The sequence below is a fragment of the Pungitius pungitius genome, chromosome 12 (genome assembly GCF_949316345.1).
Source record: "Pungitius pungitius chromosome 12, fPunPun2.1, whole genome shotgun sequence".
Taxonomy (NCBI): Eukaryota; Metazoa; Chordata; class Actinopteri; order Perciformes; family Gasterosteidae; genus Pungitius; species Pungitius pungitius.
The window spans coordinates 12,601,327-12,673,415 of NC_084911.1; the positions used below are offsets into that span (position 1 = coordinate 12,601,327).

At 39.6% G+C, this 72,089-nt stretch overlaps 1 protein-coding gene across 3 annotated transcripts; it reads left to right on the plus strand.

The window, feature by feature from the left end:
* Nucleotides 1-573: 573 nt before the first annotated feature.
* Nucleotides 574-23,657, plus strand: LOC119219873 (uncharacterized). 3 transcript variants are annotated; one of them, XM_037475334.2, is made up of 13 exons: nucleotides 574-888; nucleotides 6,122-6,179; nucleotides 6,276-6,341; nucleotides 13,138-13,191; nucleotides 13,329-13,433; nucleotides 13,539-13,632; nucleotides 13,764-13,775; nucleotides 13,912-13,950; nucleotides 14,592-14,732; nucleotides 20,924-21,061; nucleotides 21,694-21,807; nucleotides 22,358-22,457; nucleotides 22,557-23,655. In XM_037475334.2, coding segments are annotated over exons 1-13 (984 nt in total). In that variant the 5' UTR covers nucleotides 574-826; the 3' UTR covers nucleotides 22,558-23,655. The 3 variants fall into 3 exon arrangements, with proteins under 3 accessions (XP_037331231.1, XP_037331230.1, XP_037331233.1); XM_037475333.2 differs by having other exon boundaries at nucleotides 575-888; nucleotides 22,358-23,655; XM_037475336.2 differs by lacking the exons at nucleotides 6,122-6,179; nucleotides 6,276-6,341 and having other exon boundaries at nucleotides 807-888; nucleotides 22,358-23,657.
* The last annotated feature ends 48,432 nt before the right edge of the window (nucleotides 23,658-72,089 follow it).

Below are 72,089 nucleotides of genomic sequence, written 5' to 3' on the forward strand. Positions count from 1 at the left end.
AAATAAGAATGTGCATCATTGCTCATTTTGAACTCCTTGTGGGATTCTGAAAGCCACGTCCATGCTGTGTGAAACACATACAACGAGAGATCCACTGTGAAGTCCTTTAGAGAATACTTCTTCTTTGATTCAAATTCAGTCACTTTTTTTTACAGTGTTAGCAGCTTCCAGGTAAGTTAAACGGTAGCCTCTTGAAGCAACAGGTCTTTGCTTGATTTTTTTCATTGTCTGTTTTTCAAAATCGTCAATCAGAGATCTGATCAATGGCTGTTCTTCATCCTCAAAGGAAATTTTTCATTTTTTTAGTGATGGAGACTTAATGAGCGTAATCACCAGCATGTGACAATGTTCTGTACTTGCCACTAATTTTGCAGTCGTTAACAAGAGACCATTAAAAGCCCAGGTCCTGTAGGACTGAATGAAAATGCTTCTGCATCTGGGGCTTTTGACAAAGCTGTAGAAAAGTAACAGACCAGGGTAATAGTTTGAGAACAGGTTCTGTGACTTTGATCAACTTCAGCCATGTGTGTCACTCATTTCAAACTCTTTCATGCAAGTGGACATGACATGTGTAGACCTATGGAGTGGATTGTGTCCTGAAATGATTGTGTTTTTTGTTGTTGTTTGTTGTCATGAAATGGGACGTAATTCATGTTTTGACGTTGAAAAGTTGTATTGGTTGGAATGTGGGATGGGGAAATGTATTGGTTGGGATGTGGGATAGTCCAATCAGACGTCAGTGGAGCGGGGCTGGAGAGGAAAGAAGAAAAAAAAAGAGAAACGGGAAGTGACTCTGGACGAGGGGGATGTTTTGTGTTTTGGGTCGATGACGGCACACGGAAAGAATTCAGGGACAAGAACAAACAAGCGACGCCAAGAGCGTGAAAGGTGAGTTTAGCGGTGTAAGGATCGAGGAGAGAGTTAGTAGCCAACTCACTTAAATATATTTATTAAAAGATCACTACAACCTGGATTCGAACCGTGTCGAGCAAACATGATTATTTGTATACTTGTCATGAAATTGTACATCGTCAGTGGAAGAAAACATTTGTGTTGAGGGTGAACCAAGACAACTGGTTTTGGTGGGCGTGTCGGTAACATTTCCAAACATGTGTAACTTTTTCGCGATGCTTGATACAGTTATTTACACATGACGTCGACAAAGTTGAAAAATACACCGGGGATTAAGCAAACACGTTAATTAGCAACATCAGTATGAAGGGAGAATTCCAAAGTTTGTGCGACCTCTGCTCAGTTTAAATATATTTAAAAAAGCTTTAGAAAAAAAGAGCACCGATGAACCCCTCGCAAAGTCAACGAGTTTTCTTTTGTCGTATACATTTAGATGTTTGGGAACTGTGAGTTCCTGTTTAACGTGTAGGCAGCGTAACAACAGCAGTTGTTCAGCTCACGTTTCCTAAATGCTGTTCAAGGTGCCAACTGTATTGTTTCTGTTGCGGGTTTTAAACACCAGACCAACCACAGCTTTATCAATATTCACAGGCGTTTATTCACCGGCTCTCGCATACAAGATTACTGTCAACGTACTTCCTGCTCACGTGTCTTCAGCATCTACGTCCGCAGATGACGTGGATACGCCATGAACATTACACCAACGTACTAACGTTATATTAAACTGTTAGATAGCCACGTAGCGTTCACTGAGAACCGCAAACCAACATATTTCACCTCCGCGGCCACATGACGTCACACCTGGCACCCAGTGGGTCTTCCCTTGTGGAGACTAAATAACCATTGCCGTGAAGAGTGATTTATTTATACATGATCACCTTCCTGTAAGATGTGCTAGGTTTTATTCAGCCAACAAATTTCTTATGCAACGTCCTTATTGTCTTTACTGATTACAGCTTCTCCTTTTCACTTGATTCTAGCCGAGGTTTCAAAACGGTTTGTTCCATACATTGAACTGAGAAGGACGAATTGATCTGTTATTGCAAATATGTTCAGTGTTATTTGAGAAAAATGTCTATAAATAATTGTGGTGGCGGGCGTGGTTTTGACTCGGCTGCAGGGGGAGAGAGTGGGAGGGATTATTTTGGATTCTGGATGAATATGAACAGCTATGACCTCAGAAAGAGATGGATTACAATCCCAGAGAGCCGATGCATTTCTATATAGGGAACAGAGCAAGGAAGTATAATGATATCTCTAAAACACTCATTTGATTACAACATTTTAGCAAGTGCCCATGATATGCAGACTAAAAATGTACAAGCCTCTCTGTTAGTTACATTATGCTTCTGATATATACACTTTGGAATGAACCTTTAGCTCATTAGTAAAAACTTAGTGTAATGTGAGATACGGTTCATGTTGACATTGTCCCATGTAGGAAAGTAAGGTCATAGTAAAAATAAAATGACTGAATTAATGTACACCTGTACAGATGGAGTAGAAGAGATCAAGTACGCCGTTATAAATGACCCTTTCTATCCTGATGGGGAAATAAATAATTTAGTCTGTTTACAATCTGTGTTAATCTCTTAAAAAGGATAAGATGACTGGCTGCCACTTACAATCTACTTTTGCAAAGCTTTCCTTCAGACTTCAGAATAGAAATAGAAGCTATAGAGTTAGCACTGTTGATATCTCATCTGATCAGAATCTGTGCACACGTAAATAACCAAACAGAGAATGACTACTGTCACTTACCGTGTATACGTGTGTGTGTGTGTGTGTGTGTGTGTGTGTGTGTGGTGCATTCAAGATTCAACCACCATTGGGTATCCAGTATTAGAATGTTGCTGCAGAACTTGAGTCCCAGTTTCATCCAAATCGTTGTCCTCTAATGGAGTTTATAGGTTGTGGACTCTGGTCATCAAAAACAAAAATACAAGAGTCAGAAGAGACAACAAAAGCAATGTGACCTGACTCACAGTACAAACAGCACACGTTGATCACAAGGCAACATCGATCTGTCGTAAACTGCAGTTTAAAACAATTATTTTGAGTGACTGTGTGTTCCTGTGTTAGTCTGAACTATGTGCTGTAGAAATAAATGAAATAGAACTAGAGCTTTAACTTGAACCTGCTGCCTAAATACATCTGTCATTTCCCTTTTATATGTAATTATATATTAAGTTAACATTATTTCACTTGTTGAGTTTCTGAATGCAGCACCATCATGAGGGTCAAACTGATGCAATTATCAGTATTTAATTAATTAAAAATATATATAAAATCGGACCACATTCAACTTTATTTTATCAGGTAATGGGGTTGCAAATTATCTGATATATTAGAGCTATAGTTTATTCCATGGCAACCGTGTAAAAAGTTCATAAAAGTTACCATCAGTAAATATTACGCACATTTGCAAAACGCTATAAAGCCACAGATAATAAATGAAACCAGAAAAAACACTTGACATTATTACCTTATTCCATACTGCAGCTGCGCCATTTTGCCCCCAAAGTAGAATAAAATATCGGTCACTCCTCCTGGTTCCACATCCATGTCTTCATTGGGCTGAGACAAATCCTACGTCACTTTATCCAGCAGAAACTGAAGCGTGTCTTTCTTAATGTGCTACTCTAAATCGTTTGCTAACAATCGCAATCGATTTGAAATGCTTTGAAAATACCATGTAGCCAAATGCTAACAGCTTCTGACAAGGAGAAGACAGAAATAGTAGACCAGGAATGATCACACTCCTCTGACCAATCCTACTTCAGACAGAGGTTAGGACCTCCCACCTCATTAGCATTTTTTATGTATGTATTCGCAAATGTAGGCTAACAGAAATGTGGAAATAAATATATGATACAGACCCATAAATAAATTAATGAAGAAATGTAGGAGAACAGAAATGTAGAAATAAATAAATGGTATGTATTTGTTTATGATCTGTTTTATTATCAACTTTTATTAATTTATTCATACATTTATTAATTTATCTTCACATTTATTTATTTACGCGTTTTTATTTATTCCTGTATTTATTTATACATTTATTCATTTATGTACACATTTATTTATTCCTATATTTATTTATACTGCCTTATTTATGTTCTTGAAGAGGCGGGGCATCAACTGGGATGGGCGTGTCATCATGAGTGACAGCTTCATAAATGTCTGAGGACAGATTCGGACATCCCGGTTCAATTGCTCGTCAGCGAAGCGTTGTTAAAACACAAACTACACCTCTCTGTAAACGTAGTGACAACCAGCTACAACACCAGTAACCATCATTTTATCATCACATTAACCTATGCATTGCATTATGCCTGGAGAGCAAATATATGGGTTACGTGTCTTTTGCTCAGGGACACTTCGACATGGCACATGGGGCAGCCGGGAACTTGCGGCTCCTAGCGCATCACACTACTCCATGCGCCACTATCACCCTGTCACAGACTGGAGAGGCTGGGACGGATCACATTTATCTTAAAGTGCAGCTGCCTGTGTGACGAGTCCGCAGCGGCCTCTCATGACATCACCATGGTTACAGAGAGGTGTCATTTGTGTTTCAACAATGTTTTGCTGACCAGCTATTCAACCAGAAAGTCCGAATCTGTGAATATTTTGCCAAATCTACCGAACTCAGACGCCATCACACGGACGCTGCGCTGAATTCAGTTGTTTGTGGAAGTGGGAAACGTCACAGATTCATGTGTAGTTGGTGAATGGTACATTCTTAGACAGTTGATTGGTCTTATTCTGTGATTCATGGCGGATCCAAAACAACTCGCTAAACAGAACTTTGTCTGTGGCGTCAATTGTTCAAACTTAAATATAGTGAAAAGAATGCGTTTGAGGAAGCTGTCACTCATGATGACACGCAACCTCCCAGTTGATGCCTCGCCCCTTTATGCCACATCAGAGTCAAAAGTCAGAATGTGAAAGCGCCAACCCCCCACCCCCCCCGTCGTACCGATCGTCAGTGACCCGCGTTCGGTCGAAGTGGGCAGTATCTGGCCCGACCTTGAAATGAGTTTGACAACAAAACTTAAACTTTCAGGTTCACATTTGCTTTTCAAATGAACAAAACTTTTTAACTGGATTTGGCTTCATACATACTATGGGGCGCCGTTGTGTAAAATATTGCACGTTCTAAAATCCTGCGCAGTTTTGGTAGATTTAGCATTATCATATGAAAAAAAAAGCAGGACAATATTCACATGTCACTTTTTCAAACATTCAGAGACAAAATCATGTGAATACATGCAACAACTTTCCAAATACAATGTTTGGCAGTAACAAAGTTGTTAAATAGTATACATATTCATTTATTTATCACACGGTAGATAAACGATATGCTCTCGTGCTTAATGCAGCTCTTCTGTGTTGCACCTGCTGCATTCATGACGTCAATACATCGAGACAAACAAGGAGAGTCAATCCAAACCAGAGTCAATTAATGCTTTTCAATATGTTACATTTCTTTAGTTCCTGCACAATGAGCATGAATCTAAAATTAAATGATATGATTAATATGCCCCGAATTTCAATGAAATAATATATACACTTCAAGCTCTTATAGGGTTAAAACACATCAAGTTACTAAGCTGTAAATTGTTCATATATTGTTCATAGTTTGAAGTTAAAAAGTTCAAAGCCGTAGTTTGCCAAGTGTTTTTTATTTATTTATATTTACACTATTGTTAATTTAATCTGTTCAATTTTAATACAATTTTGTTTTGTCCAAAAAAAGTGTAAACATTTGTTGAAAATGCTACAGATTTGATTATTAGAAATAATGTATGTAGAAACTAGATGTGATACCTCTGACTTTCAAATACTAAAATGGATTAACAGAAATAAATGTTGCATATTTAAAAGGTGATTCGTGTAACTTTATTATTCTGGAGGCTATCAAATAGCCCTTCATGTAGCCCTTCTCAAAAACTCGCTTTAAAGTATCTCAGAGGTAACCCAGACAAAGAGGAAATACCACCACAAAATGTCAGTGTAAATAAGCAAAGCTATTAATAACACTTAATAAAACTTTGATCGCTTTAGTTTGTAAATTTAGGACGTAAATTCATAGTGAGAGAGCCGCCAGTAGAGAGTCGACTCTGATTGAATCTTTTGTGTGTCTGTTACTGTGGAAGTGATGACAAACCCAACAACAGACTCTCTTCTTCTTCTTTTTGTGTAGCATGAGTCTGGATGATCGCGGTGGCAACATGACATCATTGAAATACATGTTTGTCTTCGTAAGTGATCCAATATATTAATGTTACTCGTTTTGTATGCATGCTCACCCAGACTTTTCAAAAAGGGCCCTTGTTTATGCCACTGTTGTCTTCTAGGTGTTCCTCAAAGCAATGCATCCGTCGGAGGAGGTTTGCCTGGACTTTTTTGAACTGGATCAATGGGTATTAATGTTAATTTCGTTGCCAAAACTATGATGAAAAATGTTTGTTAACAAACTTTTCCCATGACTAAGCCCAGTGAGCACAGGACGTAATTTCAACGTTGAAAAATGGTTGAAATGAGGTCTGAACGTCTAAGACCTAAATTCAACGTCTTTTCAACTGGCCAAAAGGTGCTGGCCATCAACCTGCTAGAAAAACGTAAATTTCTTTCTGTGTTCAACATAAGGTTGAAAGAGAGACGATATTATCATTAACACTTTCACAATAATGAATGAACTGGTCGGCAAAATTTGGTCTATGCAAAGACGTGATTTCAACGCATTTAATATTTTTCCTAAAACGTCATAAATATGAAAATACAGACTGTGTGTGGTTACGAATATGCTTTAAGGACATAATAATGCGGTTCGTTTCAAACATACTTGAGAACACGTAACTCTGCCCACATCTGTAACGCGCGCAAGGCTTCCGAGGGGAAGTGTGTCCGGAGGCAGAGCGACGTGAACGGGCGGATACAACCACGGCTACCGGCTCCAATACTCTGTAAGTATGTGATTGTTTGAATGAAGCACACCTGGAATTATAACCAGCTGTTTTACCTGTGCTGCCCACTCGATACGGGAAAGACTGTTATTTTTGCTAAGCTAGTTAGCGTTAGCGCCCCATAGTTTGCTGTTTAGCCTGCTAGCTTAGAGCATGCTAGGTTGGAGCATGTTAGCATGGAGCACGCGAGCGTTTAACATGAATGTCTAACATATGATGGCAATAAACGTTTCCTGATTCCTGATTCTGAACTGGACCAAAATAGAGAAACAGCGAGATCCTCCTTGTGGCACTGGCAACTGAGTGGCACCTCATGGCACGCAGTGGCACTGGCAAAACATGGCAAGTGAGTGGCAATTGCCAGTAATTCAGTGGCAAGTCCGGCGCGAGCGACACAACGGCAGAAAATGGCTGTTGTGTGTACAACAGGTCAGCTGACGTTAATACGTTTTTTTTTTTTTCAAATAATCTAATAGTTTGCTGAGAATATTGAGCATCCGCTCAAGAGGCTGGGAGAGCCGCGGCTACCCACCGAATTTGTTATTGTTCATGAAGGCGCGTCTCACCCATTGCTTCAAAGCGGGACAGCCATGCGCCGCTGGGGATGCGCTGGCGCAGCTCCGGCAGCGGGGCGAGGAGAACCGCACGCAAGTAGCCCAGGATGAGGAGAACGACGAGGAGGAGCTGCTTAATAATGAACTTGTTGTTCTCGATGATGAGGATGGGGAAAAGGATGTTGAGGGGGACGCCGAATAGCTGTACAAATGTTGCCTCATTACTGGTGAGCTTCGGATGTAGACCCAAGTTATGTTTAGATGTAGACCTATTTTGCAAGGTCCATTTAGTTCGGAGTTTATTTGCTCTATTTGACCGTAGCTTAATGGCTATGCCCATTCAGATGTTGCTGATGAATTTAGTAGTTGCGTAATATGACAGACCTAGTCTAAGTCCTGGCAATTTGGTTTAATTTTGGTTGTCTCCTGTTCGTTCTGTGATTGCTGTCGTTTGACAGGACCAGATGTTTGTTACGTTGACACTGCAAATAAAGCGCTATACGCGATAAACCTTTTTTTTTGGCCGAGTGAAATTTGAGTTGCTTGATTGTAATTGAGAACATTGGAAAATATCTGCAATTAACGATGTATCTTAAGACTGACACTATGGTTTATTACTGATTCATTTCTAAATGGTTAGTCTCCAGAAAGTTGATTAGCTATAGGTCTACCGGTTTCATTTTACCGGCAGCCTATCGGTAAATGGTTGCAGGAAGTGCTGAACGCATATGCAATGAATGATATTAGCCTACTGTAATTATGCCCATTATTTTATTCAAATAATACAATTCTATAACAGAAGATACCGGTAAGTAAGAAATAAAGGCCTGCCCCTAACCGGAACCGCCTCCTCGCCGCTCCCACCCGCGGACCCCCCCAAACACACACACGGATCACGCCGACCCCCCCGCGGAACCACCCCCGCAACCCTGCGGAACCTCCACACGGACCCCCGCCCGCCACCACACGGAACTCACGGACATGATATCGAAGTGGCCAGTATCTGGTCCAAAGCTAAAATGAGCCCCTTCTCTAAGAAAACGAGGCCTCGTACACACAACGACCGTTTTTTTAGGAAGACTTAGCTCCGCCCACTCAGCGTGCCGTTGTGTCGCTCGCGCCGGACTTGCCACTGAATTACTGGCAGTTGCCACTCACTTGCCCTTTTTTGCCACGTGCCACGAGGTGCCACTCAGTTCCCATTGCTTGCCAGTGCCACAAGGAGGATCTCGGCCCTGCTGCATCGCAGAATATTTTCCGTGTGTTTGGTGTTGCTAGTTAGGTTGTTGCTGTACCCATATCATATTATTGCCGTTCCCATTTCATGTTGACAAAGCAACACGGCTGTGACAAAGTGAGTGACAACGCACTTTGCCCCATGTTGGTGTGCTGGCGACTAGAGGGGAGGAAGCAGTGAGGCCTTGTGTTGGTGCAGGGGATGATGTCAGCGGTGACATCATCGGTGCAATCTATCAGAATGAGTGTCACCTGTGCACATGGGGCAACCTGGGGCTGGTTGATTGACAGCACTATAAGAGTGGAGGGGGAAAGGAATGGTGGCGTCTGTGTAGCTGAGGGCAAGTGACAGTTTTGTTGAGTGCATTAATGTCCAAGTTTACAAATTCGTTTTGTTTTGTTTAGCCGTTTAGCTGGTTAATGATATGTGTATTGGAGACCATCCTTTTTATTACAAATAATAAAACCTTTTGATACCGGAACCAAGTCTCGCTTGTCTGCCTCTTACCAAGTCCAGGACTCACTCGGTCGTGGCTTCCTCACAGCGGCCTAAACACAGATTGTATGTGCTGAATTCAACACGTTGTGCTCTATAAACAAGCTGGCCAAAACATTGTAACTTTAAGTTACTGCATGCTTAAAGCAACATTGTAAAGTATGATACTGTGTAATATACCTTGAAATGTTACTCCAGAATGACCATATGTTCCAGATGAATTGTTATCGCGTATATAATGTAATAAGTAAACATAAAGGAGGGTTCTAACCCACCTGCTGCTACTATCATATTAAGTCACTTTACTATTATTGTCATCATCTAAATTACGATCTTTGCCTTTTCCCTGAAGTCTTTGTTCTTTCCCTCCTCACAGGTTCCTGTGGATGGAGGTTACATCTGATGGTGGTTACATCTGATGGAGGTTGTCCTGCCTTACACCTGGCGTACTACTCCCAATATTTTAATAATTTCTTTTGTAGGAATTGAACGTACTGTACATCTTTAAGTTGTTCTTTCTGTACACACCTACTCCTCCGCTGTTCTCTCTCAGGTTTCTCACAGTTTAAGGGAGTTTTACCTGTGCTGATGTGATGGTTTTGGGACAAAATGCTGCATGTTTACTGACTGTAAAGCTCCCTGAGGCTTATTTCTTATTTTTGGTTAGAACAAAATAAAATAATTTGAATTGAATAAACACATTGACCAGAGGAATCTGCAATTGAGTCGAGTCCCTTAACACACGAATCATTGAGTGATGATGAAGGAGATGGAGCTCATTTCAGATATACTATCCCAATTCAAGTGACTCAGAGCCAGATCTGGTTACAGAATCTGGATGTAAACTGGACCCGATCCATTCACAGCGTGGTACATGAGTACCAATATTTTGAAGTGGATACGGGCAGCCACTGGTAACCAGTGAAGAGAACGAAGGAGTGGTGTGGTGTGGGAGAATTTCGGAAGGTTGAAGACCAGTCGAGCTGCTGCATTCTGAATAAGCTGCAGTGGTTGAATGGCGGCAGCAGGGAGACCTGCCAGGAGAGAGTTACAATAGTCAAGGAGATGACAAGAGCCTGAATCAGTACCTGCGCCGCCTTCTGAGTGAGAAGGGGTCGTATTCTCCTGATGTTTTAGAGCGTGTATCTACAGGATCGTGTTGTCGCTGTGATGTTGGGAGTCAGCGAGAGTTGGCTGTCAAGTGTCACGCCGAGGTTCCCAGCAGTCCGAGTTGCCAAAGTTCAGGTCCTGGGTGGGAGAGTCTTTTCCGTGTTCTGAGTTTTCGGTGACGTAAACTAGAGTAAAACTAAGAAGGATTAAAATGACTAAATGTGACTAAAACTAACATGCATTTTCATCTAAAGACTAAGACTAAATAAAAAATAGCTGCCAAAATGAACACTATGTTCACATTTTTTTTTAATTGATCATTTCTGTTTGAGCAGGGTACTGTCAAAAGTTGTGAGGGCAGATTGCTGTTAACGTAGAGGAAAGATTATCTGCTTGCGTGTGCACAATCTAAGCCGCCAAAGAGAAAACCAAACCATTTTTACTGCACTACAGCACAGAGCCAAATATTTAACTTTTTATTCAACTTGTTAACTTTTCACGCGCTGATAAGCTACTACGGGTGGCTGAGCTGGATATATCTTGACGCGTGCAGTTGTAAAGATGAGGAGTAAAAGAGGATCCGGTTTGGTGCAATGACCAAAACATGAGGTGAAAATAATGGCAAGTATGAACCGTAATTAGAAACAAAGCAACACGTCGTGCCCCTCACGTCACTCCATCACACGGTCAAAAGATTGTTTCCCTCTCAGGCTACACCCACTGGCTGTGTCTTCCTGTCTTTAAAGCCTTTCCTTGGGCTCCAACTTTAGCCTCCCAACCGTCCTCTAGGTGGGGTCTACCGACCTGTGGACATATTACTCACTCACTCGTCACACACACACACACACACACACACACACACACACACAGTGGCTATTCACAAGAAAGAAACCTTAAATACAGCTCAATATGGCTCCTACAAAATACATTACAGTAGAATGAAAAATGTGCTTTAATATTGAAGGAACAATAATTGGGCCCCCGTTAGGAACCACTTTCTGTCTTATTTATTTTGCCAAGAGACATAATCCCTGAAGAGTAATTAGTGGATGCTACATTATTCAGACTATTTACTGTAATAATCAGCGTGATACGTATAGTTTGAAAATCATATAAATTTCTGTATTAACACATATGCTGCACTAGTTTCATCTACAATAATGCACGATATTCTATACAGGTGGATTTTCAGTGCTGTACAGTTCAGTTTTCGCCTCAGAGATGTGTTTTATGTAGTATTTTTAGGTGGTGGTGACTTGGTAGGGCCTTTTACTATGAGAAAATAAAATTAACACTTGTGGGGTAGAAGAAGTGGTCCGCCAGGGGACGCGCCTCCTTATAATATATACAGCGGGTGAAATAAGTGTTGAACACGTCACCATTTTTCTCAGTAAATATATTTCCAAAGGAACTATTGACATTAAATTCTCACCAGATGCTGGCAACAACTCAATACATACAAAGAAACCAAAGTTCAGACATAAAGTTATGTGGAAAATGTGAAATGACACAGGGAAAAAGTATTGAACATGCTTACTGATATTTATTCAATACTTTGTACAAAAGCCTTGGTTGGTAATGACAGCTTCAAGACGCCTCCTGTATGGAGAAACTAGTCGCATGCGTTGCTCTGGTGTGATTTTGGCCCATTCTTCCACACAAACGGTCTTCAAATCTTGAAGGTTCTGTGGGCCTCTTCTATGAATCTTGATCTTCAGTTCTTTTCATAGATTTTCAATGGGATTTAAGTCAGGTGATTGGCTGGGCCATTCTAGCAGCTTTATTTTCTTTCTATATTTTCTTTCTTTACGTTGAGAGTTTCCTTGGCTGTGTGTTTGGGATCATTGTCTTGCTGAAATGTCCACCCTTGTCTCATCTTCATCATCCTGGTAGATGGCAGCAGATTTATGAAGACGGTCTTGGTAAATTTGCCCATTCATCCTTCTTTCAATTATGTGAAGTTTGCCAAACCATTTGCTGAAAAGCAGCCCCACATGATGTTCCCACCTCCAAACTTCACTGTTGGTGTTTTTAGGGTGATGTGGAGTGCCATTTTTCCTCCAAACATGGTGTGTATTATGGCATCCAAACAGTTCATTTAGCTCTCATTTGACCACACTACATTCTCACAGTATTTCACTGGCTTTTCCAAATGTTGTGGAGCAAACTTTAAATGAGCTTCAACATGCTTTTTATTCAACAATGGAGTCTAGCATGGTGGAGTGCATTACTTACGGTTTTCTTTGAGACAGCACCTGCTAATTGCAGGTCTTTTTGACACTCTCCACAAGTGGTCCTTGGCTCTTGGACAACTTTTCTGATTATTCTTTTCACTCCTCTGTCAGACATCTTGCGAGGAGCACCTGGTCAAAACAAATTTATGGTGAAATGATGGTCTTTCCACTTCCGTATTATGGCCCCAACAGTGCTCACTGGAACATTCAGAACCTTAGAAATGCACCTATAACCAATGCCATCATTGTGTTTTGCAACAATTAGGTTGCGAAGGTCTTGAGACAGCTCTTTGCTTTTACCCATCATGGGATGTGCCTTGTGTGACACCTTGGCAATGAGACCTTTTTCTAGGAGGGGGCTGTGATAATTATAGGGGAAAACCTGCAAAGACACACATGCATTGATATTTACAGTGATAACACGTCTAAGTCGCTCTTTATCAGGACACCGACAGCAGGTCTTTTATTTGCTGCCCGTTCTCACTCCCAAGAAGTGCTATACTGTTTTTGAGCCTTAAAATTGAGTCTGTCTGAATACAATAATTACAAAAATGATAACCATTAACTTACAGAAAACAATTGATGATGTCTTCTCTTCCTCCACTTCTTTTTTCATCCTCCAGATGTCACTAAATCTGAAAGCAGACTTTGACTTCGTGATTACTGAAGATCCCAAGGTAACAAACTGAAACTGTGAGGAGCAAAAAGTATCCCTCAAGGTTCTGTGTAGATACATGTGAATGCATTTCATTCAATAGGGGGCCTCACTGCAATGGATGTGATCAAGCGTGCATGTGTGTTCCTCCCAACGCAGGACCAAATGATCTGTACTTTACAGAGCGCGTGCCATCAGGGGAAAATGGGAGCGTGTATCTTGCTAGAAGAGTGCTATGGAGCCCAGGACTCTCTTTTCTATCAAGTTGGTGTTGTGTGTTAGCTTATGTGAAGGATTGTGATGTCCCATTTCTCACTTTCCTTCCAAACTCATGAATTCTATTATTGCTCTTTTTTCCCCCACCACAAGACACTGCCCGAGTGTGAAGGGCGACCTTCTGTGAAAGTCCATTTCTATCACATCATTTGTTTGATGTCCAGAACGTTCGACTCCAGTAGTCGAGGTACTTCACATACAGATACAACTCTAACAATTCTCTTCCCTCAATTTGAAATAGTTTTTGACTCTTAATTATTGTTTAAAAAGTATCAAAGCATGATACTAAAGATATATATTTTTTCTTTTCTTTCACAGCCTGCGACTACAGTGAGTATGCCTCCTGTGTTGTGATTGTTTTTATGGGTTTAAGGTGATGAGCACTAAAACACATTCCTTTTTCTGTTGTGTGTTCACTTTATAAAACTTTGTGCGTGCGCTCATCATTTGTTATCTTTTTGTTTAGCACACGTATGCAATGCACTCCCAGAAACACACTGTAGTGGTAAGTTAAACCTTCCATTTAGAAGTCCATGTTTAATCGGAAAGGCAAAAAAAATGTTTTCTGTTGCATAACTGCTGGTCTTAGCCTCCCGCATTTTTTAAAGTTCCTAACGTACAAGATACATATGCAACCGTTGGTATTACGTTGAGGGCCGGTGGCAGTCGAGGGTGCAGAGAGGCCGTCTGCTCTCTGGTCGGACCGGCACGGGCTGCTGAGCAAGAAAACAGTGACCGCAACCGTCTGTGACGTTACTGGACGGTTCATTTATGACATTAAGGGCAGGCAGGTCATGTTAGACATGATAAAGACATGATATTTTCTCATGGACCGGATTACCTCCCGCCTTAACGTTTGAGTGCAATAATGCAAGGGCTCACTTTCTCTTGTGTAGTACAGGACCACTAAATTGACTAAAAACCTTACTGCACCAACGGTTGGGATTAGAATACTGTTACAGATCAACTTTAAAAAAGAATATTTACAAAAAATGCAGGTTAGGGTGGTAAGATTGTGCAAATCTAAATAATAGTAGTGGTAAATACTACCGCTGCCATAACATTCTTTGACATACTCAAACATACATTGCCTTTATTACCACCCCCATTCTGTAATATAATAAGTGACTTACTACAATTCTGCAGTTTCCAATCTGTCAAAGACAACACTGCCAGAAATGACGACAACAACAACCACAGAAGCAGCCCCAACAAAAACAATGATATCAAAATCAGACCCAAAAGCACCACCGCTACGTCCCGACAAGACTTCTCCAGATCCTGAAGGTAAGCTCTGTAAATGTGCTTCATGAGAGTTGAGCGTACATTTTAAAATGACTTGTAGGCGCCCTTTGTCTTTTCGTGCAGTGAGAAAAAAACGACCTGTCATCAGCAATGAACCATTCGAGAAAATCTTAGTGGTGTTTCAAGGCAACCAGTGGGGAAAATAGTTTGTCTTAACAAAAACATTTAGTTGCTGTGTAAACTACGCAGTACACTATAGCAGCTACTTGCTAAATTCGACCATTAATTTGACAGAGTCTACCACCACTGCTGAGCAAGAATACTGCGACAGCAACCGTCTGTGACGTTTCTAGACGGCTCATTTATGACATTAAGGGCAGGCAGGTCTTGTTAGACATGATAAAGACATGATATTTTCTCATGGACTGGATGACCGCCTTAACGTTTGAGTGCAATAATGCAAGGGCTCACTTGCTCTTGTGTAGTACAGGGGTCCGTTTCAAGTAGAAGGTTCAACAAACTCTGTGTCAATCAACTCGGAGTGGGTTGACTCAGAGTTGAGGGCGTGCACTGAAGGCAGCATGAATGGAGCCATGATACAACGATTTACCATGGCAACGACCACAAACAATCGGTCGGCATACGTTACCCCTGGTAACCCCTGGTAACGTATGCCGACCCCTGAGCTGGAAATATTTATACAAGCATACGGCAAGTATGAACCGTAATTAGAAACAAAGCAACACGCTACTGCAGCAAAAGACAGAGAAACGTGGGAGAAAACTGCTGCTTGTTTATAACCGAGAGAACTCCCCGCCGTGTGAAAGGTTTGTTGCTGAGAGAAGTCTGGAAAGTTATTGTGTCTGTAGCAACTTCCCAGCTTAAACCAAGGCTGCGCTGTGTGGGAATGGTTTCTCCTCCCAAGTCGAGGTCCTTGATTTTTACTGCGTGATCCTCTGCTCGAAAGGCTGTCAGGACATCCACGCTATTTGATGCGATCTTATGCAGTCTCAGGTTTGACTCAGAGAGTGAAGCTTGTGTTCTCTTCAGCAGGCTAATTGCTTCCTTTTCAGTAGCCAAAGAAATTAGCCCGTCATCGACATAGAACTCGCGTTCGACAAAACGCCTGGTGTCTGGACCATGTTGTTCTGCTCCCTTCACAGCAGCTCTTCTGAGGCCATAAGTCGCTACAGCTGGTGAGGGGCTGTTGCCAAATACATGGACCCTCATGCGGTATTCTACCACATCCTTGCTTGGGTCATTGTCCCGATACCAGAGGAATCGTAAGTAGTCACGATGATCCTCTCTCACAACAAAACAGTGGAACATCTGTTGAATGTCTGCAGTCACTGCCACACGTTCCTTCCTGAAGCGAATCAGGACCCCCAGGAGACTGTTGTTCAGGTCTGGTCCGGTGAGCAGGACATTGTTCAGAGAGATGGCATTGTATTGTGCACTAGAGTCAAAAACAACCCTGATCTGGTCTGGCTTTTTGGGATGATAGACGCAAATACCAGCACTCTTTTCCCTTGTGCAGTGGCGGAGCCAGCTCTGCATGGTGTTTGTCGAATACTCTCTGCATGAAAGTAAAATACTGCTCTTTCATTTTTGGTTTTTGGTCTAGGGTGCGTCGTAGAGAATTGAAGCGCCGCACCGCTTGCTCCCGATTTCCTGGCAGAGGTGGCCTTGGAAACTTGAAGGGGAGAGGCGCGACCCAGCTGTTTGAGTCGTCCTGAAAAACTTCTTTGTCCATCATTTTTAAGAAGCATTCATCCTCAATGGAATGAGCATGTTTGTCGTCGTCCTTAGTTCTGCTGAATACTGTGAGGCCAAGGGAATCTTCATCTGTTCTTTTATTCCAGAGACCATGTGGTGTGCTGGAATCGTACTTTTCATTGAGTTGGATGTGACTTGTACATGGTCTAAACAGTGAAGGTCTTCCATTTTCTAAGATGTTTGTTTTAAAGCTGTGAACAGTGGGCTTATGAACGTTGCCTAAGCACACATCACCAACCAAGACCCACCCTAGGTCTAGCCTCTGAGCAAAGGGTGTATTTCCAGGGCCATTGATCTGCTGTCTCACCTTATGGGCTCTAAGGACATCTCTGCCCAGCAAGAGGAGGATGTGAGCATTGGGATCTAGAGCTGGAATCACAGCAGCGAGACTCTTGAGGTGCGGGTGATGTAGAGCAGCTTCAGGTGTTGGGATCTCATCTCGATTGTCGTTGATGTCAATGCATTCAATCAGTGTTGGCAGTGTAAAACTGATACCACCATTCAGTGGCTTAATTTGATACCCAGTTGCTTTTTTGCCTGAACTCTCTTTTATGCCAGCACATGTTTTCAAAGTGTAGGGTTGCGTTTCCCCTTTGATTTCAAACAGGTCAAAAAACTCTGATCTGGCAAGGGACCTGTTGCTCTGGTCATCGAGCATAGCATACATTTTAAAAGCATTCTCAGGTTGTCCTTCAGGATAAACTTTCACAAGACATATCTTAGAACAGGACTTTGCCGTAAAGTTGTTTCCACAAACCTCAGTGCATAGAGAGTTCACAGCCGGTGTTGATGAAGTACGCTCTTCCTCCTCCTCCCTGCCGTGTTCCGTTTCGCTCTCCCCACCATACTCTGATGGGGAGTGTAAGGTCCTGGTAGCCCACGGAGGTGGTCCAGGATGTAGAGCAGTAAGATGATGTTCACTGTCGCACTCCTCACACTTCAATGTGCTTTTGCAGTTTCGAGCGAGATGCGATGATGATGAGCAGCACTTGAAGCAGATCCCCTGCTCCTTCAAGTACGTCTTCCGTTCTTCGATGGTTTTGAGTCTGAAGCTACGACATTTCCGCAGTGGGTGAGGCTTGTTATGAATTGGGCAGTGTTTAGCTATGTCGTCCTTATGTGCTGAATTGTCCTGAGCTTCAACAGGGGAGACATTAGTCTTATGCACTGACACTGGAGCTTTAAAGTTAACATGCTTTAAGAACGTTTTTTCTCTTTGAGGGGAGCTGTTGCTAGGGAGAGCGAAGCTGGGGTCATTCCTCATTTTGGCTTCATGACAAATGAAATTGGTGAAGAAAGAAAAAGGGGGATATGAGACTTGATACTTCTCCTTAAACTTTGATCCCTGAGACATCCATTTCTCTTGTAACCCATATGGAAGCTTTTCCACAATGGGTCCGACACCACGGGCAGTGTCCAGGTATGTTAACCCTGGTAGATAACCATCTTCCTTTGCTGCGAGTAGCTCCATTAAAAGATCTCCCAATTCTCTTAATTTGTAGTATTCTTTGTTTGCTATTTTAGGAAAGCTGTCTAGCTTCTTAAAAAGGGCACATTCTATGACCTCTGGAGAGCTGTAACATTCATCAAGCCTGTCCCAAACCTTCTGGTTTGTCTATGTGGACTGCCCTCAAACGCCGTGCATGTTCAGAAGACTCCTTGCCAAGCCATTTTAACAGCAAGTCCAGTTCTTCGCTAGCAGTAAGACCCAAGTCTCTTATTGTGTTGAGGAAAGACGACCTCCATGCTCTGTAAGTTTCGGGGCGGTCATCAAAGTGAGTCAGACCGCTGCTCACGAGCTCTTTGCGTGCCAAATACTTAGCCATGTCCATCATAACAGAAGATTCGGATTGGCGTGCAGGGGAATACTCTGCAGACTGCGGTGCATTATAATTTGGCTGTGCAGGCAAAACGTTGCGGAATGGTCTTTGCAATAAATGCTCTCTTTCAGATTGACCGAGATTTGTACTGCGTTGCTGGATCAACGAGTGGGGCTTATGAGAGGTCTGGTGTTGGACGTGTGGTGAGGCACAGGCATCAACGACGACATGCGGGTTGTCTACTTCCTTGAAGGCCCTATTAGACTGTTCAGAAGGACGCAAAGCGGGATTCTTTGTATGTTGTTTGTGTGGCAAGTTTAGGAATGACTCTGAATGTTGGCTAAAACGACTGGTTTGGTCCCTGATGTAATCGCTCACACGTTGATGTGTGGCTTTTACTATTGCTGGGTGGCTTTTTCTACTGCGAAGCTCATCACCCTCATACTCTGCAGCTGACTCCAATACCTCTGCCTGGGCAATAGCAGCTGCAGCCTCCTTTTCAAAATGCAGGGCTTCCAGATTAGCTTCTAGTCTAGCTTTGTCAACTTTCATGGCAATCTCCCTCTCCGCAAAAGTAGCCCGTGCTCGCGCAGCCTCTGCCTTTGCTCTTGCTTGTGCTACTGCAGCACCAACAGCTCCATCTTGTAAGCTCTGTGTTTCCTCTTCAGTTGCAGGTTTCAGATACTTTTCATCCATAGTGGTTGTTACTCACTGTGATCCGTTGCTGTTGAGTTGTTTAGCCATCAGTCTTTTTACTATTCTGCTCTCCTTGTGTGCGTAGCTTCGTACACAATTTAGCAGTTAGCCAAACTCCATTTGAAAATATACGGGTGTCAGGAATCAGCGTCCAAGCTCCAAGTGCTTTATTCTGCAGCAGTTACATACAGTATTCAAGTTGGAGTAAAAAGACTATTCTTTCGAAGTCTTTTAAACGTAAAGGATGCTAGCGGATGATTTCTCTGAACGAACGATCCAAAACAATAACTCAGATGGCGAACTTCCGGTTCCGGGTTAAAGTGCGTGTCAAAATTAAGGCGAATTAATTAAATAATCAATAGCGCCCAGAAGGGGGCGCCAACTGCCCAGTTCTGAGGGCAGAACACCCTGCAAAGTAAAACCGCTTCTTCATCAACAGGATTGTCCAGAAAGGGACATGCCATGTTCCAGAAAACACTTTAACGTAACAAGATCTTTGTTCATATGTGGGAACTGCCTATCCGCCTGATTCAGACTATGAATGAATGAGGAAATGAAAGAGCACTGTGTCATTGGCTGGCTGCTCTCAGAGGAAGGAGCATGTGAAAGAAACTCAAGGTTTATTGAAGAAAACCTGCTCCCGACCAGGTTAGGTTCACAGGCTCAGTTACCATAGCAACTGACCCTGAGGTTTAGTTACCTCCCTTTCTGAAACAGACAACCCAGAGTTTCCCTCATCTCAGGGTTAACAAACTCTGAGTTTCCACTAAACCCGCTAAGGACCCCAGGACCACTAAATTCACTAAAAGCCTTGCTACACCAACGGTTGGGATTACAATACTGTTACAGATCAACTTTAAAAAATAATATTTACAAAAAATGCAAGTTAGAAGGTAAGATTGTGCAAATCTAAATGTGCCACTAAATAATAGTAGTGGTAAATACCAACGCTGCCACAACATTGTTTGACATACTCAAACATACATTGCCTTTATTACCACCCCATTCTGTAATATACTAAGTGACTTACTACAATTCTGCAGTTTCCAATCTGTCAACGACAACACTGCCAGAAATGACGACAACAACAACAGAAGCAGCCCCAACAAAAACAATGAAAACAAAATGTTTTCTGTTGCATAACTGCTGGTCTCGGCCTCCCGCATATTTTTAAGTTCCTAACGTACAAGATACATATGCAACCGTTGGTTATGATCGCCTCTAGAGCTTTGGTGCGCTTTTGACCTCAATTTGTTCCTTGTCATGTTCATTGTCATGCTTTTTTATACCACATCGTAGATGCAAAGCCTTCTCTGATTTTATATCAACACTGATTAATAACAGGATCTTAAACCCCTTCCACACATCTTATATTCTGTTTAGGACAGTGGTGTCAAACTCCATCACAGAGAAATTAAAAACTGGTATTAAATTGAGGGGCCGGTGGCAGTCGAGGGTGCAGAGAGGCCGTCTGCTCTCTGGTCGGACCGGCACGGGCTGCTGAGCAAGAAAACCGTGACCGCAACCGTCTGTGACGTTACTGGACGGTTCATTTATGACATTAAGGGCAGGCAGATCATGTTAGACATGATAAAGACATGATAAAGACATAATATTTTCTCATGGACCGGATTACCTCCCGCCTTAATGTTTGAGTGCAATAATGCAAGGGCTCACTTGCTCTTGTGTAGTACAGGACCACTAAATTGACTAAAAACCTTACTGCACCAACGGTTGGGATTACGCTATTGTTACAGATCAACTTTAAAAAAGAATATTTACAAAAAATGCAGGTTAAGTGGTAAGATTGTGCAAATCTAAATAATAGTAGTGGTAAATACCACCGCTACCATGACATTGTTTGACATACTCAAACTTACATTGCCTCTATTACAACCCCCCATTCTGTAATATACTAAGTGACTTACTACAATTCTGCAGTTTCCAGTCCGTCAACGACAACACTGCCAGAAATGTCAACACTGCCAGAAATGACCACACTGGCAGAAATGACAACACTGCCAGAAATGACGACAACATCAACAACAAAAGCAGCCCCAACAACTGCAGATCCCAAAGGTAAGCTGTGTAAATGTGCTTCATAAGAATTGGGCGTACACTCGTAGGCGCCCTTTGTCTTTTGAGTGAGAAAAAATGACCTGCCATCAATAGTGAACCATTTGAGAAAATCTTAGTGGTTTTTCAAGGGAACCAGTTTGTCTTAACAAAAACATTTAGTTGCTGTGTAAACTACGCAGTACACTATAGCAGCTACCTGCTAAATTCGACCATTAATTTGATAGCCTACCACCACTGCTATGACATTCTTCTTATTGTGACGAAAAGCTTGTGTTGCATTTATTTTATTGTGTTGCATTTATTGCCAAAGTAGAAGGATTTGTCACTGCAATTAAGATGTTTGCGCTTCGGACATTTTGGGTTGGGATCTGTTCTAGATGTGGTTTATTGGTGTTATATCATATATAACATAACACCGTAATTATCCCTTCATTTTGTTGCCCTTTGGAAACCATCAAGTTTATCTTCATTTATGCACAACTGTGAGTATGCATCCAAAGCTGTGAGTGTTGCATAGCAGACGTTCTCTTGTTTTAATGCTCTTCTGGAACATATATCTTATTGACATATCTTTTTGTACTCTCAGATTTCCTGCATTTTTAAATAATGCTAGTACTTTTCTTGTTTTACAGCTTCCTGTCACTCCCTTTTCGCGCTGATTCGACGTATACTAGCCTTGGTTAGACGTATGCTAACTATAATTGAACGTCTACCAGCTATGATTCAACGTCTACTAATGTGGATCGGTAAGCTATCTTTTTCCAACTACAAGAATATATTATTTCTTCAAACTGCATGATTTGTCTGACAGTCCAGTGTTCCAAGATATTCTTTAGAGAAAAACTTCACCTCCCTAGATTGGGATTTTCTTTTAAATAAACAATTAACCAGGTTTCAAATGGTAATTAAATTGTGTTTATATGATTAATATTTATATTTTTGTTAAGATAAAGACGCATAGTCTTTATCTTAAAGACTATGCGTCTTTATCTTACCTAAGTTTGCATTCGTACCAATGTCGTTTTATTTAAATCTTTCCAAAGACAACAGCCATGCAGAAAATAGACGTTTATGCATGACTATCCTTTGTACGACAAAAAAAGAATTGACAACACCCAGATCTAACCTGTTAAATCGAGTTAAATACAGCAAATGAGTGCTTATTGGCGGCTTTTTCATTTTCATTGTCCTCCAATATTCCATGTGAGTACATTAAATAAACCCATTCTTGCTCCAGTTAAAAAGACTTTCTCCCATTCTGATCCTCATGGAAGTTCTCTCTGATCTCTCCTCTAGCAATCCTGGTGATTGCTGTAATTCTGTCTGTGGTCTTCCACTTCGTCGTGCAAGTTGTGGTGTGCTGCAAAACCTATATTAACACGGTGCAGTGCATATGGTCAGCATAACAGCCCGGGATGTTCCAGAGACATTTAATGTGTCTCCAACACACTTCATATTGCAACATTGAAAGTGATTTAATGTTTCTGTTTTTTAGATTTCAGACCAGTCTGTTGGGGCCACAATGATGACGGTTGCAATGATGCACAGATATTCTGTGTGCGCTTTTACAATCAATCACACTGTTTTCCTGGTGTTAGATGCCCTGGTTGGAGAGAACTCATGACCAGATATACCAGGAATCCATTCACCTTCATTAGAGAATCGCTTCAAGAGGATCATGAAACATTCATGAGAATCGCTTTGGAGTTTCTCATTTTTTAATTATTATCTTTAGAGCCTCTGTCTTTTAAGGATTGAATCGTTGCCCTCTTTTGAGCTTAATCCACAGATTTCCACCACATTGGCTTTGCTATGAAGTCATGCATTGCGTCTTTTTAATCCATATCGCCTGATATCTGATATTATTTAAATGAGACCTTTTGTCACGGTTTGGCTTCGCTTCCTGTTTTAGTTTGAAGTTTCATGTCTCTTGTGGTCCTGGGTTAACTTCACTTCCTGCCTTGTCTTGTGATTGCGTGATTGATTCCACCTGTGTCCAATCACCTGCACCTCCCTTGTGTATTTAAGCCCTGTGTGCCAGTTGTCCTTTGTCGCGTCATTGTCCATGTCAGTCCTCGTTGGTGCACGTTCTGCTTGAGTTTTTGTTGAATAAATAGCACTTTGTCGGAAGACCCTGCGTCTGAGTCCTGCCTGCCTGCCTGCCTTCAACCTGCACCAGCCGATCGTGACAGAATGACGCGACCATGGAAGGACTCAGCAGGGTTCGATTGGGTACACCCAATATTGGGAGCCCGAGTCACCTTTGCGGGTTCCCGCAGGAATCCAAAGGTGGTTCGGCGGGGCGCTTGCCCCCCAGCCACTCACGAGCCCTGGTTCCCGGACCTTGAGACCCGACAGCGGCGGCGCCGTCCAAACCGTCCGTCTCCGCCCGTCCTGGTTCCAAGACCCCCGTTTCAGCCCGAGTGGGCCCCAAGATGCCCGTTTCAGCCCGAGTGTGCCCCAAGACGCCCGTCTCCGCCCGAGTGGGCCCCAAGACGCCCGTCTCCGCCCGAGTGGGCCCCGAGACGCCCGTCTCCGCCCGAGTGGGCGCCGAGACGCCCGTCAGCGCCCGTTCCTGCGCCGAGACGCCCGTCAGCGCCCGTACCGGCCCCCAGAGTCCAGTCTCCGCCCGTTCCGGCCCCCAGAGTCCAGTCTCCGCCCGTTCCGGCCCCCAGAGTCCAGTCTCCGCCCGTTCCGGCCCCCAGAGTCCAGTCTCCGCCCGTTCCGGCCCCCAGAGTCCAGTCTCCGCCCGTTCCGGCCCCCAGAGTCCAGTCTCCGCCCGTTCCGGCCCCCAGAGTCCAGTCTCCGCCCGTTCCGGCCCCCAGAGTCCAGTCTCCTGGCCCGTCCCCACGGCCCCTGATCGTGCCCCCTCCCTCCCATCCCTTGGTCCTCTCCCCCCCACCCCTGGGGGCCGTCTGGGATCCGGCCCTTGAGGGTGGGGTCAGGGGTTGGGCCGCCGCAGCCGCATTGCTCGGCGCCCCCCGCCACGACGACGCCGGAGCCGCACTGCTCGGCGCCCTCCGCCACGACGACGCCGGAGCCGCACTGCTCGGCGCCCCCCGCCACGACGACGCCGCAGCCGCACTGCTCGGCGCCCCCCGCCACGACGACGCCGGAGCCGCACTGCTCGGCGCCCCCCGCCACGACGACGCCGGAGCCGCACTGCTCGGCGCCCCCCTCCACGACGACGCCGCACTGCTCGGCGCCCCCCGCCACGACGACGCCGGAGCCGCACTGCTCGGCGCCCCCCTCCACGACGACGCCGCAGCCGCACAGCTCGGCGCCCCCCGCCACGACGACGCCGGAGCCGCACTGCTCGGCGCCCCCCGCCACGACGACGCCGGAGCCGCACTGCTCGGCGCCCCCCGCCACGACGACGCCGGAGCCGCACTGCTCGGCGCCCCCCGCCACGACGACGCCGCAGCCGCACTGCTCGGCGCCCCCCGCCACGACGACGCCGGAGCCGCACAGCTCGGCGCCCCACGCCACGACGACGCCGGAGCCGCACTGCTCGGCGCCCCCCGCCACGACGACGCCGGAGCCGCACTGCTCGGCGCCCCCCGCCACGACGCACGGCCGCCGACCCGGCAGACCCCCCGAGACCCAGAGGCCCGGCCGCCGGCCCGGCAGACCCCCCGAGACCCTGAGGCCCGGCCGCCAACCCGGCAGACCCCCCGAGACCCGGAGGCCCGGCCGCCGGCCCGGCAGACCCCCCGAGACCCTGAGGCCCGGCCGCCAACCCGGCAGACCCCCCGAGACCCGGAGGCCCGGCCGCCGACCCGGCAGACCCCCCGAGACCCCGAGGCCCGGCCGCCGACCCGGCAGACCCCCCGAGACCCCGAGGCCCGGTCGCCGACCCGGCAGACCCCCCGAGACCCCGAGGCCCGGTCGCCGACCCGGCAGACCCCCTGAGCACCCCACGCCTGGCCGCCGCCCCGGCAGGCCGCCGGACCTTAGCTGTCGGGTCCCCACCCTCCCTCCCCTTGTCTGATTTTTTCCGGTTCTGCTCCCCTTTAGGACCGTCTGGAATTCGGTCCTTGAGGGGGGGGTTCTGTCACGGTTTGGCTTCGCTTCCTGTTTTAGTTTGAAGTTTCATGTCTCTTGTGGTCCTGGGTTAACTTCACTTCCTGCCTTGTCTTGTGATTGCGTGATTGATTCCACCTGTGTCCAATCACCTGCACCTCCCTTGTGTATTTAAGCCCTGTGTGCCAGTTGTCCTTTGTCGCGTCATTGTCCATGTCAGTCCTCGTTGGTGCACGTTCTGCTTGAGTTTTTGTTGAATAAATAGCACTTTGTCGGAAGACCCTGCGTCTGAGTCCTGCCTGCCTGCCTGCCTTCAACCTGCACCAGCCGATCGTGACACCTTTTCATGTAAATGTCTGCAGCTTCCAGGGATTCGGTTGAGTAAACAAGGGTCACTAACCTGACACTATTTTAGATGATGTCGAAGCTAACTTGAGATATGTTTGACATGATGTACTCATACATAACATGTTTATCGCTTGTATGAACAAGTTTTATGAAATATGAATCACTTTCATAAGTAGATTTTCAGTGATTCGAAAAAAGTACAGTTTTCTTAGTGTCATGTTGTGCACAACAATATTAAATGTTGTTGTTTTGTAAAATGTTGAATGTAAAACTTCATGGACTTTGATGGGTTGAGGCTTGCTCCACTTTACATCCAGTATCAGTGTGGTCCAGTGAGAGTATCCGTCCAACAGAGACAACAAATCAAACCAGTAACAGCCTGCTGAGATGACACACACACACACACACACACTGCTCCCTTGCTCATACATGGAATCCTGCAACTAAGAGTATTTAAAAACAGTTAAGAACATTAATTGAAACACAAAACATCTTTCAAAAGATAAAGACATCAGACTAAAATTGTCTCACTCGCAGAGATAAGTGGGGCTGATTGGGAGGACGTTCTGACTGCTCTCACAGCAGGGGAAGGGGACTCGCTCATCACCTCATTGGTCTTAGTTCGGACGATGGGGTTAATGTGTGCCTTCTTTTTCAGAACAGCTGGATTGTTGCTTGAATCTCTATTAACGTTTCTTTAATCTTTTTTTTGTATGCCAATGTAAGTTGACACATAACGTGGACATGTTATATGCTGCTGGTGCTGGATAAGGTTTTGTGAACTGCAGTTTCAAATGTGTGCGCTGTTATGTCAAACACATTTTAAGACACAGAGTCATGACTCTGACTCCATTGGTGTGAAAATATAGCCTGTTTTGATGAGGAAGACAACAGATTGTGGTTATGATACTGTTCTCACTCGACACCGCTGTAAAATCAAAACAAGATATTACATTGGTTTGCAAACAGGAAACAGAGTTGACACACACACAAGTCATGCACCAAGCTCACTCAAAGGTCTTCACCTTTGGAGCAGGAATATATAGTTTGAAGATAAACATGCTAAAGCAGGGTTGGGGCTCTGGGCAAAACCCAAGTGCTGGTCGTTGACCTCGGGTGTAGACGATCATCTTTGGCACCAAAAGATTCTCAACATCAACGCACAAACATCTTTAGCATCAGATGACCCACAACACCAGGTGCCTCTATGTGAAAGAGCACAGACTCTGTGGTTCTAAGGTAGCTGTGTTCACACTGCAAATATGTTTGCTGCTGGCTGTGGGACTCCAACAAGGTAGAACTTTCACTTTAAATAAGAGCTTCATTAAGTGTGTCCTAAAAATATCTTTCCGAGCAATAACTATGACTTTGGGTGACTCAAACTTTTTCCAACCACTGTCCCCAACATCTGTGCTTGAACATTTAGAATAGCTACCCAATAAAACAAGTTAAAACAAACAAACTGGAAAGCATGAACTGGATATTTTACCAAGTAAAGGTTGCATTGTTTTTACCACTAGGAGCCTGCTGTCGCTCTGCAGCCAGTCAGGTTTAAACTCAGGAGAACATAAACCCTAAAGAGGTCCATCAGGGCCCCTCCTGACATCCCGTTGGCTGTTTTGTGCTTTTGCAGTCTCACAACAATGAGCTGACACAGTAGTTGCACCATCATTCCAGAGTTTCAACTAATTGTAACAAACTAGACCAAGACCATCACCAGAGGCAACAGAACAAGTTGAATTGCTTTGCTTTGCTATCATTCTGCAACCCTCAATCCTTCTGCACCGCAGGTCCGTTCCTCTTACTCCAACATGGAATCAACCATTTGAAAACAATATTGCTATTGTTGTGGCTTTGTTAGTAAAGCAAAGGTTTTCTATTTTGGGTAAACAGGTCCTTTAACTGACTGTTCCAGGTAACTGTTTTGGTTGCTTTTGGGTCTTTTAGTTAATTTCAACTATTTTTTTCTAATCAGAATGTACTTTCTTTTCTGCTCTTTGTTGCACAGCCTCAATTCAGACAATATTGAATTAATTTGCAGATATCCTACAGCCCCACTCATATTTTCAGGATAGATGTTCCACAGAGTGGGATCTTCCCTTCAGTGATGAAGGTTGGAGCCCATGGAGAGTAGTCATGAAATAACTTGATTCCAAATAGCTTGGATGATAAAGATCAAAATCAGTGCTGTATGTTTGAACCACAGCGGTATTCTGACTCTAAATATGAATCAATTCTTACAAGTGAGAGCAGTTTGTGGAAATGTGGAACTTCATTTGTAGGGTAAATGAAGCGCAACTTTACACTAGATCACGGCCAACCGTTTTTATGTCATAGTATCTTTATCGTGGCAAACCAGGGGGAGCCAAGCAGACCAAGCACAGGGGGCCGATCCCCAAGCTCAGATTGGAGGGAGGTGATAGAAGGAATCTATTATAAAAGCCATCAACTAATTGGGAGGATGACGATATACTCAGATCCGAGCAGCAGGGAGGGGAAGAGAGACAGACGCAGTATCCATGGCAACTGTAAAGAGGTAAGAAACTGGCCTCACATTTCTCGTCTTCCCCAAAGAGGACGGAGGAAGCGTTTAATTTGTGGTGTAGACCAGATTATTTTGTATTATTTTGGCAGAGGTGTCAAAAGTATTCACATTTGTGATAGGGTCGGCCCAAGTAGGCGTGTATTGGCTGGCACCCACAGGTGCACCAGATGAGGACTAATGAGCCCATAACATCCAGCTTGATAAACCAGGAAATGACCTCGGGAATTGTTTGAGTTTCACGTTGCCGTCGCTGGTTGGCACGCTATTTGAGGCTGCCAAACTATACATTGGGCATTAGGAGGTAAGCGGTTATGCTTAGTTGTTTTTTTTTACTATTTTTGATTAGCTACGGTATGCCGTGCATGTTACGCCCTGTGTTTTGTTATTAGCAGGCATAAAGCTCACTAGTGTGTGTCTTACTCCTCATAGCCCTTGGTTTGTCTGACTGTGGCGGCGCGAGACCCATAGACGTACATGTAAAGTCTTTTCACTGGAATTAACAAAGGACGACCAGGTAGGCAATTCAGGCATGGTTTTAAGTGCATTCACCTGGGCAAAGCGACTGTGACGTGGGCCATATTATTAGTTGGTCAGATTACTATACGTGTAATCATACTGCCCTATTTTAATTAGTTAATTTTTATTCTAGTTATTCTCAATTTTGTGAGTAGTAGAGGAATGATGTACTGGGAAAATGTGCAATATCTGCTAATATGAACAATTTGTGTTATAGATCTACAAACGATCATCATTCGTAGTCGGACCACTGTTTTCCTCGATTCATTTTTTTTCCTTTTCTCTTTGGCATACTAAGGCAGTTAAAGCCACGTGTCTTGTGCTGTTTGTCGATGTCTGTTTTCCTTGTGGGCCCAACTCAGGTATAGCTCTACTGTAAGAATATAGCGGGCATTTCTCTGCCCGTGCAACGCTTACAGTGTAAACACTCTTAATGATTGAGTTTTGATATAATTTGTTTCTTTTTTGTGATTTTGCTTGATGTCATCGTGTGACCTAATTTAGGTGCAGTTCCCACAAAGTTTGCAGTGTTCACTAGCATGTGCATGAGTATATCAGAAATCACGCATAGCTGATTTGTCTGTTGTAAATTCAGCAGTACAACCAATTACTTGGGTTGGTTCTCTGTGCCTATGTTATGTGTTTACTCTTTGTGTTTCCTAGTATTTTGTCATGATGTATAGTAAATTAATTGATCTATGCTTTGTTACCCCTGCCAAGTACAAGCAAAGAGACTGAATAAACTATTGACTGTCTGTAACAGCTTCTGGTTTTATCCATTTATTTTGGGTAACCTGCAATATGGAACTACATGGTGGCTAGTACAAAGTTGTACTCTGTCACATTTGGCGTTGCTGGCAGGATCTGCAAGCTAGAGGCTTTTACAGGGGTTGCTTGTATTTGTGTTATTTTCTTTTAATGTAGATTTTCATTATCGTGGCTGATGTTTTTTTCATTATATTGTTTTTTGTTGTGGAGGAAAACAGTGGTTGCGGACTACTGGGCATCGGTTCGTAGGGAACAGGAGCACGAGGCTATTTAAAATAAAAAAATAATAATAAAGATGTCGGGGGAGGAAATGGCTACCCAGCTTAGAGCTTTGACTGAGATGGTGCAGCAGCTACAGGCAGATAATCAAAAGCTTAGGGAGGAGGTCACACAACGACAAACCCCCCCACCTGGCGTTGGTGGGCCATCAAGTCAGTCATCTAGCTCCAGTGTTGCACATGATGGTAGGCCACTGGAGCGATATTTGTACATCCCTCGAGATCGTAAATGCCAAAGATTTTCAGGGAAACTATCCATGGATTCTATGACTGTGGAGGAATGGGTGGAGGAGGCCCGTCGTCATTTGTCCCTGCGTGTTATGTCCCGTTCTGAACAGACACTAACCGTCTTTGACCTGCTTGATGGTGAGGCCAAAGCGGAAGTTAAATTCCGTCCTGCTTCTGCGAGTGATAGCCCAGAAAAAATCTTTGAAATACTTAAAAGTGTTTATGGGTGCACCCAGTCTTACATTAGCCTTCAGAAAGAATTTTTCCAGCGACGGCAACTTGAGAACGAATCCTTGAGGGAATATTCCCACGCGCTCCTGCATCTGCTAGAAGCCGTGAAGTTAAGAGATCCTGCATGCTTTGCTAATCCAGATATCGTATTACGCGATCAATTCATAGAGAATGTGAGGGATGTCATGTTGAAACGAGAGCTAAGACGTCAAGTCCGGCTTCAGCCCACTATTTCTTTTTATGATATTCGCAGTGAAGCCCTTCGCTGGGTACAGGAAGGTGAACACGCTAGTCAAAGGCCCCGTGCCCATTCTTTTAGCACCCGTGCTACCCCTGTGTATGATGTTGATTCTAACGCTGTAGCTGCTAAACCCACCAATGAATTGACAGAGCTGAAAGACTCACGGAGGTAAACAACAGGCTCAGCTGGATACCATCTTGAAACGTCTGGATTCTTCCCAGCTGGCCCCTTCATCCAGCCTACGGCCACAGTCCCGCCTACGCTGGCGTTTTCAAGCTGATGGTACACCTATATGCTCCCACTGCAATCAACCCGGTCACATGGCAAGGTTCTGTCGATCCAGGTCAAGTACCCACCCCAGGGTAGAGGTTGTATCCCAAGCTCAACAGCAGGAAAACTAGCACCCCCTGGCGTTATGGCCCAAACGTTGGGTGGGGAGCTCCCGGGCTTTTCTCCTGTTAATACATCACTGCTCATTGGAAAATGTCCTGTAGTAGAGGTCCAGATTGGGGGTGTGGGTGTGGCTTGTCTGCTGGATACTGGTTCAATGGTGACGACCATTACTCAGAAGTTCTTTGAGCAACATCTACAGTCACGTCTCCAGTTCCAGTTGCAGCCTTGCACCTGGCTCAAGTTAAAGGCAGCAAACTGCCTAGAAATACCCTATTTGGGGTACCTAGAACTTGATGTTCACCTTTTTGGACGAACTTTCCCAAAGATGGGTATCCTCGTGGTTAAAACTCCAATTGACCCAAATGTCCAGCCTCATAAGGAGTCTGTCCCTGGCCTTTTAGGAATGAATATAATCAGTCATTGTTATCAAGAATTGTTCACAGACCATGGCAGTGTATTGTTCCGTTCCCCTGATGTCCAGCAGGCAGGCGGAGCATGGCGTCAAGCCCTATCCCAGTGCCAGCAGCTAGAGCGAGTGTTGGAGTGCGGTCGAATAGGACCAGTGCGTGTGCAGTCAGGCCCAGCGATAAGAGTACCTGCAGGATCAATGAAATGAGTCCCTGCGTCTTGTCATCAGGGTCTAGGGTCCACTCTTGCGTCCGCTCTGTTGGAGCCAGTATCGTTCACCGATGATCACCTTCCTGCTAATTTGCTCATACCAACTGCCTACCTTTCAGTTACCTGTGGCAGTGTCCAGGTGCCAGTCGTCAATATTGGGAGCCAGGATCAGTGGCTATGGCCCAAACTGATGCTGGGTGAATTGTATGTGGCTACAGCATCCACCACTACCCCCCCTGTCCATTTTGAAAGGCAGGCAGAGTGCCATGAGCAAGTAGTTATTATTCAGTCTACTCAGGCTGCAAGTGACCCCACTCCTAACTTCTCCCAACTTACCTGGCCTTCCCTGTCACACCCGGAGCAGCAAGAAGCCCGGTCACTGTTGGAAAAACACAGCAGTGCGTTTAGTCTTGGAGATGGGGACTTAGGATGTGCCACGCTAGTCCAACATACCATCCCCTTGCTTGACCACGCCCCAGTACGGAAGCGATATCGCAGACTGCCGCCCTCCCAATATGACACAATCAAAAGACATGTACAGGAGTTGCTGGACAATAATGTCATCAGGCCCAGTTGTAGCCCTTACGCGTCACCCATAGTGGTAGTTAAAAAAAAGGACGACTCTATTCGTCTTTGTGTTGATTACCGTCAACTCAATGCGAAGACACGGAAGGATGCATTTCCTTTACCAAGAATTGAGGAGACTCTCGACGCCCTAGGCGGGGCCAAATGGTTCACCACCTTAGACCTTGCAAGTGGGTACAATCAGGTCTTAGTCCATGAAAGAGATCGAGAGAAGACCGCATTCTGCACGCCCTTTGGCTTGTTTGAGTTCAATAGGATGCCGTTTGGCCTGTGCAATGCGCCAGGGACGTTCCAACGCCTAATGGAACGTATTTTTGGCGACCAGAGTTTTCATGCATTATTGTTGTACCTTGATGACATTGTAATCTTTTCTACCACCATCCAGCAACACCTTCAGCGCCTGGAAATGGTCCTAACTCGACTACAGCAACACAACCTAAAACTGAAGCTGAAGAAATGCAAATTCTTTCAAACTAAGGTCAACTACCTGGGACATGTAATATCGGCGTCAGGTGTGGCCACCGATCCGGAGAAAATCCGGGCCGTTGCAGAGTGGACGACGCCGTCTACAGTAAAAGAACTCCGCTCATTTTTGGGCTTTGCCTCTTACTACAGACGCTTCGTGGCGGGTTTTGCTGCCCTCGCTGCCCCATTACACAAGCTGGTTGGGGTACAGGAAGGGACTCGGAAAAAGCCTGGACGTCGAGTGTGGGGTCCCTTTGAAACTCACTGGAGCAAGGACTGTGAGGACGCCTTTGTAGCCCTGAAAGACAGATTGGTCCATGCCCCTGTGTTGGGATATGCAGACTTCTCCCACCCATTTGTGGTTGAAATTGACGCAAGCCACTTAGGACTGGGAGCTGTGTTGTCGCAAGAACGGGATGGGCAGAGGCACCCGATCGCATTTGCTAGTCGAGGCCTACGCCCGAGTGAACGAAATATGTCCAACTACAGCAGCATGAAACTGGAACTTGTAGGTCTGAAATGGGCCGTCACAGAAAAGTTTCGCGATTATCTTTTGGGCAGCAAGTTCACAGTATACACGGATAACAACCCTCTCAGCTACCTGCAGTCGGCAAAGCTGGCGGCTGTTGAACAACTTTGGGCCTCTCAATTGGCATTGTTTGACTATGAAATCAAATACAGGCCTGGCACAGCAAACCGCAATGCAGATGCGCTCTCCAGGTTGCCGACGCCGTCCAACTCAGATTCAGCATCGCCACTCAGTTCCATGCCTATGGAAACCTTAGGGTTGAGCCCCCAGATCAACTCCCTGGGAGTAGAGGCAAACACTGTCAGCACCTGTGCCTCACAGCCTGGGTCCCCGGGTTCTGCCAAAGCTTTAAAAGTAACAGAAATGCTCAAAACGTAGTTGAGTGAATCAGGTTCTAAAACTAAACCTAATCCTACATACCATAATGATAAAGATAAAAAAACGGCATTTGCTTAATAGAAACAGTGTGAGCTAAAGTATTGTTCATTCAGTCCGTTTTAGCTGTTTTCTCCTTCTGCAAAAGCTTTAAAAGTAAGGAAAATGATCAAAACCTAGTTGAGTGAATCAGGTTCTAAAACTAAACCTAATCCTTCATACCATAATGGAAATGATGAAAAAAGGTAATTTGCTTGATAGAAACAGTGTAAGCTAAAACATTCTTCATACAGTCCGTTTTAGCTGTTTTCTCCTTCTGCAAAAGCTTTAAAAGTAACAATAATGGTCAAAACGTTGTTGAGTGAATCAGGTTCTAAAACTAAACCTAATCCTTCATACCATAATGATAAAGATGAAAAAAGGTAATTTGCTTGATAGAAACAGTGTAAGCTAAAACATTCTTCATACAGTCCGTTTTAGCTTTTTTCTCCTTCTGCAAAAGCTTTAAAAGTAACAATAATGGTCAAAACGTTGTTGAGTGAATCAGGTTCTGAAACTATACCTAATCCTTCATACCATAATGATGAAGATAAAAAAACGGCATTTGCTTAATAGAAACAGTGTGAGCTAAAGCATTGTTCATACAGTCCGTTTTAGCTGTTTTCTCCTTCAGCAAAAGCTTTAAAAGTAACAATAATGGTCAAAACGTTGTTGAGTGAATCAGGTTCTAAAACTAAACTTAATCCTTCATACCATAATGATGATGAAAAAAGGTCATTTGCTTGATAGAAACGGCATTTGTCTGTTTTAGCTGTCTTCTCCTTCTGCAAAAGCTTTGAAAGTAACAATAATGGTCAAAACGTTGTTGAGGGAATCGGGTTCTAAAACTAAACTTAATCCTTCATACCATAATGATAATGATGAAAAAAGGTCATTTGCTTGATAGAAACGGCATTTGTCTGTTTTAGCTGTCTTCTCCTTCTGCAAAAGCTTTGAAAGTAACAATAATGGTCAAAACGTTGTTGAGGGAATCGGGTTCTAAAACTAAACCTAATCCTTTCTACCATAATGGAAATGTAACCCAGGTTGAAATATGGCAATATATTACATTGTTTTTGCCGTCCCCGGCCCTTTAAGATGCGATCTCATGCAACCCCAGTCACGTTACTGTGCTTGGCCAATCCCGCAATTGAGCACGAGTTTAAACTAGGCTGCAGCGTCTTCCTCATTTAGAGGTGTGGGGAAGAGGATCGGCAGCTGTGGACAGGTTTGAGTTCAACAAACAATTCGCTCTTGTGCATGATTTATTCTTTGAGATTAAACATATTGTAACTTTTAGAATAACTTAGTGGCTGCAGGGAATCGTCACCATCATCAGGTTGCCATATGTTTGCATAGAGGAACTGGTGAGTACTCTGAATGAATGAACTACATGCTGAAAGCATATTAATCAAATATTTACCAATTAATTTTATGCGGTTGTGACGTTTGCATTTGTGGGTTACAAATATATTTGTTTTCAGTAAGTGGGTTTACATGTATTAAGGGAATCTGATTATAATACTTTTGAATTTATTTGAACTTTGTGCAGGCAATACAACTTTAACATTGTACGGTTGATTGAGTTGTCATGCACTTAATGTTTATTATTTTTAGTTTGTACATTTAGTGATTTATTTTGTAATTTAGACATTGTGTGCACCTGGAAATTTTATTTGAGTGTGGAATGAGCTAATGTTAATGCTTAGTTCCAACTTAGCCCTGTTATTTACTGGTCCTGTTGTTGCACCACAGGCCAGGTTTTCCTCTCTGTCTGGGGACGAATGATGGCGAGCTGGATTACCATTGCTGGGAGCCTACCATTGGTGTAGCATCCACTGAATAGCCACCCTACTGGTCTGGTAGGAAGGTTGTCCACAGCCTGCCCCCCACACACTCCTCCATTGACTAGTGCTTCAATCCCACATACACACCATTTCATTGATGAACAATAACCTCCGGACTATTCAATACAAACATTCCATAAAATCCTTGTGGGTTGTCGCGCTGGTCTTGTATACCATCCATTGCAGGGGCAGTTCTTTTTCTTTTCTGTTTTTTTGTGGTATTTGCTGTAATTTATATTGGTATAGCTTATTTGAACAACCACTACAAAGTGCACTTAAATATAACCGGTTCAACTGCAGTCTGTAAATATTTTGGGATCCTTTTCTTTTTTTTTCATTATCTCTATTTTTTGTAAATATTTTTGTTTAATTTTGCAATACATGGTACCTGCACCAAATTTAAACCTATGTTTCTGTGTTGTTACTGACCACCAGCTCCTGTAGCCGAATTTGGACTTCTGAGATTTATACTAGCCTATACTGTTATTTCTATAGCCTTCTATTTTAGAGCTAATATTGAGGACATATTAATATCGGTTGACCATTTGAAAGACCCGTTACATAAATGATAAAAAAAGGTCATTTGCTTGATAGAAACAGTGTAAGCTAAAGCATTCTTCATACAGTCCGTTTTAGCTTTTTTCTCCTTCAGCAAAAGCTCTAAAAGTAACAATAATGGTCAAAACGTAGTTGAGTGAATCAGGTTCTAAAACTAAACCTAATCCTTTATACCTAGAGATAAAGATTAAAAAAAACTGCATTTGCTTGATAGAAACAGTGTGAGCTAAAGTATTGTTCATTCAGTCCGTTTTAGCTGTTTTCTCCTTCTGCAAAACCTTTGAAAGTAAGGAAAATGATCAAAACCTAGTTGAGTGAATCAGGTTCTAAAACTATACCTAATACTTCATACCATAATGGAAATGATGAAAAAAGGTAATTTGCTTGATAGAAGCAGTGTGAGCTAAAGCATTGTTCATTCAGTCCGTTTTAGCTGTTTTCTCATTCTGCCAAAGCTTTAAAAGTAACAGAAATGCTCAAAAAGTAGTTGAGTGAATCAGGTTCTAAAACTAAACCTAATCCTTCGTACCATGAAGATAATGATGAAAAAAGGTCATTTGCTTGATAGAAACAGTGTGAGCTAAAGTATTGTTCATTCAGTCCGTTTTAGCTGTTTTCTACTTCTGCATAAGCTTTGAAAGTAAGGAAAAAAAAAAGTAAGGACCAGAGGGCGCAATGTCTGCCCTCTGGTCCTCAGAGAGACGGGCCTCACACGGGAGCGGGGTGGGATTGACCGCTCTTGGCACCTCCGGCCCCAGGTCCTCTCTTTCCGATACTGTGGAAATCAGAGAAACAGACTCCGCCTCCCTCCAGGCTTTCAGGAGGTTGAGGTGGTATATCTGTGTAGCACCGCCCCTGTCAGACCGCACCACCTCATAATCAACCTCCCCCACCCGGCGTGTGACCTCGAAGGGCCCTTGCCACCTGGCCAGGAGTTTTGAGTTGGAAGAAGGAAGTAATACAAGTACCTTTTCTCCCGGTGTGAATTCTCGCAGCCTGGCCCCTCTGTTGTACAGCCGCTGTTGTCGTTCCTGGGCCTGGAGCAAATTCTCCCGTGACATCCTACCCAGTGTGTGGAGCTTTGCTCGCAGGTCCAGGACGTACTGGATCTCGTTTTTCCCGGGGCTCGGACCTTCCTCCCAGCTTTCTTTAATAAGGTCCAGCACCCCTCTTGGTGACCTGCCAAACAGAAGCTCAAAGGGAGAAAATCCCGTGGAGGCCTGGGGGACCTCCCGGACTGCAAACAACAGAGGGTCAAGCCATTTATCCCAATTACGTTCATCGTCGCTAATAAATTTACGAATCATGGACTTCAGTGTTCTATTCATCCGCTCCACCAGCCCGTCGGTCTGAGGGTGGTACACGCTTGTGCGGACGGACTTAATGCCCAGTAACCCGTAAAGTTCTCCCAGTGTGCGCGACATGAACGAGGTGCCCTGGTCTGTTAGAATCTCTTTCGGGATTCCAACCCGGGAGATGACCTGAAACAGAGCCTGCGCGACGCTCTTTGCAGAGATATTGCGCAATGGCACTGCCTCCGGATACCGGGTTGCGTAATCCATGAGGACTAACACAAAGCGGTATCCGCGTGCACTCCGGTGGAATGGCCCGATGAGGTCCATGCCGATACGCTCAAACGGGACCTCCACCAACGGCAGCGGCCGCAGCGGGGCACGCGGGATGGCTGGTGAATTAACCAATTGACACTCCGGGCAGGACGCACACCAGCGGCGCGCATCCGCCCGGATGCCTGGCCAATAAAATCGGGCCATTATCCGGTCTAGTGTTTTCCCGTATCCCATGTGACCCGCCATTGGATTATAGTGAGCCGCCTGGGAAATCATTTCCCGGCGGCTTTTCGGCACCAGCAACTGGGTGTTTTCCTGCCCCGTTCGAGTGTCACGACTCACTCTATACAGTCTGTCCCTAATCAATGAGAAGTGCGGGTACGACTGTGCTGCGTCAGGGCGCACCAAATGACCATCAATTCTTATCACTTGGTCGTAGGCTGAGCGTAGAGTATCGTCACGAGACTGCTCGAGCGGAAAATCTTCCATGGAGCGGAACTCGGGAACCGCCGGAGTCTCCACGGGAGGCTCCGCCGGTCTCCCCCCTCCCCCGGCGGCGTCGGACGACCTCGCGTCACCGCTGAGCACAGCACAAATGCCGCATGTCCCTGTCGGTCGTGAACGCACCCCCGCAGCCTCTCCCATTAGCGTGTTAAATCCCTCCCAATCCGTTCCCAAGATTACTGGGTGCGTCAGGTGGGAGCTAACCGCGACCTTTATTCTATATTTTTTCCCCTTGAACCTGAGTTCGACGGACACTATAGGATACTCGTGAATGTCCCCATGCACACACCTAATTTTCACCCACGACGCTTCTACCAATGCCCCTGGCCGAACCAGGCTCTGGTGTATCATGGATTGCGAACAGCCCGAATCCACCATCGCCTGGCGTGTACCCCCCTGGATTCTTACCGGAACGCGGTACGTCGCTCCCGGGCCGGGGGAGGGTGATGGAGCGCCGGCGACCCGGATCACCTGGCCCACCTCCATCCGCGGGCACTCCCTCCGCAGGTGGCCGGGCCGCCCGCACTTCCAGCACTCCTGCCCTGGCGTTTGAGAACCTCCCGGTGGGTCAGGAAGGGTGCCGGAGTTTGCTGCGGTCGGGGGGTTCCGGGGTCCGGCTGCCGGTGTCCGACGTGGGGCCGGTGTGGGCCGCCCCGCGGTCCGCCGCGGGCTCCGTCCGGTTGGCGCTGCTGCCGGTTGCGTCACAGGCGGCGCGCCCTCCCGGCCGCCCTGCCCGCTGCGGTGCACCGCCAGGTGGTCCTCGGCTAGAGTGGTGGCCGCCTCCAGCGTCGGTGGCCGGTGGTATCGGACCCACGCCGCCGTCTGGGCCGGGAGCCCCTCCACGAACTGCTCCCGTACCACCGCCTCCAGGACTTCTGCCGCTGTCTCCACCCCCGTCGGCCGGAGCCACCTGGCGGCGGCGTCTCGGAGCCGCTGCCCGTAGGCGAACGGCCTGTCTTCCGGCCCCAGCTTGGCCCCCCGGAATCGCCGCCGGTGGTCCTCGGGCAGCAGCCCTAGCCTGTCGACCACGGCCTTTCGCACGGCCGCATAGTCTCTCCGGGCCGCCGGGGGGAGCCCCATGGCCGCCGTCTGCGCCTCCCCGGTCAGGAGGGGCACCAGCCTGACCGGCCATTCTTCCACCGGCCAGCCACATGCCTGTGCCGTCGCCTCGAAGGCCTCCAGGAAAGCCTGGGCGTCGTCCTCCGCCGTCATGCGGTGGAGGGTCAGGCTCGCCAGTGCTGTCGGGCCCGGTGGTGTTAGCGCGGGTCCCGACCGCGCCCCCAATAGCTCCAGCGCCTGGGCCTGCCTCCCCACCTGGGCCTGGAGAGCCCCCAGGAACTGCCGGTTAGCCTCGGCTTGGTCCCTTAGGATTGCCGCCAGCTCCCCAATCATCTGGCCCAGTGCTAGCGCTGGTTGGGCCGGCATCGCCTGCTGTCCTTCGTCCGCCATTCCGCCCCATGTTGGGCGCCACTGTAATGTGCGTGGGTCGTGCGGATAAAGGGACGCTCAGCCAGGATCACGTGCAACAAGTTTTATTGTTTTTCCCACGTCAAGTGTGCCGGCGTCGGGCTCGCTCGTGTTCCTCCCTCTCGCTCACCCCCGCCTCACTGCTCAAATAGGGGGAAAAAGCACACGCAATTATCCCCAGCTGGCTGTTATTGTCTCCAGCTGGCACCGTTCCCCGAGCCACTCCCCCGCTCTCCCACCTGCAGCCGGGCTGAAACCACGCCCGCCACCACATTCAGGTTCTAAAACTATACCTAATACTTCATACCATAATGGAAATGATGAAAAAAGGTCATTTGCTTGATAGAAACAGTGTAAGCTAAAGCATTCTTCATAAAGTCCGTTTTAGCTGTTTTCTCCTTCAGCAAAAGCTTTAAAAGTAACAATAATGGTCAAAACCTAGTTGAGTAATTCAGGTTCTAAAACTATACCTAATACTTCATACCATAATGGAAATGATAAAAAAGGTCATTTGCTTGATAGAAACAGTGTAAGCTAAAGCATTCTACATAGAGTCCGTTTTAGCTGTTTTCTCCTTCTGCAAAAGCTTTGAAAGTAACAATAATAGTCCAAACGTTGTTGAGTAATTAAGGTTCTAAAACTAAACCTAATACTTTATACCCTAATGTAAATGATGAAAAAAGGTAATTTCCTTGATAGAAACAGGGTAAGCTAAAGCATTCTTCATTCAGTCCGTTTTAGCTGTTTTCTCCTTCTGCAAAAGCTTTGAAAGTAAGGAAAATCATCAAAACCTAATTGAGTCAATCAGGTTCTAAAACTATACCTAATACTTCATACCATAATGATAAAGATAAAAAAAACGGCATTTGCTTGATAGAAACAGTGTGAGCTAAAGTATTGTTCATTCAGTCCATTTTAGCTGTTTTCTCCTTCTGCAAAAGCTTTGAAAGTAAGGAAAATGATCAAAACCTAGTTGGGTGAATCAGGTTCTAAAACTAAACCTAATCCTTTATACCATAATGATGGAGATAATAAAAACGGCATTTGCTTGATAGAAACAGTGTAAGCTAAAGTATTGTTCAAACAGTCCGCTTTAGCTGTTTTCTGCTTCTGCAAAAGCTTTAAAAGTAACAATATTGGTCAAAACGTTGTTGAGTGAATCAGGTTCTAAAACTATACCTAATACTTCATACCCTAATGGAAATGATGAAAAAAGGTAATTTGCTTGATAGAAGCAGTGTGAGCTAAAGCATTGTTCATTCAGTCCGTTTTAGCTGTTTTCTCATTCTGCCAAAGCTTTAAAAGTAACAGAAATGCTCAAAAAGTAGTTGAGTGAATCAGGTTCTAAAACTAAACCTAATCCTTCGTACCATAAAGATAATGATGAAAAAAGGTCAATTGCTTGATAGAAACAGTGTGAGCTAAAGTATTGTTCATTCAGTCCGTTTTAGCTGTTTTCTACTTCTGCAAAAGCTTTGAAAGTAAGGAAAATCATCAAAACCTAGTTGAGTGAATCAGGTTCTAAAACTATACCTAATACTTCATACCATAATGGAAATGATGAAAAAAGGTCATTTGCTTGATAGAAACAGTGTAAGCTAAAGCATTCTACATAGAGTCCGTTTTAGCTGTTTTCTCCTTCTGCAAAAGCTTTGAAAGTAACAATAATAGTCCAAACGTTGTTGAGTAATTAAGATTCTAAAACTAAACCTAATACTTTATACCCTAATGTAAATGATGAAAAAAGGTAATTTCCTTGATAGAAACAGTGTGAGCTAAAGTATTGTTCATTCAGTCCGTTTTAGCTGTTTTCTCCTTCTGCAAAAGCTTTGAAAGTAAGGAAAATCATCAAAACCTAGTTGGGTGAATCAGGTTCTAAAACTAAACCTAATCCTTTATACCATAATGATGAAGATAATAAAAACAGCATTTGCTTGATAGAAACGGTATAAGCTGAAGCATTCTTCATAAAGTCTGTTTTAGCTGTTTTCTCCTTCTGCAAAAGCTTTGAAAGTAAGGAAAATCATCAAAACCTAGTTGGGTGAATCAGGTTCTAAAACTAAACCTAATCCTTTATACCATAATGATGAAGATAATAAAAACAGCATTTGCTTGATAGAAACGGTATAAGCTGAAGCATTCTTCATAAAGTCTGTTTTAGCTGTTTTCTCCTTCTGCAAAAGCTTTAAAAGTAACAATAATGGTCAAAACGTTGTTGAGTAATTCAGGTTCTAAAACTATACCTAATACTTCATACCATAATGGAAATGATGAAAAAAGGTCATTTGCTTGATAGAAACAGTGTAAGCTAAAGCATTCTACATAGAGTCCGTTTTAGCTGTTTTCTCCTTCTGCAAAAGCTTTGAAAGTAACAATAATAGTGTAACACCGGTGTGTTGGTCTTGTCATTTCCTGTCTTATGTTGAAAGTCTGTTCCCTCCTCTCGTTTCAGATCGCTTGCCCTTCCTCTCGTATCACCTGTCCAATTACCCGGATCCCTGATTGTGTCCACCTGTTTCTCATTATCCTCATGTGTTTATTAGTCAGCGTCTTCCCTCGTCTTGTGCCGAAGTGTTTTCGTTCCCATCGACTTCGCCAAAGCCATTCTCGCCACGATCACGCCAAGATTAAGTTAAGATTATTGTTGCCTGTTGTTTGATCTTAGTTTTTGTAGACCGGGTTATTTCCTCCGGACGGGGTGATTTTGAGTTTGTTATATTTCCCCTCCCCTTCTTGAAGGACCGTTTGCCCAAGAAGTACTTTCGTTAATTATTAAATAAACCCCTTTTTTTTAATCCTCTGCATTTGAGTCCTGCCTTCCATCACCCGCCTGACAAATAGTCCAAACGTTGTTGAGTAATTAAGGTTCTAAAACTAAACCTAATACTTTATACCCTAATGTAAATGATGAAAAAAGGTAATTTCCTTGATAGAAACAGGGTAAGCTAAAGCATTCTTCATTCAGTCCGTTTTAGATGTTTTCTACTTCTGCAAAAGCTTTGAAAGTAAGGAAAATCATCAAAACCTAATTGAGTGAATCAGGTTCTAAAACTATACCTAATACTTCATACCATAATGATAAAGATAAAAAAACGGCATTTGCTTGATAGAAACAGTGTGAGCTAAAGTATTGTTCATTCAGTCCGTTTTAGCTGTTTTCTCATTCTGCCAAAGCTTTAAAAGTAACAATAATGGTCAAAACCTAGTTGAGTGAATCAGGTTCTAAAACTATACCTAATACTTTATACCCTAATGGAAATGATGAAAAAAGGTAATTTGCTTGATAGAAGCAGTGTGAGCTAAAGCATTGTTCATTCAGTCCGTTTTAGCTGTTTTCTCCTTCTGCCAAAGCTTTAAAAGTAACAGAAATGCTCAAAAAGTAGTTGAGTGAATCAGGTTCTAAAACTAAACCTAATACTTCATACCATAATGGAAATGATTAAAAAAAACGGCATTTGCTTGATAGAAACAGTGTAAGCTAAAGCATTCTTCATAAAGTCCGTTTTAGCTGTTTTCTCCTTCAGCAAAAGCTTTAAAAGTAACAATAATGGTCAAAACCTAGTTGAGTGAATCAGGTTCTAAAACTATACCTAATACTTCATACCCTAATGGAAATGATGAAAAAAGGTAATTTGCTTAAAAGAAACAGTGTGAGCTAAAGCATTCTTCATAAAGTCTGTTTTAGCTGTTTTCTCCTTCTGCAAAAGCTTTAAAAGTAACAATAATGGTCAAAACGTTGTTGAGTAATTCAGGTTCTAAAACTATACCTAATACTTCATACCATAATGGAAATGATGAAAAAAGGTCATTTGCTTGATAGAAACAGTGTAAGCTAAAGCATTCTACATAGAGTCCGTTTTAGCTGTTTTCTCCTTCTGCAAAAGCTTTGAAAGTAACAATAATAGTCCAAACGTTAAGTAATTCAGGTTCTAAAACTATACCTAATACTTCATACCATAATGGAAATGATAAAAAGCAGAAGCAGTGTGAGCTAAAGCATTGTTCATTCAGTCCGTTTTAGCTGTTTTTTACTTCTGCAAAAGCTTTAAAAGTAACAGAAATGCTCAAAAAGTAGTTGAGTGAATCAGGTTCTAAAACTAAACCTAATACTTCATACCATAATGGAAATGATAAAAAAAAACGGCATTTGCTTGATAGAAGCAGTGTGAGCTAAAGCATTGTTCATTCAGTCCGTTTTAGCTGTTTTCTACTTCTGCAAAAGCTTTTGAAAGTAAGGAAAATAATCAAAACCTAGTTGAGTGAATCAGGTTCTAAAACTATACCTAATACTTCATACCATAATGGAAATGATAAAAAAACGGCATTTGCTTGATAGAAACAGTGTAAGCTAAAGTATTGTTCAAACAGTCCGCTTTAGCTGTTTTCTGCTTCTGCAAAAGCTTTAAAAGTAACAATAATGGTCAAAACGTTGTTGAGTGAATCAGGTTCTAAAACTAAACCTAATGCTTCATACCATAAAAATAATGATGAAAACAGGTAATTTGCTTAAAAGAAACAGTGTAAGCTAAAGCATTCTTCATACAGTCCGTTTTAGCTGTTTTCTCCTTCAGCAAAAGCTTTAAAAGTAACAATAATGGTCAAAACGTTGTTGAGTGAATCAGGTTCTAAAACTAAACCTAATGCTTCATACCATAAAAATAATGATGAAAACAGGTAATTTGCTTAAAAGAAACAGTGTAAGCTAAAGCATTCTTCATACAGTCCGTTTTAGCTGTTTACTCCTTCTGCAAAAGCTTTGAAAGTAACAATAAGGGTCAAAACTTAGTTGAGTGAATCAGGTTCTAAAACTATGCCTAATCCTTCATACCATGATGATAATGATGAAAACAGGTTATGTCCTTAAAGGAAACAGTGTAAGCTCAAGCATTCTTCATACAATCCGTTTTAGAAGTTTTCTCCTACTGCAAAAGCTTTGAAAGTAACAATAAGGGTCAAAACGTAGTTGTGTGAATCAGGTTCTAAAACTATACTTAATCTTTTATACCATGATGATAATGATGAAAACAGGTAATTTGCTTAAAAGAAACAGTGTAAGCTAAAGCATTCTTCATACAGTCCGTTTTAGCTGTTTTCTCCTTCTGCAAAAGCTTTAAAAGTAACAATAATGGTCTAAACGTTGATAGAATCAGGTTCTAAAACTAAACCTAATGCTTCATACCATAAAAATAATGATGAAAACAGGTAATTTGCTTAAAAGAAACAGTGTAAGCTAAAGCATTCTTCATACAGTCCGTTTTAGCTGTTTACTCCTTCTGCAAAAGCTTTGAAAGTAACAATAAGGGTCAAAACGTAGTTGAGTGAATCAGGTTCTAAAACTATGCCTAATCCTTCATACCATGATGATAATGATGAAAACAGGTTATGTCCTTAAAGGAAACAGTGTAAGCTCAAGCATTCTTCATACAATCCGTTTTAGAAGTTTTCTCCTACTGCAAAAGCTTTAAAAGTAACAATAAGGTTCAAAACGTAGTTGTGTGAATCAGGTTCTAAAACTATACCTAATCTTTTATACCATAAAAATAATGATGAAAACAGGTCATTTGCTTGATAGAAACAGTGTAAGCTAAAGCTTTCTTCATACAGTCCGTTTTAGCTGTTTTCTCCTTCAGCAAAAGCTTTAAAAGTAACAATAATGGTCAAAACGTTGTTGAGTGAATCAGGTTCTAAAACTAAACCTAATGCTTCATACCATAAAAATAATGATGAAAACAGGTAATTTGCTTAAAAGAAACAGTGTAAGCTAAAGCATTCTTCATACAGTCCGTTTTAGCTGTTTACTCCTTCTGCAAAAGCTTTGAAAGTAACAATAAGGGTCAAAACGTAGTTGAGTTAATCAGGTTCTAAAACTATGCCTAATCCTTTATACCATGATGATAATGATGAAAACAGGTTATGTCCTTAAAGGAAACAGTGTAAGCTCAAGCATTCTTCATACAATCCGTTTTAGAAGTTTTCTCCTACTGCAAAAGCTTTTTAAAGTAACAATAAGGGTCAAAACGTAGTTGTGTGAATCAGGTTCTAAAACTATACCTAATCTTTTATACCATAAAAATAATGATGAAAACAGGTCATTTGCTTGATAGAAACAGTGTAAGCTAAAGCTTTCTTCATACAGTCCGTTTTAGCTGTTTTCTCCTTCAGCAAAAGCTTTAAAAGTAACAATAATGGTCAAAACGTTGTTGAGTGAATCAGGTTTTAAAACTATACCTAATCTTTTATACCATGATGATAATGATGAAAACAGGTAATTTGCTTAAAAGAAACAGTGTAACCTAAAGCATTCTTCATACAGTCCGTTTTAGCTGTTTTCTCCTTCTGCAAAAGCTTTGAAAGTAACAATAAGGTTCAAAACGTAGTTGTGTGAATCAGGTTTTAAAACTATACCTAATCTTTTATACCATGATGATAATGATGAAAACAGGTAATTTGCTTAAAAGAAACAGTGTAACCTAAAGCATTCTTCATACAGTCCGTTTTAGCTGTTTTCTCCTTTAAAAGCTTTAAAAGTAACAATAACGGTCAAAACGTAGTTGTGTGAATCAGGTTTTAAAACTATACCTAATCTTTTATACCATGATGATAATGATGAAAACAGGTTATTTCCTTAAAGGAAACAGTGTGAGCTAAAGCATTGTTCATTCAGTCCGTTTTAGCTGTTTTCTACTTCTGCAAAAGCTTTGAAAGTAAGGAAAATCATCAAAACCTAGTTGAGTGAATCAGGTTCTAAAACTAAACCTAATCCTTCATACCATAATGGAAATTATGAAAAAAGGTAATTTGCTTGATAGAAACGGCATTTGTTCGTTTTAGCTGTCTTCTCCTTCTGCAAAAGCTTTGAAAGTAACAATAGGGTCAAAACGTAGTTGAGTAAATCAGGTTCTAAAACTATGCCTAATCCTTCATACCATAATAATAATGATGAAAACAGGTCATTTGCTTAAAAAAACTGTAAGCTCAAGCATTTCATCATACAGTCCGTTTTAGCTGTTTTGTCCTTCTGCAAAAGCTTTAAAAGTAACAATAAGGTTCAAAACGTAGTTGTGTGAATCAGGTTCTAAAACTATACCTAATCTTTTATACCATAATGATAATGATGAAAACAGGTCATTTGCTTAAAGGAAACAGTGTAAGCTCAAGCATTCTTCATACAATCCGTTTTAGAAGTTTTCTCCTACTGCAAAAGCTTTGAAAGTAACAATAAGGGTCAAAACGTAGTTGAGTTAATCAGGTTCTAAAACTATGCCTAATCCTTCATACCATAATGATAATGATGAAAACAGGTAATTTGCTTAAAGGAAACAGTGTAAGCTCAAGCATTCTTCATACAATCCGTTTTAGAAGTTTTCTCCTACTGCAAAAGATTTAAAAGTAACAATAAGGTTCAAAACGTAGTTGTGTGAATCAGGATCTAAAACTATACCTAATCTTTTATAACATGATGATAATGATGAAAACAGGTAATTTGCTTAAAAGAAACAGTGTAACCTAAAGCATTCTTCATACAGTCCGTTTTAGCTGTTTTCTCCTTCTGCAAAAGCTTTGAAAGTAACAATAAGGGTCAAAACGTAGTTGAGTTAATCAGGTTCTAAAACTATGCCTAATCCTTCATACCATAATGATAATGATGAAAACAGGTCATTTGCTTAAAGGAAACAGTGTAAGCACAAGCATTCTTCATACAATCCGTTTTAGAAGTTTTCTCCTACTGCAAAAGATTTAAAAGTAACAATAAGGTTCAAAACGTAGTTGTGTGAATCAGGATCTAAAACTATACCTAATCTTTTATACCATGATGATAATGATGAAAACAGGTCATTTGCTTAAAGGAAACAGTGTAAGCTCAAGCATTCTTCATACAATCCGTTTTAGAAGTTTTCTCCTACTGCAAACGCTTTGAAAGTAACAATAAGGGTCAAAAGGTAGTTGAGTGAATCAGGTTCTAAAACTATGCCCAATCCTTCATACCATAATGATAATGATGAAAACAGGTCATTTGCTTAAAAGGAACAGTGTAAGCTCAAGCATTTCATCATACAATCCGTTTTAGCTGTTTTCTCCTTCTTTAAAAGCTTTAAAAGTAATAATAAGGGTCAAAACGTAGTTGTGTGAATCAGGTTTTAAAACTATACCTAATCTTTTATACCATGATGATAATGATGAAAACAGGTAATTTGCTTAAAAGAAACAGTGTAACCTAAAGCATTCTTCATACAGTCCGTTTTAGCTGTTTTCTCCTTTAAAAGCTTTAAAAGTAACAATAAGGGTCAAAACGTAGTTGTGTGAATCAGGTTTTAAAACTATACCTAATCTTTTATACCATGATGATAATGATGAAAACAGGTAATTTGCTTAAAAGAAACAGTGTAACCTAAAGCATTCTTCATACAGTCCGTTTTAGCTGTTTTCTCCTTTAAAAGCTTTAAAAGTAACAATAACGGTCAAAACGTAGTTGTGTGAATCAGGTTTTAAAACTATACCTAATCTTTTATACCATGATGATAATGATGAAAACAGGTTATTTCCTTAAAGGAAACAGTGTGAGCTAAAGCATTGTTCATTCAGTCCGTTTTAGCTGTTTTGTCCTTCTGCAAAAGCTTTAAAAGTAACAATAAGGTTCAAAACGTAGTTGTGTGAATCAGGTTCTAAAACTATACCTAATCTTTTATACCATAATGATAATGATGAAAAGAGGTCATTTGCTTAAAGGAAACAGTGTAAGCTCAAGCATTCTTCATACAATCCGTTTTAGAAGTTTTCTCCTACTGCAAACGCTTTGAAAGTAACAATAAGGTTCAAAACGTAGTTGTGTGAATTAGGTTTTAAAACTATGCCCAATCCTTCATACCATAATGATAATGATGAAAACAGGTCATTTGCTTAAAGGAAACAGTGTAAGCTCAAGCATTCTTCATACAATCCGTTTTAGAAGTTTTCTCCTACTGCAAACGCTTTGAAAGTAACAATAAGGGTCAAAACGTAGTTGTGTGAATCAGGTTTTAAAACTATGCCCAATCCTTCATACCATAATGATAATGATGAAAACAGGTCATTTGCTTAAAGGAAACAGTGTAAGCTCAAGCATTCTTCATACAATCCGTTTTAGAAGTTTTCTCCTACTGCAAACGCTTTGAAAGTAACAATAAGGGTCAAAAGGTAGTTGAGTGAATCAGGTTCTAAAACTATGCCCAATCCTTCATACCATAATGATAATGATGAAAACAGGTCATTTGCTTAAAGGAAACAGTGTAAGCACAAGCATTCTTCATACAATCCGTTTTAGAAGTTTTCTCCTACTGCAAAAGATTTAAAAGTAACAATAAGGTTCAAAACGTAGTTGTGTGAATCAGGTTCTAAAACTATACCTAATCTTTTATACCATAATGATAATGATGAAAACAGGTCATTTGCTTAAAGGAAACAGTGTAAGCTCAAGCATTCTTCATACAATCCGTTTTAGAAGTTTTCTCCTACTGCAAAAGATTTAAAAGTAACAATAATGGTCAAAACGTTGTTGAGTGAATCAGGTTTTTAAAACTAAACCTAATCCTTCATACCATAATGGAAATGATGAAAAAAGGTAATTTGCTTGATAGAAATGGCATTTGTTCGTTTTAGCTGTCTTCTCCTTCTGCAAAAGCTTTGAAAGTAACAATAAGGGTCAAAACGTAGTTGAGTAAATCAGGTTCTAAAACTATGCCTAATCCTTCATACCATAATAATAATGATGAAAACAGGTCATTTGCTTAAAAAAACTGTAAGCTCAAGCATTTCATCATACAGTCCGTTTTAGCTGTTTTGTCCTTCTGCAAAAGCTTTAAAAGTAACAATAAGGTTCAAAACGTAGTTGTGTGAATCAGGTTCTAAAACTATACCTAATCTTTTATACCATAATGATAATGATGAAAACAGGTCATTTGCTTAAAGGAAACAGTGTAAGCTCAAGCATTCTTCATACAATCCGTTTTAGAAGTTTTCTCCTACTGCAAAAGATTTAAAAGTAACAATAAGGTTCAAAACGTAGTTGTGTGAATCAGGTTTTAAAACTATACCTAATCTTTTATACCATGATGATAATGATGAAAACAGGTAATTTGCTTAAAAGAAACAGTGTAACCTAAAGCATTCTTCATACAGTCCGTTTTAGCTGTTTTCTCCTTTAGAAGCTTTAAAAGTAACAATAAGGGTCAAAACGTAGTTGTGTGAATCAGGTTTTAAAACTATACCTAATCTTTTATACCATGATGATAATGATGAAAACAGGTTATTTCCTTAAAGGAAACAGTGTGAGCTAAAGCATTGTTCATTCAGTCCGTTTTAGCTGTTTTCTACTTCTGCAAAAGCTTTGAAAGTAAGGAAAATCATCAAAACCTAGTTGAGTGAATCAGGTTCTAAAACTAAACCTAATCCTTCATACCATAATGGAAATTATGAAAAAAGGTAATTTGCTTGATAGAAACGGCATTTGTTCGTTTTAGCTGTCTTCTCCTTCTGCAAAAGCTTTGAAAGTAACAATAGGGTCAAAACGTAGTTGAGTAAATCAGGTTCTAAAACTATGCCTAATCCTTCATACCATAATAATAATGATGAAAACAGGTCATTTGCTTAAAAAAACTGTAAGCTCAAGCATTTCATCATACAGTCCGTTTTAGCTGTTTTGTCCTTCTGCAAAAGCTTTAAAAGTAACAATAAGGTTCAAAACGTAGTTGTGTGAATCAGGTTCTAAAACTATACCTAATCCTTCATACCATAATGATAATGATGAAAACAGGTCATTTGCTTAAAGGAAACAGTGTAAGCTCAAGCATTCTTCATACAATCCGTTTTAGAAGTTTTCTCCTACTGCAAAAGATTTAAAAGTAACAATAAGGTTCAAAACGTAGTTGTGTGAATCAGGATCTAAAACTATACCTAATCTTTTATACCATGATGATAATGATGAAAACAGGTAATTTGCTTAAAAGAAACAGTGTAACCTAAAGCATTCTTCATACAGTCCGTTTTAGCTGTTTTCTCCTTCTGCAAAAGCTTTGAAAGTAACAATAAGGGTCAAAACGTAGTTGAGTAAATCAGGTTCTAAAACTATGCCTAATCCTTCATACCATAATAATAATGATGAAAACAGGTCATTTGCTTAAAAAAACTGTAAGCTCAAGCATTTCATCATACAGTCCGTTTTAGCTGTTTTGTCCTTCTGCAAAAGCTTTAAAAGTAACAATAAGGTTCAAAACGTAGTTGTGTGAATCAGGTTCTAAAACTATACCTAATCTTTTATACCATAATGATAATGATGAAAACAGGTAATTTGCTTAAAGGAAACAGTGTAAGCTCAAGCATTCTTCATACAATCCGTTTTAGAAGTTTTCTCCTACTGCAAACGCTTTGAAAGTAACAATAAGGGTCAAAACGTAGTTGAGTGAATCAGGTTCTAAAACTATGCCTAATCCTTCATACCATAATGATAATGATGAAAACAGGTCATTTGCTTAAAGGAAACAGTGTAAGCTCAAGCATTCTTCATACAATCCGTTTTAGAAGTTTTCTCCTACTGCAAAAGATTTAAAAGTAACAATAAGGTTCAAAACGTAGTTGTGTGAATCAGGATCTAAAACTATACCTAATCTTTTATACCATGATGATAATGATGAAAACAGGTAATTTGCTTAAAAGAAACAGTGTAACCTAAAGCATTCTTCATACAGTCCGTTTTAGCTGTTTTCTCCTTCTGCAAAAGCTTTGAAAGTAACAATAAGGGTCAAAACGTAGTTGAGTTAATCAGGTTCTAAAACTATGCCTAATCCTTCATACCATAATGATAATGATGAAAACAGGTCATTTGCTTAAAGGAAACAGTGTAAGCTCAAGCATTCTTCATACAATCCGTTTTAGAAGTTTTCTCCTACTGCAAAAGATTTAAAAGTAACAATAAGGTTCAAAACGTAGTTGTGTGAATCAGGATCTAAAACTATACCTAATCTTTTATACCATGATGATAATGATGAAAACAGGTAATTTGCTTAAAAGAAACAGTGTAACCTAAAGCATTCTTCATACAGTCCGTTTTAGCTGTTTTCTCCTTCTGCAAAAGCTTTGAAAGTAACAATAAGGGTCAAAACGTAGTTGAGTTAATCAGGTTCTAAAACTATGCCTAATCCTTCATACCATAATGATAATGATGAAAACAGGTCATTTGCTTAAAGGAAACAGTGTAAGCTCAAGCATTCTTCATACAATCCGTTTTAGAAGTTTTCTCCTACTGCAAACGCTTTGAAAGTAACAATAAGGGTCAAAAGGTAGTTGAGTGAATCAGGTTCTAAAACTATGCCCAATCCTTCATGCCATAATGATAATGATGAAAACAGGTCATTTGCTTAAAAGGAACAGTGTAAGCTAAAGCATTTCATCATACAATCCGTTTTAGGTGTTTTCTCCTTCTTTAAAAGCTTTAAAAGTAATAATAAGGGTCAAAACGTAGTTGTGTGAATCAGGTTTTAAAACTATACCTAATCTTTTATACCATGATGATTATGATGAAAACAGGTAATTTGCTTAAAAGAAACAGTGTAACCTAAAGCATTCTTCATACAGTCCGTTTTAGCTGTTTTCTCCTTTAAAAGCTTTAAAAGTAACAATAAGGGTCAAAACGTAGTTGTGTGAATCAGGTTTTAAAACTATACCTAATCTTTTATACCATGATGATAATGATGAAAACAGGTTATTTCCTTAAAGGAAACAGTGTGAGCTAAAGCATTGTTCATTCAGTCCGTTTTAGCTGTTTTCTACTTCTGCAAAAGCTTTGAAAGTAACAATAAGGGTCAAAACGTAGTTGAGTAAATCAGGTTCTAAAACTATGCCTAATCCTTCATACCATAATAATAATGATGAAAACAGGTCATTTGCTTAAAAAAACTGTAAGCTCAAGCATTTCATCATACAGTCCGTTTTAGCTGTTTTGTCCTTCTGCAAAAGCTTTAAAAGTAACAATAAGGTTCAAAACGTAGTTGTGTGAATCAGGTTCTAAAACTATACCTAATCTTTTATACCATAATGATAATGATGAAAACAGGTAATTTGCTTAAAGGAAACAGTGTAAGCTCAAGCATTCTTCATACAATCCGTTTTAGAAGTTTTCTCCTACTGCAAAAGCTTTGAAAGTAACAATAAGGGTCAAAACGTAGTTGAGTTAATCAGGTTCTAAAACTATGCCTAATCCTTCATACCATAATGATAATGATGAAAACAGGTCATTTGCTTAAAGGAAACAGTGTAAGCTCAAGCATTCTTCATACAATCCGTTTTAGAAGTTTTCTCCTACTGCAAAAGATTTAAAAGTAACAATAAGGTTCAAAACGTAGTTGTGTGAATCAGGATCTAAAACTATACCTAATCTTTTATACCATGATGATAATGATGAAAACAGGTAATTTGCTTAAAAGAAACAGTGTAACCTAAAGCATTCTTCATACAGTCCGTTTTAGCTGTTTTCTCCTTCTGCAAAAGCTTTGAAAGTAACAATAAGGGTCAAAACGTAGTTGAGTTAATCAGTTTCTAAAACTATGCCTAATCCTTCATACCATAATGATAATGATGAAAACAGGTCATTTGCTTAAAGGAAACAGTGTAAGCTCAAGCATTCTTCATACAATCCGTTTTAGAAGTTTTCTCCTACTGCAAAAGATTTAAAAGTAACAATAAGGTTCAAAACGTAGTTGTGTGAATCAGGTTTTAAAACTATACCTAATCTTTTATACCATGATGATAATGATGAAAACAGGTAATTTGCTTAAAAGAAACAGTGTAACCTAAAGCATTCTTCATACAGTCCGTTTTAGCTGTTTTCTCCTTTAAAAGCTTTAAAAGTAACAATAACGGTCAAAACGTAGTTGTGTGAATCAGGTTTTAAAACTATACCTAATCTTTTATACCATGATGATAATGATGAAAACAGGTTATTTCCTTAAAGGAAACAGTGTGAGCTAAAGCATTGTTCATTCAGTCCGTTTTAGCTGTTTTGTCCTTCTGCAAAAGCTTTAAAAGTAACAATAAGGTTCAAAACGTAGTTGTGTGAATCAGGTTCTAAAACTATACCTAATCTTTTATACCATAATGATAATGATGAAAAGAGGTCATTTGCTTAAAGGAAACAGTGTAAGCTCAAGCATTCTTCATACAATCCGTTTTAGAAGTTTTCTCCTACTGTAAACGCTTTGAAAGTAACAATAAGGTTCAAAACGTAGTTGTGTGAATTAGGTTTTAAAACTATGCCCAATCCTTCATACCATAATGATAATGATGAAAACAGGTCATTTGCTTAAAGGAAACAGTGTAAGCTCAAGCATTCTTCATACAATCCGTTTTAGAAGTTTTCTCCTACTGCAAACGCTTTGAAAGTAACAATAAGGGTCAAAACGTAGTTGTGTGAATCAGGTTTTAAAACTATGCCCAATCCTTCATACCATAATGATAATGATGAAAACAGGTCATTTGCTTAAAGGAAACAGTGTAAGCTCAAGCATTCTTCATACAATCCGTTTTAGAAGTTTTCTCCTACTGCAAACGCTTTGAAAGTAACAATAAGGGTCAAAAGGTAGTTGAGTGAATCAGGTTCTAAAACTATGCCCAATCCTTCATACCATAATGATAATGATGAAAACAGGTCATTTGCTTAAAGGAAACAGTGTAAGCACAAGCATTCTTCATACAATCCGTTTTAGAAGTTTTCTCCTACTGCAAAAGATTTAAAAGTAACAATAAGGTTCAAAACGTAGTTGTGTGAATCAGGTTCTAAAACTATACCTAATCTTTTATACCATAATGATAATGATGAAAACAGGTCATTTGCTTAAAGGAAACAGTGTAAGCTCAAGCATTCTTCATACAATCCGTTTTAGAAGTTTTCTCCTACTGCAAAAGATTTAAAAGTAACAATAATGGTCAAAACGTTGTTGAGTGAATCAGGTTTTTAAAACTAAACCTAATCCTTCATACCATAATGGAAATGATGAAAAAAGGTAATTTGCTTGATAGAAATGGCATTTGTTCGTTTTAGCTGTCTTCTCCTTCTGCAAAAGCTTTGAAAGTAACAATAAGGGTCAAAACGTAGTTGAGTAAATCAGGTTCTAAAACTATGCCTAATCCTTCATACCATAATAATAATGATGAAAACAGGTCATTTGCTTAAAAAAACTGTAAGCTCAAGCATTTCATCATACAGTCCGTTTTAGCTGTTTTGTCCTTCTGCAAAAGCTTTAAAAGTAACAATAAGGTTCAAAACGTAGTTGTGTGAATCAGGTTCTAAAACTATACCTAATCTTTTATACCATAATGATAATGATGAAAACAGGTCATTTGCTTAAAGGAAACAGTGTAAGCTCAAGCATTCTTCATACAATCCGTTTTAGAAGTTTTCTCCTACTGCAAAAGATTTAAAAGTAACAATAAGGTTCAAAACGTAGTTGTGTGAATCAGGTTTTAAAACTATACCTAATCTTTTATACCATGATGATAATGATGAAAACAGGTAATTTGCTTAAAAGAAACAGTGTAACCTAAAGCATTCTTCATACAGTCCGTTTTAGCTGTTTTCTCCTTTAGAAGCTTTAAAAGTAACAATAAGGGTCAAAACGTAGTTGTGTGAATCAGGTTTTAAAACTATACCTAATCTTTTATACCATGATGATAATGATGAAAACAGGTTATTTCCTTAAAGGAAACAGTGTGAGCTAAAGCATTGTTCATTCAGTCCGTTTTAGCTGTTTTCTACTTCTGCAAAAGCTTTGAAAGTAAGGAAAATCATCAAAACCTAGTTGAGTGAATCAGGTTCTAAAACTAAACCTAATCCTTCATACCATAATGGAAATTATGAAAAAAGGTAATTTGCTTGATAGAAACGGCATTTGTTCGTTTTAGCTGTCTTCTCCTTCTGCAAAAGCTTTGAAAGTAACAATAGGGTCAAAACGTAGTTGAGTAAATCAGGTTCTAAAACTATGCCTAATCCTTCATACCATAATAATAATGATGAAAACAGGTCATTTGCTTGAAAAAACTGTAAGCTCAAGCATTTCATCATACAGTCCGTTTTAGCTGTTTTGTCCTTCTGCAAAAGCTTTAAAAGTAACAATAAGGTTCAAAACGTAGTTGTGTGAATCAGGTTCTAAAACTATACCTAATCCTTCATACCATAATGATAATGATGAAAACAGGTCATTTGCTTAAAGGAAACAGTGTAAGCTCAAGCATTCTTCATACAATCCGTTTTAGAAGTTTTCTCCTACTGCAAAAGATTTAAAAGTAACAATAAGGTTCAAAACGTAGTTGTGTGAATCAGGATCTAAAACTATACCTAATCTTTTATACCATGATGATAATGATGAAAACAGGTAATTTGCTTAAAAGAAACAGTGTAACCTAAAGCATTCTTCATACAGTCCGTTTTAGCTGTTTTCTCCTTCTGCAAAAGCTTTGAAAGTAACAATAAGGGTCAAAACGTAGTTGAGTAAATCAGGTTCTAAAACTATGCCTAATCCTTCATACCATAATAATAATGATGAAAACAGGTCATTTGCTTAAAAAAACTGTAAGCTCAAGCATTTCATCATACAGTCCGTTTTAGCTGTTTTGTCCTTCTGCAAAAGCTTTAAAAGTAACAATAAGGTTCAAAACGTAGTTGTGTGAATCAGGTTCTAAAACTATACCTAATCTTTTATACCATAATGATAATGATGAAAACAGGTAATTTGCTTAAAGGAAACAGTGTAAGCTCAAGCATTCTTCATACAATCCGTTTTAGAAGTTTTCTCCTACTGCAAACGCTTTGAAAGTAACAATAAGGGTCAAAACGTAGTTGAGTGAATCAGGTTCTAAAACTATGCCTAATCCTTCATACCATAATGATAATGATGAAAACAGGTCATTTGCTTAAAGGAAACAGTGTAAGCTCAAGCATTCTTCATACAATCCGTTTTAGAAGTTTTCTCCTACTGCAAAAGATTTAAAAGTAACAATAAGGTTCAAAACGTAGTTGTGTGAATCAGGATCTAAAACTATACCTAATCTTTTATACCATGATGATAATGATGAAAACAGGTAATTTGCTTAAAAGAAACAGTGTAACCTAAAGCATTCTTCATACAGTCCGTTTTAGCTGTTTTCTCCTTCTGCAAAAGCTTTGAAAGTAACAATAAGGGTCAAAACGTAGTTGAGTTAATCAGGTTCTAAAACTATGCCTAATCCTTCATACCATAATGATAATGATGAAAACAGGTCATTTGCTTAAAGGAAACAGTGTAAGCTCAAGCATTCTTCATACAATCCGTTTTAGAAGTTTTCTCCTACTGCAAAAGATTTAAAAGTAACAATAAGGTTCAAAACGTAGTTGTGTGAATCAGGATCTAAAACTATACCTAATCTTTTATACCATGATGATAATGATGAAAACAGGTAATTTGCTTAAAAGAAACAGTGTAACCTAAAGCATTCTTCATACAGTCCGTTTTAGCTGTTTTCTCCTTCTGCAAAAGCTTTGAAAGTAACAATAAGGGTCAAAACGTAGTTGAGTTAATCAGGTTCTAAAACTATGCCTAATCCTTCATACCATAATGATAATGATGAAAACAGGTCATTTGCTTAAAGGAAACAGTGTAAGCTCAAGCATTCTTCATACAATCCGTTTTAGAAGTTTTCTCCTACTGCAAACGCTTTGAAAGTAACAATAAGGGTCAAAAGGTAGTTGAGTGAATCAGGTTCTAAAACTATGCCCAATCCTTCATGCCATAATGATAATGATGAAAACAGGTCATTTGCTTAAAAGGAACAGTGTAAGCTAAAGCATTTCATCATACAATCCGTTTTAGGTGTTTTCTCCTTCTTTAAAAGCTTTAAAAGTAATAATAAGGGTCAAAACGTAGTTGTGTGAATCAGGTTTTAAAACTATACCTAATCTTTTATACCATGATGATTATGATGAAAACAGGTAATTTGCTTAAAAGAAACAGTGTAACCTAAAGCATTCTTCATACAGTCCGTTTTAGCTGTTTTCTCCTTTAAAAGCTTTAAAAGTAACAATAAGGGTCAAAACGTAGTTGTGTGAATCAGGTTTTAAAACTATACCTAATCTTTTATACCATGATGATAATGATGAAAACAGGTTATTTCCTTAAAGGAAACAGTGTGAGCTAAAGCATTGTTCATTCAGTCCGTTTTAGCTGTTTTCTACTTCTGCAAAAGCTTTGAAAGTAACAATAAGGGTCAAAACGTAGTTGAGTAAATCAGGTTCTAAAACTATGCCTAATCCTTCATACCATAATAATAATGATGAAAACAGGTCATTTGCTTAAAAAAACTGTAAGCTCAAGCATTTCATCATACAGTCCGTTTTAGCTGTTTTGTCCTTCTGCAAAAGCTTTAAAAGTAACAATAAGGTTCAAAACGTAGTTGTGTGAATCAGGTTCTAAAACTATACCTAATCTTTTATACCATAATGATAATGATGAAAACAGGTAATTTGCTTAAAGGAAACAGTGTAAGCTCAAGCATTCTTCATACAATCCGTTTTAGAAGTTTTCTCCTACTGCAAAAGCTTTGAAAGTAACAATAAGGGTCAAAACGTAGTTGAGTTAATCAGGTTCTAAAACTATGCCTAATCCTTCATACCATAATGATAATGATGAAAACAGGTCATTTGCTTAAAGGAAACAGTGTAAGCTCAAGCATTCTTCATACAATCCGTTTTAGAAGTTTTCTCCTACTGCAAAAGATTTAAAAGTAACAATAAGGTTCAAAACGTAGTTGTGTGAATCAGGATCTAAAACTATACCTAATCTTTTATACCATGATGATAATGATGAAAACAGGTAATTTGCTTAAAAGAAACAGTGTAACCTAAAGCATTCTTCATACAGTCCGTTTTAGCTGTTTTCTCCTTCTGCAAAAGCTTTGAAAGTAACAATAAGGGTCAAAACGTAGTTGAGTTAATCAGTTTCTAAAACTATGCCTAATCCTTCATACCATAATGATAATGATGAAAACAGGTCATTTGCTTAAAGGAAACAGTGTAAGCTCAAGCATTCTTCATACAATCCGTTTTAGAAGTTTTCTCCTACTGCAAAAGATTTAAAAGTAACAATAAGGTTCAAAACGTAGTTGTGTGAATCAGGTTTTAAAACTATACCTAATCTTTTATACCATGATGATAATGATGAAAACAGGTAATTTGCTTAAAAGAAACAGTGTAACCTAAAGCATTCTTCATACAGTCCGTTTTAGCTGTTTTCTCCTTTAAAAGCTTTAAAAGTAACAATAACGGTCAAAACGTAGTTGTGTGAATCAGGTTTTAAAACTATACCTAATCTTTTATACCATGATGATAATGATGAAAACAGGTTATTTCCTTAAAGGAAACAGTGTGAGCTAAAGCATTGTTCATTCAGTCCGTTTTAGCTGTTTTGTCCTTCTGCAAAAGCTTTAAAAGTAACAATAAGGTTCAAAACGTAGTTGTGTGAATCAGGTTCTAAAACTATACCTAATCTTTTATACCATAATGATAATGATGAAAAGAGGTCATTTGCTTAAAGGAAACAGTGTAAGCTCAAGCATTCTTCATACAATCCGTTTTAGAAGTTTTCTCCTACTGCAAACGCTTTGAAAGTAACAATAAGGTTCAAAACGTAGTTGTGTGAATTAGGTTTTAAAACTATGCCCAATCCTTCATACCATAATGATAATGATGAAAACAGGTCATTTGCTTAAAGGAAACAGTGTAAGCTCAAGCATTCTTCATACAATCCGTTTTAGAAGTTTTCTCCTACTGCAAACGCTTTGAAAGTAACAATAAGGGTCAAAACGTAGTTGTGTGAATCAGGTTTTAAAACTATGCCCAATCCTTCATACCATAATGATAATGATGAAAACAGGTCATTTGCTTAAAGGAAACAGTGTAAGCTCAAGCATTCTTCATACAATCCGTTTTAGAAGTTTTCTCCTACTGCAAACGCTTTGAAAGTAACAATAAGGGTCAAAAGGTAGTTGAGTGAATCAGGTTCTAAAACTATGCCCAATCCTTCATACCATAATGATAATGATGAAAACAGGTCATTTGCTTAAAGGAAACAGTGTAAGCACAAGCATTCTTCATACAATCCGTTTTAGAAGTTTTCTCCTACTGCAAAAGATTTAAAAGTAACAATAAGGTTCAAAACGTAGTTGTGTGAATCAGGTTCTAAAACTATACCTAATCTTTTATACCATAATGATAATGATGAAAACAGGTCATTTGCTTAAAGGAAACAGTGTAAGCTCAAGCATTCTTCATACAATCCGTTTTAGAAGTTTTCTCCTACTGCAAAAGATTTAAAAGTAACAATAATGGTCAAAACGTTGTTGAGTGAATCAGGTTTTTAAAACTAAACCTAATCCTTCATACCATAATGGAAATGATGAAAAAAGGTAATTTGCTTGATAGAAATGGCATTTGTTCGTTTTAGCTGTCTTCTCCTTCTGCAAAAGCTTTGAAAGTAACAATAAGGGTCAAAACGTAGTTGAGTAAATCAGGTTCTAAAACTATGCCTAATCCTTCATACCATAATAATAATGATGAAAACAGGTCATTTGCTTAAAAAAACTGTAAGCTCAAGCATTTCATCATACAGTCCGTTTTAGCTGTTTTGTCCTTCTGCAAAAGCTTTAAAAGTAACAATAAGGTTCAAAACGTAGTTGTGTGAATCAGGTTCTAAAACTATACCTAATCTTTTATACCATAATGATAATGATGAAAACAGGTCATTTGCTTAAAGGAAACAGTGTAAGCTCAAGCATTCTTCATACAATCCGTTTTAGAAGTTTTCTCCTACTGCAAAAGATTTAAAAGTAACAATAAGGTTCAAAACGTAGTTGTGTGAATCAGGTTTTAAAACTATACCTAATCTTTTATACCATGATGATAATGATGAAAACAGGTAATTTGCTTAAAAGAAACAGTGTAACCTAAAGCATTCTTCATACAGTCCGTTTTAGCTGTTTTCTCCTTTAGAAGCTTTAAAAGTAACAATAAGGGTCAAAACGTAGTTGTGTGAATCAGGTTTTAAAACTATACCTAATCTTTTATACCATGATGATAATGATGAAAACAGGTTATTTCCTTAAAGGAAACAGTGTGAGCTAAAGCATTGTTCATTCAGTCCGTTTTAGCTGTTTTCTACTTCTGCAAAAGCTTTGAAAGTAAGGAAAATCATCAAAACCTAGTTGAGTGAATCAGGTTCTAAAACTAAACCTAATCCTTCATACCATAATGGAAATTATAAAAAAAAGGTAATTTGCTTGATAGAAACGGCATTTGTTCGTTTTAGCTGTCTTCTCCTTCTGCAAAAGCTTTGAAAGTAACAATAGGGTCAAAACGTAGTTGAGTAAATCAGGTTCTAAAACTATGCCTAATCCTTCATACCATAATAATAATGATGAAAACAGGTCATTTGCTTAAAAAAACTGTAAGCTCAAGCATTTCATCATACAGTCCGTTTTAGCTGTTTTGTCCTTCTGCAAAAGCTTTAAAAGTAACAATAAGGTTCAAAACGTAGTTGTGTGAATCAGGTTCTAAAACTATACCTAATCCTTCATACCATAATGATAATGATGAAAACAGGTCATTTGCTTAAAGGAAACAGTGTAAGCTCAAGCATTCTTCATACAATCCGTTTTAGAAGTTTTCTCCTACTGCAAAAGATTTAAAAGTAACAATAAGGTTCAAAACGTAGTTGTGTGAATCAGGATCTAAAACTATACCTAATCTTTTATACCATGATGATAATGATGAAAACAGGTAATTTGCTTAAAAGAAACAGTGTAACCTAAAGCATTCTTCATACAGTCCGTTTTAGCTGTTTTCTCCTTCTGCAAAAGCTTTGAAAGTAACAATAAGGGTCAAAACGTAGTTGAGTAAATCAGGTTCTAAAACTATGCCTAATCCTTCATACCATAATGATAATGATGAAAACAGGTCATTTGCTTAAAGGAAACAGTGTAAGCTCAAGCATTCTTCATACAATCCGTTTTAGAAGTTTTCTCCTACTGCAAAAGATTTAAAAGTAACAATAAGGTTCAAAACGTAGTTGTGTGAATCAGGATCTAAAACTATACCTAATCTTTTATACCATGATGATAATGATGAAAACAGGTAATTTGCTTAAAAGAAACAGTGTAACCTAAAGCATTCTTCATACAGTCCGTTTTAGCTGTTTTCTCCTTCTGCAAAAGCTTTGAAAGTAACAATAAGGGTCAAAACGTAGTTGAGTTAATCAGGTTCTAAAACTATGCCTAATCCTTCATACCATAATGATAATGATGAAAACAGGTCATTTGCTTAAAGGAAACAGTGTAAGCTCAAGCATTCTTCATACAATCCGTTTTAGAAGTTTTCTCCTACTGCAAACGCTTTGAAAGTAACAATAAGGGTCAAAAGGTAGTTGAGTGAATCAGGTTCTAAAACTATGCCCAATCCTTCATGCCATAATGATAATGATGAAAACAGGTCATTTGCTTAAAGGAAACAGTGTAAGCTCAAGCATTCTTCATACAATCCGTTTTAGAAGTTTTCTCCTACTGCAAACGCTTTGAAAGTAACAATAAGGGTCAAAAGGTAGTTGAGTGAATCAGGTTCTAAAACTATGCCTAATCCTTCATACCATGATGATAATGATGAAAACAGGTTATGTCCTTAAAGGAAACAGTGTAAGCTCAAGCATTCTTCATACAATTCGTTTTACAAGTTTTCTCCTACTGCAAAAGCTTTAAAAGTAACAATAAGGTTCAAAACGTAGTTGTGTGAATCAGGTTCTAAAACTATACCTAATCTTTTATACCATAAAAATAATGATGAAAACAGGTCATTTGCTTGATAGAAACAGTGTAAGCTAAAGCATTCTTCATACAGTCCGTTTTAGCTGTTTTCTCCTTCTGCAAAGGCTTTGAAAGTAACAATAAGGTTCAAAACGTAGTTGTGTGAATCAGGTTCTAAAACTATACCTAATCTTTTATACCATAATGATAATGATGAAAACAGGTCATTTGCTTAAAGGAAACAGTGTAAGCTCAAGCATTCTTCATACAATCCGTTTTAGAAGTTTTCTCCTACTGCAAAAGATTTAAAAGTAACAATAATGGTCAAAACGTTGTTGAGTGAATCAGGTTTTTAAAACTAAACCTAATCCTTCATACCATAATGGAAATGATGAAAAAAGGTAATTTGCTTGATAGAAATGGCATTTGTTCGTTTTAGCTGTCTTCTCCTTCTGCAAAAGCTTTGAAAGTAACAATAAGGGTCAAAACGTAGTTGAGTAAATCAGGTTCTAAAACTATGCCTAATCCTTCATACCATAATAATAATGATGAAAACAGGTCATTTGCTTAAAAAAACTGTAAGCTCAAGCATTTCATCATACAGTCCGTTTTAGCTGTTTTGTCCTTCTGCAAAAGCTTTAAAAGTAACAATAAGGTTCAAAACGTAGTTGTGTGAATCAGGTTCTAAAACTATACCTAATCTTTTATACCATAATGATAATGATGAAAACAGGTCATTTGCTTAAAGGAAACAGTGTAAGCTCAAGCATTCTTCATACAATCCGTTTTAGAAGTTTTCTCCTACTGCAAAAGATTTAAAAGTAACAATAAGGTTCAAAACGTAGTTGTGTGAATCAGGATCTAAAACTATACCTAATCTTTTATACCATGATGATAATGATGAAAACAGGTAATTTGCTTAAAAGAAACAGTGTAACCTAAAGCATTCTTCATACAGTCCGTTTTAGCTGTTTTCTCCTTCTGCAAAAGCTTTGAAAGTAACAATAAGGGTCAAAACGTAGTTGAGTAAATCAGGTTCTAAAACTATGCCTAATCCTTCATACCATAATAATAATGATGAAAACAGGTAATTTGCTTAAAAGAAACAGTGTAACCTAGAGCATTCTTCATACAGTCCGTTTTAGCTGTTTTCTCCTTTAAAAGCTTTAAAAGTAACAATAAGGTTCAAAACGTAGTTGTGTGAATCAGGTTCTAAAACTATACCTAATCTTTTATACCATAATGATAATGATGAAAACAGGTAATTTGCTTAAAGGAAACAGTGTAAGCTCAAGCATTCTTCATACAATCCGTTTTAGAAGTTTTCTCCTACTGCAAACGCTTTGAAAGTAACAATAAGGGTCAAAACGTAGTTGAGTGAATCAGGTTCTAAAACTATGCCTAATCCTTCATACCATAATGATAATGATGAAAACAGGTCATTTGCTTAAAGGAAACAGTGTAAGCTCAAGCATTCTTCATACAATCCGTTTTAGAAGTTTTCTCCTACTGCAAAAGATTTAAAAGTAACAATAAGGTTCAAAACGTAGTTGTGTGAATCAGGATCTAAAACTATACCTAATCTTTTATACCATGATGATAATGATGAAAACAGGTAATTTGCTTAAAAGAAACAGTGTAACCTAAAGCATTCTTCATACAGTCCGTTTTAGCTGTTTTCTCCTTCTGCAAAAGCTTTGAAAGTAACAATAAGGGTCAAAACGTAGTTGAGTTAATCAGGTTCTAAAACTATGCCTAATCCTTCATACCATAATGATAATGATGAAAACAGGTCATTTGCTTAAAGGAAACAGTGTAAGCTCAAGCATTCTTCATACAATCCGTTTTAGAAGTTTTCTCCTACTGCAAAAGATTTAAAAGTAACAATAAGGTTCAAAACGTAGTTGTGTGAATCAGGATCTAAAACTATACCTAATCTTTTATACCATGATGATAATGATGAAAACAGGTAATTTGCTTAAAAGAAACAGTGTAACCTAAAGCATTCTTCATACAGTCCGTTTTAGCTGTTTTCTCCTTCTGCAAAAGCTTTGAAAGTAACAATAAGGGTCAAAACGTAGTTGAGTTAATCAGGTTCTAAAACTATGCCTAATCCTTCATACCATAATGATAATGATGAAAACAGGTCATTTGCTTAAAGGAAACAGTGTAAGCTCAAGCATTCTTCATACAATCCGTTTTAGAAGTTTTCTCCTACTGCAAACGCTTTGAAAGTAACAATAAGGGTCAAAAGGTAGTTGAGTGAATCAGGTTCTAAAACTATGCCCAATCCTTCATGCCATAATGATAATGATGAAAACAGGTCATTTGCTTAAAAGGAACAGTGTAAGCTAAAGCATTTCATCATACAATCCGTTTTAGGTGTTTTCTCCTTCTTTAAAAGCTTTAAAAGTAATAATAAGGGTCAAAACGTAGTTGTGTGAATCAGGTTTAAAAACTATACCTAATCTTTTATACCATGATGATTATGATGAAAACAGGTAATTTGCTTAAAAGAAACAGTGTAACCTAAAGCATTCTTCATACAGTCCGTTTTAGCTGTTTTCTCCTTTAAAAGCTTTAAAAGTAACAATAAGGGTCAAAACGTAGTTGTGTGAATCAGGTTTTAAAACTATACCTAATCTTTTATACCATGATGATAATGATGAAAACAGGTTATTTCCTTAAAGGAAACAGTGTGAGCTAAAGCATTGTTCATTCAGTCCGTTTTAGCTGTTTTCTACTTCTGCAAAAGCTTTGAAAGTAACAATAAGGGTCAAAACGTAGTTGAGTAAATCAGGTTCTAAAACTATGCCTAATCCTTCATACCATAATAATAATGATGAAAACAGGTCATTTGCTTAAAAAAACTGTAAGCTCAAGCATTTCATCATACAGTCCGTTTTAGCTGTTTTGTCCTTCTGCAAAAGCTTTAAAAGTAACAATAAGGTTCAAAACGTAGTTGTGTGAATCAGGTTCTAAAACTATACCTAATCTTTTATACCATGATGATAATGATGAAAACAGGTAATTTGCTTAAAAGAAACAGTGTAACCTAAAGCATTCTTCATACAGTCCGTTTTAGCTGTTTTCTCCTTCTGCAAAAGCTTTGAAAGTAACAATAAGGGTCAAAACGTAGTTGAGTTAATCAGTTTCTAAAACTATGCCTAATCCTTCATACCATAATGATAATGATGAAAACAGGTCATTTGCTTAAAGGAAACAGTGTAAGCTCAAGCATTCTTCATACAATCCGTTTTAGAAGTTTTCTCCTACTGCAAAAGATTTAAAAGTAACAATAAGGTTCAAAACGTAGTTGTGTGAATCAGGTTTTAAAACTATACCTAATCTTTTATACCATGATGATAATGATGAAAACAGGTAATTTGCTTAAAAGAAACAGTGTAACCTAAAGCATTCTTCATACAGTCCGTTTTAGCTGTTTTCTCCTTTAAAAGCTTTAAAAGTAACAATAACGGTCAAAACGTAGTTGTGTGAATCAGGTTTTAAAACTATACCTAATCTTTTATACCATGATGATAATGATGAAAACAGGTTATTTCCTTAAAGGAAACAGTGTGAGCTAAAGCATTGTTCATTCAGTCCGTTTTAGCTGTTTTGTCCTTCTGCAAAAGCTTTAAAAGTAACAATAAGGTTCAAAACGTAGTTGTGTGAATCAGGTTCTAAAACTATACCTAATCTTTTATACCATAATGATAATGATGAAAAGAGGTCATTTGCTTAAAGGAAACAGTGTAAGCTCAAGCATTCTTCATACAATCCGTTTTAGAAGTTTTCTCCTACTGCAAACGCTTTGAAAGTAACAATAAGGTTCAAAACGTAGTTGTGTGAATTAGGTTTTAAAACTATGCCCAATCCTTCATACCATAATGATAATGATGAAAACAGGTCATTTGCTTAAAGGAAACAGTGTAAGCTCAAGCATTCTTCATACAATCCGTTTTAGAAGTTTTCTCCTACTGCAAACGCTTTGAAAGTAACAATAAGGGTCAAAACGTAGTTGTGTGAATCAGGTTTTAAAACTATGCCCAATCCTTCATACCATAATGATAATGATGAAAACAGGTCATTTGCTTAAAGGAAACAGTGTAAGCTCAAGCATTCTTCATACAATCCGTTTTAGAAGTTTTCTCCTACTGCAAACGCTTTGAAAGTAACAATAAGGGTCAAAAGGTAGTTGAGTGAATCAGGTTCTAAAACTATGCCCAATCCTTCATACCATAATGATAATGATGAAAACAGGTCATTTGCTTAAAGGAAACAGTGTAAGCACAAGCATTCTTCATACAATCCGTTTTAGAAGTTTTCTCCTACTGCAAAAGATTTAAAAGTAACAATAAGGTTCAAAACGTAGTTGTGTGAATCAGGTTCTAAAACTATACCTAATCTTTTATACCATAATGATAATGATGAAAACAGGTCATTTGCTTAAAGGAAACAGTGTAAGCTCAAGCATTCTTCATACAATCCGTTTTAGAAGTTTTCTCCTACTGCAAAAGATTTAAAAGTAACAATAATGGTCAAAACGTTGTTGAGTGAATCAGGTTTTTAAAACTAAACCTAATCCTTCATACCATAATGGAAATGATGAAAAAAGGTAATTTGCTTGATAGAAATGGCATTTGTTCGTTTTAGCTGTCTTCTCCTTCTGCAAAAGCTTTGAAAGTAACAATAAGGGTCAAAACGTAGTTGAGTAAATCAGGTTCTAAAACTATGCCTAATCCTTCATACCATAATAATAATGATGAAAACAGGTCATTTGCTTAAAAAAACTGTAAGCTCAAGCATTTCATCATACAGTCCGTTTTAGCTGTTTTGTCCTTCTGCAAAAGCTTTAAAAGTAACAATAAGGTTCAAAACGTAGTTGTGTGAATCAGGTTCTAAAACTATACCTAATCTTTTATACCATAATGATAATGATGAAAACAGGTCATTTGCTTAAAGGAAACAGTGTAAGCTCAAGCATTCTTCATACAATCCGTTTTAGAAGTTTTCTCCTACTGCAAAAGATTTAAAAGTAACAATAAGGTTCAAAACGTAGTTGTGTGAATCAGGTTTTAAAACTATACCTAATCTTTTATACCATGATGATAATGATGAAAACAGGTAATTTGCTTAAAAGAAACAGTGTAACCTAAAGCATTCTTCATACAGTCCGTTTTAGCTGTTTTCTCCTTTAGAAGCTTTAAAAGTAACAATAAGGGTCAAAACGTAGTTGTGTGAATCAGGTTTTAAAACTATACCTAATCTTTTATACCATGATGATAATGATGAAAACAGGTTATTTCCTTAAAGGAAACAGTGTGAGCTAAAGCATTGTTCATTCAGTCCGTTTTAGCTGTTTTCTACTTCTGCAAAAGCTTTGAAAGTAAGGAAAATCATCAAAACCTAGTTGAGTGAATCAGGTTCTAAAACTAAACCTAATCCTTCATACCATAATGGAAATTATGAAAAAAGGTAATTTGCTTGATAGAAACGGCATTTGTTCGTTTTAGCTGTCTTCTCCTTCTGCAAAAGCTTTGAAAGTAACAATAGGGTCAAAACGTAGTTGAGTAAATCAGGTTCTAAAACTATGCCTAATCCTTCATACCATAATAATAATGATGAAAACAGGTCGTTTGCTTAAAAAAACTGTAAGCTCAAGCATTTCATCATACAGTCCGTTTTAGCTGTTTTGTCCTTCTGCAAAAGCTTTAAAAGTAACAATAAGGTTCAAAACGTAGTTGTGTGAATCAGGTTCTAAAACTATACCTAATCCTTCATACCATAATGATAATGATGAAAACAGGTCATTTGCTTAAAGGAAACAGTGTAAGCTCAAGCATTCTTCATACAATCCGTTTTAGAAGTTTTCTCCTACTGCAAAAGATTTAAAAGTAACAATAAGGTTCAAAACGTAGTTGTGTGAATCAGGATCTAAAACTATACCTAATCTTTTATACCATGATGATAATGATGAAAACAGGTAATTTGCTTAAAAGAAACAGTGTAACCTAAAGCATTCTTCATACAGTCCGTTTTAGCTGTTTTCTCCTTCTGCAAAAGCTTTGAAAGTAACAATAAGGGTCAAAACGTAGTTGAGTAAATCAGGTTCTAAAACTATGCCTAATCCTTCATACCATAATAATAATGATGAAAACAGGTCATTTGCTTAAAAAAACTGTAAGCTCAAGCATTTCATCATACAGTCCGTTTTAGCTGTTTTGTCCTTCTGCAAAAGCTTTAAAAGTAACAATAAGGTTCAAAACGTAGTTGTGTGAATCAGGTTCTAAAACTATACCTAATCTTTTATACCATAATGATAATGATGAAAACAGGTAATTTGCTTAAAGGAAACAGTGTAAGCTCAAGCATTCTTCATACAATCCGTTTTAGAAGTTTTCTCCTACTGCAAACGCTTTGAAAGTAACAATAAGGGTCAAAACGTAGTTGAGTGAATCAGGTTCTAAAACTATGCCTAATCCTTCATACCATAATGATAATGATGAAAACAGGTCATTTGCTTAAAGGAAACAGTGTAAGCTCAAGCATTCTTCATACAATCCGTTTTAGAAGTTTTCTCCTACTGCAAAAGATTTAAAAGTAACAATAAGGTTCAAAACGTAGTTGTGTGAATCAGGATCTAAAACTATACCTAATCTTTTATACCATGATGATAATGATGAAAACAGGTAATTTGCTTAAAAGAAACAGTGTAACCTAAAGCATTCTTCATACAGTCCGTTTTAGCTGTTTTCTCCTTCTGCAAAAGCTTTGAAAGTAACAATAAGGGTCAAAACGTAGTTGAGTTAATCAGGTTCTAAAACTATGCCTAATCCTTCATACCATAATGATAATGATGAAAACAGGTCATTTGCTTAAAGGAAACAGTGTAAGCTCAAGCATTCTTCATACAATCCGTTTTAGAAGTTTTCTCCTACTGCAAAAGATTTAAAAGTAACAATAAGGTTCAAAACGTAGTTGTGTGAATCAGGATCTAAAACTATACCTAATCTTTTATACCATGATGATAATGATGAAAACAGGTAATTTGCTTAAAAGAAACAGTGTAACCTAAAGCATTCTTCATACAGTCCGTTTTAGCTGTTTTCTCCTTCTGCAAAAGCTTTGAAAGTAACAATAAGGGTCAAAACGTAGTTGAGTTAATCAGGTTCTAAAACTATGCCTAATCCTTCATACCATAATGATAATGATGAAAACAGGTCATTTGCTTAAAGGAAACAGTGTAAGCTCAAGCATTCTTCATACAATCCGTTTTAGAAGTTTTCTCCTACTGCAAACGCTTTGAAAGTAACAATAAGGGTCAAAAGGTAGTTGAGTGAATCAGGTTCTAAAACTATGCCCAATCCTTCATGCCATAATGATAATGATGAAAACAGGTCATTTGCTTAAAAGGAACAGTGTAAGCTAAAGCATTTCATCATACAATCCGTTTTAGGTGTTTTCTCCTTCTTTAAAAGCTTTAAAAGTAATAATAAGGGTCAAAACGTAGTTGTGTGAATCAGGTTTTAAAACTATACCTAATCTTTTATACCATGATGATTATGATGAAAACAGGTAATTTGCTTAAAAGAAACAGTGTAACCTAAAGCATTCTTCATACAGTCCGTTTTAGCTGTTTTCTCCTTTAAAAGCTTTAAAAGTAACAATAAGGGTCAAAACGTAGTTGTGTGAATCAGGTTTTAAAACTATACCTAATCTTTTATACCATGATGATAATGATGAAAACAGGTTATTTCCTTAAAGGAAACAGTGTGAGCTAAAGCATTGTTCATTCAGTCCGTTTTAGCTGTTTTCTACTTCTGCAAAAGCTTTGAAAGTAACAATAAGGGTCAAAACGTAGTTGAGTAAATCAGGTTCTAAAACTATGCCTAATCCTTCATACCATAATAATAATGATGAAAACAGGTCATTTGCTTAAAAAAACTGTAAGCTCAAGCATTTCATCATACAGTCCGTTTTAGCTGTTTTGTCCTTCTGCAAAAGCTTTAAAAGTAACAATAAGGTTCAAAACGTAGTTGTGTGAATCAGGTTCTAAAACTATACCTAATCTTTTATACCATAATGATAATGATGAAAACAGGTAATTTGCTTAAAGGAAACAGTGTAAGCTCAAGCATTCTTCATACAATCCGTTTTAGAAGTTTTCTCCTACTGCAAACGCTTTGAAAGTAACAATAAGGGTCAAAACGTAGTTGAGTTAATCAGGTTCTAAAACTATGCCTAATCCTTCATACCATAATGATAATGATGAAAACAGGTCATTTGCTTAAAGGAAACAGTGTAAGCTCAAGCATTCTTCATACAATCCGTTTTAGAAGTTTTCTCCTACTGCAAAAGATTTAAAAGTAACAATAAGGTTCAAAACGTAGTTGTGTGAATCAGGATCTAAAACTATACCTAATCTTTTATACCATGATGATAATGATGAAAACAGGTAATTTGCTTAAAAGAAACAGTGTAACCTAAAGCATTCTTCATACAGTCCGTTTTAGCTGTTTTCTCCTTCTGCAAAAGCTTTGAAAGTAACAATAAGGGTCAAAACGTAGTTGAGTTAATCAGGTTCTAAAACTATGCCTAATCCTTCATACCATAATGATAATGATGAAAACAGGTCATTTGCTTAAAGGAAACAGTGTAAGCTCAAGCATTCTTCATACAATCCGTTTTAGAAGTTTTCTCCTACTGCAAAAGATTTAAAAGTAACAATAAGGTTCAAAACGTAGTTGTGTGAATCAGGATCTAAAACTATACCTAATCTTTTATACCATGATGATAATGATGAAAACAGGTAATTTGCTTAAAAGAAACAGTGTAACCTAAAGCATTCTTCATACAGTCCGTTTTAGCTGTTTTCTCCTTCTGCAAAAGCTTTGAAAGTAACAATAAGGGTCAAAACGTAGTTGAGTTAATCAGGTTCTAAAACTATGCCTAATCCTTCATACCATAATGATAATGATGAAAACAGGTCATTTGCTTAAAGGAAACAGTGTAAGCTCAAGCATTCTTCATACAATCCGTTTTAGAAGTTTTCTCCTACTGCAAACGCTTTGAAAGTAACAATAAGGGTCAAAAGGTAGTTGAGTGAATCAGGTTCTAAAACTATGCCCAATCCTTCATGCCATAATGATAATGATGAAAACAGGTCATTTGCTTAAAGGAAACAGTGTAAGCTCAAGCATTCTTCATACAATCCGTTTTAGAAGTTTTCTCCTACTGCAAACGCTTTGAAAGTAACAATAAGGGTCAAAAGGTAGTTGAGTGAATCAGGTTCTAAAACTATGCCTAATCCTTCATACCATGATGATAATGATGAAAACAGGTTATGTCCTTAAAGGAAACAGTGTAAGCTCAAGCATTCTTCATACAATTCGTTTTACAAGTTTTCTCCTACTGCAAAAGCTTTAAAAGTAACAATAAGGTTCAAAACGTAGTTGTGTGAATCAGGTTCTAAAACTATACCTAATCTTTTATACCATAAAAATAATGATGAAAACAGGTCATTTGCTTGATAGAAACAGTGTAAGCTAAAGCATTCTTCATACAGTCCGTTTTAGCTGTTTTCTCCTTCTGCAAAGGCTTTGAAAGTAACAATAAGGTTCAAAACGTAGTTGTGTGAATCAGGTTCTAAAACTATACCTAATCTTTTATACCATAATGATAATGATGAAAACAGGTCATTTGCTTAAAGGAAACAGTGTAAGCTCAAGCATTCTTCATACAATCCGTTTTAGAAGTTTTCTCCTACTGCAAAAGATTTAAAAGTAACAATAATGGTCAAAACGTTGTTGAGTGAATCAGGTTTTTAAAACTAAACCTAATCCTTCATACCATAATGGAAATGATGAAAAAAGGTAATTTGCTTGATAGAAATGGCATTTGTTCGTTTTAGCTGTCTTCTCCTTCTGCAAAAGCTTTGAAAGTAACAATAAGGGTCAAAACGTAGTTGAGTAAATCAGGTTCTAAAACTATGCCTAATCCTTCATACCATAATAATAATGATGAAAACAGGTCATTTGCTTAAAAAAACTGTAAG

Excerpts from the sequence above, each read along its gene's own strand:
- LOC119219873 (XM_037475333.2), top strand. The coding sequence starts at position 827 with ATGACGGCACACGGAAAGAATTCAGGGACAAGAACAAACAAGCGACGC. Across the intron at positions 889-6,121 it reads CGACGCCAAGAGCGTGAAAG|CATGAGTCTGGATGATCGCG; the intron begins GTGAGTTTAGCG and ends CTTTTTGTGTAG. Across the intron at positions 21,808-22,357 it reads ACGTCTACTAATGTGGATCG|CAATCCTGGTGATTGCTGTA; the intron begins GTAAGCTATCTT and ends TCTCTCCTCTAG.